We start from the raw sequence: 70,470 nt of genomic DNA, 5'->3' as shown, positions 1-70,470 counted from the left end.
TAAGTATCTCTATCTCTTTATGCCTGTATTTTCTCTTTTGTCTCTTTGTTGGAATTATCAGTTGTTGGCTATATTTGTTCTCTTATCTCCTTGTTGGAGTGAGCAATTATTGCAATTATTTATGTCATTGTTTGATTTGTAAATCATTTTAATTATATACATTAAGAACTCCTTCTTTGACATTTCATCTACTGTGCTGTCAATAGATTCTGTTATTGTATCTTATTGGTTTGTTTGGGGCATTTTCTTCCCTTGTCTTTTCATGTTTTCCATGTGTCTTCCCCTCTAGCAGTGCAGATCCATGGTATTACAGTTTCTACACATCTTAGAGTGTCCCTGCAGGTTACTGATGTCTTGATTTTAAGGGGAAGATCAATAGTAACAGCACCTAATGCAAATGATATATAGCCTTAAAATAAATAGTTCCTGTTGAGATGATTGCAGTTTTGTCACAATAAGCAGAAATGATGTGTTCAATTATAATCTGCAATATAAACAGTAGGTTTGCAAAAGGGCCTACAAATTTTAATGCTGCACAAATAGAGAAATGGGGGGGATGTTGTGATGTTTATTAGGTAGGAGGTAAGAATATGGAGGTGTTAGATCATAGGAAGAGTGAAAGATGAATCGAAAGCTGTTGTCTGCTAACAAGAGAAAAAGGAGAAAGAGTGACCCCATGCAAGGCTCTTTCCTGCCTCTGTAACAAGATGTTGGCTATTAGCACATCTAGCAGGGATACCTCTGCTCTAACCAAGCCTGCAGGGACCTTGGTGATGGCCTTCCAGGTCCTGGCTATTGTCTCTAGATGGAAGTGCCCATGTCTCTAGTTGGTGGTGAAGTCGTGTCAAACCTGTAAGTGCCTTGGTGATGGACCTCCAGTCACCACCAGTGTCCCAAGATCTAAGCTGTTGCAGCTAAAAATTGTGGTGGCAGCAGTTGAGGTAGCCTGAGGTGGTATTGGAGGTGTCCTAAGAAGGCAGCAACTATTTTTTGAGATGGGGTTGAAACAGCAGGCCCAACAATGGCTTGAGCAGCCTATATGGAGATGCCACACTGTGGTGTGCAGGTGTGGTCCTCAGCATGGTGGGCAGTCTTGTGCTTGGCCTGGGCCTGGGATACTTGCAGGTTGGCAGTGTGGTCCTGGGCCTGGACTCCGTGGGGGTAAGTGAGGCTATCCTGGGCCTGCCTGATCTCCATGGGATTGGCAGGCTGTTGGCTTTTCTTTCTTGTCCTTAAGCATTTGCGCTGACTATGCCCTTAGGAGGCATGGTCATAGTTTGCTTTCATCCTCTGCAGAGGGTCTAGCTGGCACTACATTGTGAGAGTTTGACAGACAGTTTCAAGAAGACCAGAATTCCTGGTATTGAAGTCCCCTGGTATTGAAAGGAAATTGGTCCAGCACTGATCACACAAATACATCAAGGACAAAGACGAGAGAGAGAGAGAGAGAGAGAGAGAGAGAGAGAGAGAGAGGCAAAATTATGGCTATAGGTTAGGGGAGGGGTTAACCCTTGTAGTTGGCATAGCAACCATCACCTGATTTTATGAAAGACAAGTTTTTATTTCTTAAAGATAGAGACAGGCAAGGTTTTACTACTCAAGGATGGGCAAATTATTTATTAAGAATAAGGACTGTGGGGCTGAGGCTGGGGTTCAGCAGCAGCACACTTGCCAGGCATGTGTGAGGCATTAGGTTTTATTCTCAGCACCACATAAGAATAAATAAAATAAAGGTCTATCAACAACTACAAAAATATTTTTTTAAAAAAGAATCAGGACTGTATTCATAAAGTGGGGGTGGGAAAAGGAAAATGGCTATAGTTATTCCAACACCTGGAATGTCTGCTGTGTTAGGTCCTAAGTTTGTGCAGTGAACTCAGTTAGCCTTAAGCTCTAGATTATAAAAATGAATGAGTGTGGCTTCAACATTTCAGGAGCCTGGAAGACTCAGAACCAGATAAGTAAGTGCCTGTCCTGGGACTTGTACAGAAACATATAAATAATCTAGCAATCATTTTCATTTGTCTGCCCAGCATCCTCCCCTCCCCCTACTTATGTTAACTGTGCACCTTATTGTGGAGATCTGCCTCTTCACATCTTTGGCTCAGGGCAGGGGATCAGGGCTTGCATAGGCAGTATGTGTCCAACCACTGTGATTCTCACAGGGATGGCTATGTGACCCAATCTGATCCAATCAGCCTGGAATGTTGCACACTGATGTTATAGGAGGCTTTGCCTCTGGTTTTCTGTCTTCTGTTATGCCCCTGTGATGTGAGAAGGCTCCTTGAAGTAGGAGAGACTGAGGTCAACATTCAGGATGGAGTTAGACAAGAATATGAGGTTCACTCTTGAAAGCAACCACAATTTTAAATTAGCATAATTCTTTGTAGGCATATCTATGTGTAGTTTGTAGTTTATTCATTAATATTTTTCTCATTATAAAAGTGAATCATATTTACTATGGACAAATTAGGCAAAGCAAAAATGAACTATATTCCTACAAATGCATAGAAAATCTTCATCACAATAGTACTTTCCCTTTCTTCCTTTTTTCTCTGCTAATTGTTTTTTAAATTGATCTTGAGATTTTATTCAATAATGGTTTTTCCTTTCCAGATTTTGTCACATACAGTTACCCAGCAAGTCAGCCCTGGAGTCTCTAGCTGATAGCCTGTATAGTTGCTAATTAAAGAAGGGCAGGACAAACCAGTATGTGATGCTGGGAGCATTCTCTTATTCTTGGTACTGTCCTTCTCTACCTCAGTATAGAAATCACAAACCCTCTTCTGTCATTTTCCCTTGATCAGACTAGGAGATGACACTTGGGTTTTTCCTTTACTCAAGAAAAATTGAAGGAATATCTTTTTTTTTCAAAATAAGAACAAATGTGAAAATCATCTGGGCTGTTTTTATTTTCCCATACCACATCTAGCTGTAGTAAGTAAGTATCTAAGTAAATTGGGTTGTTTTCCAAACTCTGGGAGTTTAGGTTTAAGAACTTTCTGAATTTCAGATTGGTTTGTTTTATATATTGGGCAATGAAAATATAGCAAACTAATAAGGAAAATCGGTTGGACCCGTGCACCTAGGGTAGAGGGGACTCCCGCCTCTAAGGGAAAGACCCCTCTCACCTGGGTGTCGGGGGGAGTCGTATACCATCGGGGGAAGACCCCTCTCACCTGGCTGTCGGGGGGAGCACCCACTGCACCCCGGGACGAGGGGGCTCCCCTCACCTAGATAATGGGGGTAGCTCCCTCTGCACCCAGTGTCGAGGGGACTACCCCCTCTAGGGGGTGACCTATCTCACCTGGGTGTCAGGTGGAGCTCTTATACCATCGCACCCTGGGTCGAGGGGACTCCCCCCTCTACAGGGAGACCCCTCTCACCGGGGTTTCCGGAGGAGCTCCCGCAGCACCCTGGTTCGAGGAAACTCCTCCCTCTAGGGGGGGAGACTCCTCTCACCGGGGTGTCAGGGGGAGCTCCCGCCGCACCCCGGGTTGAGGTGACTCCCCACTCTAGGGGGGAGACTCCTCTCACCTGGGTGTCGGGTGGAGGTCCCTTCGAACATTGGGTCGAGAGGACTCCCCCTTCTAGGGGGAGACCGCTTTGACCTGGGTGTCTGGGGGAACTCATGCCGTGCCCCGGGTTGAGGTGACTCCCCCCTTTAGGGGGTGATCCTTCTCACCTGGGTGTCGGGGGGAGCTCCGGCCGCACCCCAGGTCGAGGCAACTTCCCCCTCTAGGGAGGAGACTCCTCTCACCTGGGTGTCGGGGTAAGTTCCCGCTGCACCCTGGGTCGAGGCGACTCCCCACTCTAGGGGGGAGATTCCTCTCACCTGGGTGTTGGGGGGAGGTCCACCTTCTAGGGGGAGACCCTTCTCACCTGGGTGTGGGGGGAGGTCCTGCCGCACCCCTGGTCGCGGGGACTCCCCCCTCTATGGGGGAGACCACTCTCACCTGGGTATCCGGGGGGAGCTCCCGCCGCACCCTGGGTCGAGGCTACTGCACCTTCCAGGAGGGAGACCCCTCTCACTTGAGTGTCGGGAGGAGATCCTGCAGCACCCCTGGTCGATGGGACTCCCCCCTCGAGGGGGAGACCCCTCTTACCTGAATGTCGGGGGAGCTCCCGCCGACCCCGGGTTGAGGCAACCTCCCCCTCGAGGGGGGAGACTCCTGTCACCTGGGTGTAGGCGGGAGCTCCCGCTGCACTCTGGGTTGAGGGGACTCCCCTTTCAAGGGGGAGACCCTCTCACCTGGGTGTCGGTGGGTGCTCCTGCAGTACCTTGTGTTGAGGAAACTCCCCACTCTAGGGGGGAGACCCCTCTCACTTGGGTATCAGGGGGAGGTCCCTCCGCACCCCATGTCGAGGAGACTCCCCTTTCGAGGAGGGAGACTCCTCTCACCTGGGTGTCCGGGTGCTCCCACCGCAACTTGTGTCGAGGAAAACCCCCCTCTACGGGGGAGAACCCTCTCATCTGGGTGTCTGGGGTAGTTCCCGCTGCACCCTGGGTCAAGGCAACTCCTCCCTCTAGGGGGGAGACCCCTTCACCTAGGTGTCGGGGGAGCTCGTATACCATGGGGGGGGGGGACTCCTCTCACATGGATGTGTGTGGGGGTTCCCGCGGCAACCCAGATCGAGGGGACTCACCCCTCTAAGGGGGAAACCCCTTTCACCTGGGTGTTGGGTGGAGCTCCCGCCACACCTCTGGTGGAGGGACTCCCCACTCTAGGGGAGAGACCCCTCTCACCTGGGTGTCGAGAGGAGCTAATGGGGAACTCGTATACCATTGCACCGAGGGTCGAGGGGACTCCCTTCTCTAGGGGGGGACCCCTCTCACCTTGTTGTCGAGGGAGCTCTCACCACACCCAGGGTCAAGGAGACTCCCACCTCTAGGAGGTAGACCACTTTCACCTGGGTATGGGGGTAGTTCCTGCTGCACTCCTGGTCGAGGGGACTCCATCCAATTGGGGGAAGAGCCCTCTCACCTGGGTGTCGGGGGGGGGGAGCTCCAGCCTCACCACGGGTCGAGGCACTCCCCCCTCTAGGGTGGAGACCCCCTCTCACCTGGGTGTCTGGGGGAGGTCCCTTTGAACACAGGGTCGAAGGGACTCCCCCTTTTAGGAGGGAGACCCCTTTGACCTGGGTGTCTGGAGGAGCTCATGCCCTGGTTGATGAGACTCCCCCCTCTAGGGGGTGATCCTTCTCACATGGGTGTCGGGGCGGGGGGGAGCTCCTGCAGGGCCTCGGGGCTAGGCGACTCCCCGCTCTTGGGGGGAGACCCCTCATACAGGAGATTCCGCCACATACAGGGTCGAGGGGACTCCCCCCCTCTAGGGGGGGACAGCAGTCTCACCTGGGTGCCGGGGGAGCTCCCGCTGAACCTAGGGTCGAGGGGCCTCCCCCTTAGGGGAGTGACCCCTCTCACCTATGAGTCTGGGGAGCTCCTGCCGCACACCAGGTCGAGGAAACTCCCCCCTCTAGGGGAGAAACCACTCTTACCTGTGTGTGTGTGTGTGTGTGTGTGTGTGTGTGTGTGTGTGTGTGGGAGGTCCCGCTGCACTCTGGGTTGAGGGGACTCCCCCCTCTAGGGAGGAGACCCCTCTCACCTGTGTGTTGGGGGGAGGTCCCCCACACACACATGGTGTCGAGGGGACTCTTCTTTCGAGGCGGGAGACTCCTCTCATCTGGGTGTCTGGGGGTGCTCCCGCCACACCTTATGTCAAGGAAATGCCCCCCTCTAGCGGGGAGACCCCTCTCACCCGGGGCTCTGAGGAGCTCGTATACCATCCGGGGAAACTCCGGGGAAACTCCTCTCACATGGTGTGTGTGTGTGTGGGGGGGGGCTCCCTCGGCAACCCAGGTGGAGGGGACTCACACCTCGAGGGGGGAAAACCCTCTCACTTGGGTGTTGGGTGGAGCTCCTGCACACCTCAGGTCGAGGGACTCCCCAGTCTAGGAGAGAGACCCCTCTCACCTGGGTGTCGCGGGGGGAGTTCCCACCACACCCGGGTCGAGGGGACTCCCTCCTAGAGGGCGGGAGACCCCTCTCACCTGGGTGTTGAGGGGAGCTCCCACCACACCCCGGGTCGAGGGGACTCCCTCCTCTAGGGGGGAATACCATTCTCACCTGGATGTCAGGGGTGCTCTCTCTCAGTAACTTGTGTGGAGGAAACTCCCCCCCTCTAGGGGGGAGAACCCTCTCACCTGGGTGTCACGAAGAGCTCCCACCACACCCCGGGTCGAGGGGACTCCCCACTCTAGGGGAGAGACACCTCTCAATTGGGTGTTGGGGAAACCTGCCACGGCAACCTGGGACGAGGAGACTCCCCCCTCTAGAAGGAAGACCCCTCTCAACTGGGTGTCTGGGGCAGCTGCCACTGCACCCCAGGTTGAGGGGACTCCCCCTTCTAGGGCGGAGACACCTCTCACCTGGGTATCAGGAAGAGCTCCCACCGCACCCGGGGCCGAGGGGACTCTCCTCTCCCCTCTAGGGGGGAGAAACCTCTCACCTGGGTGTCAGGGGGTGCTCCCACCGCACCCTGGGTCAAGGGGACTCCCTTATCTAGTGGGGAGACACCTCTCATCTGAGTGTGGAGGGGAGCTCCCACCGCACCACTGTAGGTGACTCCCCGCTGTAGGAGGGAGATCCCTCTCACCTGGGTGTGTGTGGGGGAGCTCCCACTACATAACTGGTTGAGGATACTCCCAGCTCTAGGGTGAAGACCCCTCTCACCTGGGTGTTGGGGGAGCTCCCAACGCACCCCGGATCGAGGGGACTCTTCCCTGAAGGTGGGAGACATCTCTCAGCTGCATGTCAGGGGAGTTGCCACAGCACCCCAGGTCGAGGAGACTCCCACCTTGAGGGGGAAAACCCCTCTCACCTGGGTGTCAGAGAGAGCTCCCACTGCACCCCGGATTGAGGGGACTCCACCCTCTAGGGGGGAGACCCCTCTCATCTGGGTGTTGGGGCGAGCTCCCACTATACCCAGGGTCTAGGGGACTGTCTCCTCTAGGAGGGAGACCCCACTCACCTGGATGTCGTCGCAAGCTCCCGCCGCACGCTGGTCAAGGGGGCTCCCCCCTCTATGCGGAAGACCCCTCTCACCTGGGTGTCGGAGGGAGCTCCCAACGCACCCTGGGTCGAGGGGATTCCCCCCTCTAGGGAAGATCTCCTCTCACCTGGGTGTCAGGGGGTGCCTCCACCACACCTTGGGTTGAGGGGAATCGCCCTCTAGTGGGGAGACCCATCTCACCTGGGTGGGTGTTGGGGGAAATGCCATCCCACCCCAGGTTGATGGGTCTCCCCCCTAGAGATCCCTCTCACCCAGGTGTTGGGGAGAGCTCCCACCACACCCAGGATGGAGGGGACTCTTCGCTCTAGGGGGGCGATCCCTCAAACCTGGGTTTTGGGGGGAGTTCCCACTGTACCCCAGTTTGAGGAGACTCCCCCATCTAGGGGGGAGACATCTCTCACCTGGGTGTCAGGGGAGCTTCCAACGCACCTCAGGTCCAGTGGACTCCCACCCCTAGGCTGGAGACCCCACTCACCTGGGTGTTGTGGGGAGGTCCTACCCGGGTCATGGGGACTTCCCGCTAGTGGGTATCAGGGGGAGCTGCCTACCTCTCTCCAGGGTATCAGAGGGAGCTGCCACCACACCCCGGGTCGAGCATACTCCCCTTTCTAGGTGGGAGACCCTTCTCTCCTGGGTGTCAGGGAGGGTCATACCGCAGCCCAAGTTGAGGAAACTCCCAGCTCTAGGGCAGAGACCCCTCTAACCTGGGTTTGGGGGAGCTCGTATACCATCACACCCCGGGTGTGGGGACTCCCCCCTGTAGAGGGGAGACCCCTCTCACCTTGGTGTTGGGGGGAGCTCCCACAGATCCAGGTCCAGGGGACTCCCCCCTCTTGGGGAGGATCACTCTCACCTGGGTGTTGCGGGGAGCTGCTACTGCACCCCGGGTCAAGGGGACTGCCCCCTCTAAGGGGGAAAATGTGTCGGGGGAGCTCGAAAACCTCTAGGGGGAGTCCACTCTCACTTGAGTGTCGGGGGGAGCTGCCATCGCACCCCTGGTCGTGGGGACTCTCCCTTCGAGGGGAAAAGCCTTTCTCAAAGACCCCTCGAACGTGGGTGTCGGGGGGAGCTCCCACTGCACCCAGGTGGATCTCCCACTGCACCCAGTGTCGAGGGGGGGAACCCCTCCCACCTGGTTGGTGGGGGAAGCTCCCACCGCACCCAGGGCCGAGAAGACTCCCCACTAGAGGGGGAAGACCCCTCCAACCTGAGTGTCGAGGTGAGCTCCCACCTCACCACGGTTAGGGGATTCCCCCCTTGAGGGGGGGATACCCCTCCAACCTGTGTGTCAGGGAGCTTTCACCAAACCGAGGGTGGAAGGGACTCCCTTCTTGAGGGGTGAGACCCCTCCAACCTGGGTGTTGCAGGGAGCTTCCACCACACCCATGATCAAGAGGACTCCCCCCTCAAGGAGGGACACCCCTCCATCATGAGTGTCCCGGGGAGCTCATATACCATCGCACCAAGGGTTGAGGGGACTCCCCCTTTGAGAGAGGAGACCCCTCCTACTTGGATGTCAGGGGGAGCTCCCATCGCACCCACGGTCGAGGGGACTCCCCCCTCGAGGGGGAAGACCCCTCCAACTTGGGGTTTTTTTTGGGAACACCCACCCCACCCAGGGTCGAGGGGACTGCCTGCTCGAAGGTGGAGACCCCTCCAACTTGGGTGTCGGGGAAAGCTCCCACTACACCAAGGATCGAGAGGACACCCCTCCCATGTGGGTGTTGGGGGGAGCTCCCACCGCACCCATGGTCTAGGGGACTCCCCCTTGAGGACGGTGACCCTTTCTATCTGGGTGTCAGGGGGAGATCCCATTGCACCCAGTGTTGAGGAGACTCCCCCCTCAAGGGAGGCGACCCCTCCAACGTTGGTGTTGGGGGAGCACCCAGGGTCAATGGGACTCTCCCCTCCAGGGAGGATACCATTCCCACCTGGGTTTCTTGGGGAGCTCCCGCCGCACCCAGGGTCAAGGGGACTACCCCCTCAAGGTGCGAGACCTCTCTTACCAAGGTGTCTGGGGAGCTCGTATTCCATGGCACCCAGGGTTGAGGAGAATCCCCCCTGTAGGGGGAAGACCCCTCTAACCTGGGTGTCGCTGGGAGCTCCTATAACATCGCACCCAGGGCACAGGGGATTCCCCCTCTAGGGAGGAGAAGTCTGTAACCTGGGTGTATACCATTGCACCCAGGGCAGAGGGGACTCCCCCCCTCTATGGGGGATACCCCTTTAACTGGGTGTCACAGGGAGCTGGTATACCATCACACCCATGGCAGAGGGGACTCCCCACTCAACCGGGTGTCAAGGGAAATGCCACCGCACCCCAGGTCGTCGAGAACTTGTATTGTCGCACCCAGGGCAGAGGGGACTTTCCCATCTAGTAGGAAGACCACTCTTACTTGGGTAAAGCGGGGAGCTCCTATATGATTGCACCCAGGGCATAGGGGACTCCCCCTTTTAGGGTGGAGACCCCTGTAACCTGGGTGTCAGGGGAGCCTCCACTGCATCCATAGCAGAGATGGTCTCCCCCTCTAGGGAGTTGACCTCTGTAATCTGGGTGTCCTGTGGAGCTCCCACAGCACCCAGGACAGAGGGGACTCCCCGCTCTAGGAGGAAGACCCCTCTAACCTGGGTTTCGCGGGGAGCTCGTATACTATCGCACCCAGGGCACAGCGGACCCTCCCTGTAGGGGGGGGACCCCTCTTACCTGGGTGTCGCGGGAAGCTCATATACCATCAAACCCAAGGCAGAGGGGACTCGCCCCTCTAGGGGGGAGACCGCCCTAACCTGGGAATCGGGCAGAGCTTCCACAGCACCCAGGGCACAGGTGACTCCCCCCTCTAGGTGGGAGACCCCGCTAACCTGGGTGTCTGGCGGAGCTCTCACAGCACCCGGGGCAGAGGGGATTCCCCCCTCTAGGGGGGAGACCGCTCTAACCTGGGTGTCAGAAGGTGTCCCAATGCACCTGGGGCAGAGGGGACTCCCGCCTAGAGGGGAGGAACCCCTCTAACCGGGTGTCGGAGGGAATTCCCACCGCACCCAGGGCAGAGTGGATTCCCCCCTCGAGGATGAGACCCCTCTATCCTGGGTGTTAGGGAGAGCTCCCACTGCACCAGGGCAGAGGGCACTCCCCCCTCAAGGGTGATGACCCTTCTATCCTGGGTATCAGGGGTGCTCCCACTGCACCCAGAGCATAGGGGGGAGACCTATCTTACCTGGGTGTCAAAAAGAGCTCATATACCATCGCACCAGGGGCAGAGGGGACTCCCTACTCTAGCGGAGAGACCTCTCTCACCTAGGAGTCGGAGGGAGCTCCCAACACACCCCTCGTCCAGGGGACTCTACCCTCTAGGGAGGAGACCCCTCTCACCTGGGTGTCAAGGGGAGCTACAGCTGCACCCTTGTTCGATGGGACTCCCCCATCTAGGGGGAGACCCTTCTCACCTAGGTATCTGAGGGAGCTCCCGCCACACACCTGGCCGAGGAGACTCCCCCCTCTAGGGGGAAGAATCCTCTCACACGGGTGGAGCTCCCCCTACACCCAGGGTCGAGGGGACTCCCCCTTCTAGGGGGGAAACACCTCTCACCTGGGTGTCAGAGAAAGCTCCTGCTGCACCCCGGTAGAGAAGAATCCCCCTTCTAGGGGGAAGACCCCAGTCACGTGGGTGTCGTGAAGAGCTCCTGCAGCACCTGGGTCGAAGGGACTCCCCCCTCTAGTGGGGAGACCCCTCTCACCTGGGTGTCAGGGTAAGTTCCCATTGCACCCTGGTTCAGGGGGACCCCCACCTTCCAAGGGGAGATCCATGTCATTTGGGTGTGCAGGGGGAGCTCCAGCCGCATCTGGGATGAGGGGACTGCCCCGTGACAGCGGAGACCCTTCTCACCTGGGTGTCGGGTGAAGTTACTGCGGCACCCCAGGACGAGGGGACTCCCCCCATAGGGGAAGGACCCCTGTTACATGATGTAGGGGGAGCTCCTGCTGCACCCCTGGTCGAGGGGACTCTCCCCTCTAGGGGGGAGACCCCTCTTACCTGGGTGTTAGGGACAGCTTCCGCAGCACCCAGTGTCGAGGGGACTCCCCCCTCTAGGGGGGGTGACCTCTTTCACCTGTGTGTCTGTGGGGAGCTCCCACCAAACCTCAAGTCGAGGGGCTCCTCCCTCTAGGGGGGGAGACTGCTCTCACCTGGGTGTCAAGGGGAGCTCCCACCTCACATCAAGTTGAGAGGACTCCCCCCTCTAGTGGGGAGACTCCTCTTTCCTGTGTGGGAGGGAGCCCACAGCACCCTGGCTTGAGTGGACTCCCCATACTACGAGGTAGTCCCCTCTTATCTGGGTGTCGGGGGAACTTCCCACTGCACCTGGGTCGAGGGGACTCCCTCCTCTAGTCCGGAGACCACTCTCACCTGGGTGTTGGTGGGAGAACTTGGGTGTCAGGGGAACCTCCCACCACACTGCGGGTGGAGGGGACTCCACCATCTAGGGGGAGACCCCTCTCACTTGGTTGTCAAGAGGAGCTCCCACCACCCTCTGGGTCGAGGGACTCCCTGCTAGATGGGGGAGAACCCTCTCACCTGGATGTCGGAATGAGCTACCACCGCACCCAGTGTCGTGTGTTCTCCCCACTCTAGAAGGGAGACCCCTGTCACCTGGGTGTCCAGGAAAGCTCTCACCGAACCCTGGGTAGAGAGGAATCCCCCCACAAAGAGGAAACCACTCTCACCTGGGTGTCAGGGGTAGCTCCTATACCATCATCGCACCCCGGGTCGAAGGGACTGCCCCCTCTAGGGGGGAAAGTCCTTTCACCTGGGTGTCCTGGGGAGTTCCTACTGCACACCAAGTCGTGGAGACTCCCTCCTCTGGGGGGACACCCCACTCACCTGGGTGTTGGGGGGATCTTCTGCCACACACTGGGTGGAAGGGACTCCCCCCTCTAGGAAAAAGGCCCCACTCACCTGGGTGTCGGTGAGAACTCCCGTGCACCCCGGGTCAAGAAGACTCCCACCTCTAGGGGGGAGACCCCTTTCACCTGGGTGTCAGAGGGAGCTCTCGCCACACCCCAGGTCGAGGTGACTCCCCACTCTAGGGTGTTGGGGAGAGGTCCCGCTGCACCCAGGGTTGAGGGGACTCCCCCCTTTAGGGGGAGACTCCTGTAACCTGCGTGTGGGTGGGGGGCTTCCGCCGCACCCAGAGTCAAAGTGACTGCCCCCCATTATGGGGGAGACCCCTCTCACCTGGGTGTTGGGGGAAGGTCCCGTAACACCCAGGGTCGAGGGGACTCTGCCCTCTAGAAGGGAGACCCCTCTCACCTGGGTGTTTTGGGGAGATCCTGCCTCACCCAGGTCGAGGGGACTCCCCTCACTGGGGGGAAGACCCCTCTCTCCTGGGTGTAGGGGGGAGGTCTTTCCACACCCAGGGTCGAGGGGACTCTCCCCTCTAGGGGGGAGACTCCTCTCAACTGGGTGTCGGGGGAGCTCATGTACCGTCGGCGGTAGAACCATCTCACCTGGGTGTTGGGGAGGTGTTGCCTCACCCTGGGTCAAAGGGACTTTCTCCTCTAGGGTGAAACCCCTCTTACCTGGGTGTCATGGGGAGGTCCCTCTGCACCCTGGGTCTAGGAGACTCCCTCTTCTAGGGGAAAGACCTATCTGACGTGGGTGTCGGGGGAGGTCCCCCCACACTCCTGGTCAAGGGGACTTACCCCTCTAGGGGAGAGGTCCCTCTCACCTGGGTGTCGGTGGGAGCCCCACTGCACCCCGACTCAAGAGGACTTCCCACACTAGGGGGGAGACACCTCTCACCTTGGTATTGGGGCGAGGTCCCGCTGCACACCCGGTCGAGGGGACTCCCCCTCTAGTGAGGAGACCGCTCTCACCCGGATATCAGGGGGAAGTCCTTCTGCACCCAGGGTCCAGGTAACTTCCCCTCTAGGGGGGAGACCCCTCTCACCTGGGTGTGGGGGGTACTCCCACCACACCCTGGGTTGAGAGGACTCCCCCCTGGGGAAGACCCCTCTCACCAGGGTGTGGGAGGGACTCCCACCACACCCTGGGTCGAGAGGACTCCCCCCACTAGGGGAGAGACCCCTCTTACCAGGGTGGTGGGGGGAGCTCGTATACCATCGCACTTAGGATCAAGAGGTCTCCCCCTAGAGGGAGAGACCCCTCACACCTGGGTGTCGGCTGGAGCTTCCTTTGCACCCCTGGTGGAGGCGACTCCTTCCTCTAGGTTGGAGACCCCTCTTACCTGGGTTTTGGGGAATGCTCCAGCCACATCCCAGGTCGAGGTGACTCCTCCCTCTAGGGTGGAGACCCTTCTCACCAAGGTGTCAGGTAGAGCTCTTATATCATAGGGGGGAGACCCCTCTCATCTGGGTGTCAGGGGAACTCCCGCTGCACCCAGTGTCAAGGGGACTCCCCTTTTGAGGAGGGAGACCCCTCTCACCTGTGTGTCTGGGGGAGTTCGTATACCCCTCTCACCTGAGTGTCGGGGAGATCCCGCCACACCCCGGGTTTGAAGGGACTCCCTCCTCTAGGGGGAGACCCCTCTCACCTGGGTGTCAGGGGGAGCTCCTTCCGCACCCCGGGTCAAGGTGACTCCCCGCTCTAGGGGGGAAACCCATCTCACATGGGTGTTGGAAAAGCTCCCTCCGCACCCAGGGTCGGGAGGACTCCCCCCTGTAGGGGGTAAATTCCTCTCACCTGTGTATCGGGGGAGCTCCTATACCATTGGGGATAGACTCTTCTCACCTGGGTGTGGGTAGGAGGTCCCACGGCACCCCGGGTGGAAGGGACTCCCTCCTCTAGGAGGGAGACCCCTCAAATCTGGGTGTCTAAGAGAGGTCCCACATAGCCCCGGTCAAGGGGACTTCCCCCTCTAGGGGGGAGACCCCACTCACCTGGGACTTGGGGGGAGGTCTGCAGCACCCCTGGTCGAGGGTATTCCCCCCTCTAAGGGGGAGACCCTTCTCACCTGGGTGTGGGGGGAGCTCCTGCGCTTCCCGCGGTGAGGGGACTTCCCCCTCTGTGAGGGAGACACCTCTCGCCTAGGTGTCAGGGGGAGGTCCCACCACACCCCCGATGGAGGGGACTCCCCTCTCTAGGGGGGAGGCCCCTCTCACCTTGGTGTTGTGGGGAGGATCGCCGCACCCGGGTTGAGGGGACTCCCCCCTCTAGGGGGCGGCCCCTCTCAAGGGGTGTCTCGGGGAGGTCCCGTTGCACCTCGGGTCAAGGGGACTCTCTCCTCTGGGGGGGAGACTCCGCTCCCCTGGGTGTCAGGGGGAGCTCACGCCACACCACCGATCCAAGCGACTCTCCCCTTGAGGTGGGAGAAATCTCTCGCCAGGGTGTTGGGTGGAGCTCCCTCTGCACCTAGCGTCCAGGTGACTCTTCCCTCGAGGAAGGAGACCCCTCTCACCTGGGTGTCGGGATGAGCTCCAGCCGCACGCCTCCGGGAGGAAACTCCCTTTTCTAGGGGGGGAGACTCCTCTCACCTGGGTGTGGGCAGGAGTTCTTCTGGCACCCGGCGTCAAGGCTATTCCCCCTCTAGTGGGGGAGACCCCTCACACCTGGGTGTCTGTCGGCGGGAGCTCGCGTTGCACCCCGCTTCAAGGCGATTCCCCCCTCTAGGGGAAAGACCCCTCACAACTGGGTATTGGGGGATCTCCCGTTGCACCCCAGGTCGAGGAGACACACCCCTCTAGGGGGGAGACCCCTCTCACCTAGGTGTCAGTGGGAGCTCGTATATCATCGGGGGGGGGGGGGGAGACCCTTCTCACCTGGGTGTGTGGGAGGCTCCCTCCGCACTCCAGGTTGAGAGGACTCCCCCATTTAGGGGGGAGACCCCTGTCACCTGGGTGTCGGGGGGGGGGAGATCATACACCATCAAGGATAGACCCCTCTCACCTGGGTGTCGCCGGGAGCTCCCGCGGCACCCCGCATTGAGGGGACTCCTTTCTCTAAGGGGGAGACCCCTCTCACGTGGGTGTTGAGAGGAGCTTCCCCCGCACCCTGGGTCGAGTGGGCTCCCCCTCTAGGGTGGAGACCACTCTCACTTGGATATCAGGGGGAGCCCCAGCCAAACCCAGGGTCAAGGGGACTCCCCCCTCTCTTGGGGAAACCATCTCACTTGGTTGTCTGGGAGAGCTCCCAAGGCACCCATGTTGAGGGGACTCCTCCCTCTAGGGGGAGATCCTTCCCACCTGGATGTCGGGGAGCGCTGTATACCATTGGGGGTAGACCCCTCTCACCTGGGTGTCGGGGAGAGGTCCCACCGAACCCCAGGTCAAAGGGACTTTCTCCTCTAGGGGGGAGAACCCTCTCACCTGAGTGTCGGGGGGAGGTCCCATTGCTCCCCCGGGGGCTGGGACTTTGTCCTCTAGGGAGGAGACCCCTCTCACCAGGGTGTCAGGGGAAGGGCCCTCTGTACTCCGGGTAGAGGGGACTACCCCCTCTAGGGTCAAAGGGACTCCCCCCAAGGGGGGAGACCCGTCTCACCTGAATGTCGGGGGGGGGGGGGACTGCCGCGGTACCCTGGGTCGAGGGGATTCCACTGTCTAGGGGGGATGCCGGGTTTCTGTTCTCAAGACTAAAAGGCTCAGGGGTCACTCTAGTTAAACTGGGCTAACTGGGCTGCACGAAATAACCACACAAGAGACACAAATACCTTTTTCTTTGGGGTTGCTGTGACGGCTCCTCTCACCTTAAGGGTCTGCAGAAAGAGAGAGAGAGAGCAAGAGCATGCGCTGACCCCTTTTATTGAGGAGAAGCTATTCAAATGAGGCAAGGGGTCAGGTTTCAGGGGGCTGAGTCTACCTTCATGATGTCCACTGTCAGCAGGTTGACTGACACCTGGGTAGGCCACACCCAAGGGCACAATAAGAGGAGGGGACACACACAAGGCACTTCCATGGAAGATTCTATCCTAAACAGAGCAAGGGGTTATATTACAAAGGAACAGGTGAGCATAGCTTCACCCATGGGGCTGTAGCAAGGCACACCCATTTCTGTGACTGAGCGCCTCAGCACCCAGCTGGGGAGTGTAACTCAGTCACCCTTAAGGTTGGCCTCCACAGGGGGAGGCCCCTCTCACCTGGGTGTTGAGGTAGGGCCCACCGCCGCACCCCATGTTCTGGGTGTTGGTGGGAAGGCCCGCTGCAACCAGGGTCGAAGTAATGCCCAACTCTAGGGGACAGGCCCCTCTCACCAGTGTGTGTGTGTGTGTGTGGGGGGGGAGGACCCGCCACATCCTGGATGGAGGCAACTCCCCACTCTAAGGAGAAGATGCCTCTCACCTGGGTGTTGAGAACAGCTCCCCCCGCCTCCCAGGGTCGTTGAGACTCCTCCTTCTAGGGGTGAGACCCCTCTCACCTGGGTGTCGGGTGGAGGTCCTGCTGCACCCCGGGTCGGAGGGAATCCCTCCTCTAGGGAGGAGACCCCTCTCACCTGGGTATCAGGGGGAGCTCCTGCCGCATCACGTGTCGAGGTGACTCCCCCTTCTAGGGGGCGACCCCTTACAACTGGGTGTTGGGGGGAGCTCCTGGCCACACCGGACGTCGATGGGCCTCCCCCCTCTTGGGGGAAGACCCTCTCACCTGGGTGTCAGGGAAAGCTTCCGCCACACCCTTGAGGGGGGAGAACCCTCTCACCTGGATGTTGGTGGGAGCTCCCACCGCACTCAGGGTCGAGGGGATTCCCCTCTCTAGGGGAAAGTTCCCTCTCACCTGGATGTCGGGGGGGGGGGAGCTCATATATACCATTGGGGGTAGACCCCTTTCACCCGGGTGTCTGGGCATGGTCCCGCAGCACCCTGGGTTGTGGGGACTCCTCCCTCTAGGGGGGAGACACCTCTCACCTGGGTGTGTGTGGGGGGATTTCGCCGAACTCCGGGTCGAGGGGAATCTCTCCTCTAGGGGGGAGACCTTTCTCGCCTGGGTGTTGGGGAGAGGTCCCGCGGCACCATGGGTTGAGGGGAGTCCCCCCTCTAGGGGAGAGACCCCTCTCACCTGGGTGTCAGGGGGAAGTTCCGATGCACCGAGGGTCGAGGGGACTCCCCTTTCTAGGGAGGAGACCCCTCTCACTTGGGTGTCAGGGTGGGTCCCACCTCACCCAGGGTCGAGGGGACAATCCCCTCTCGCGGTGAGACCCCTCTCTCCTGAGTGTTGGAAAGAGCTCCCGCCCCATCACCGATCGAGTCGACTCCCCCTTCGAGGGGGGAGACCGCTTTCACCTGGTTGTCGCGCGGAGCTCCCGCTGGCACCCCACATTGAGGGGACTCCCCCTTCTAGGGGGTAGACCCCTCTCACCTGGTGTCAGGGGGAGCTTTCCCCGCACCCGGGTAGAGTGGATTCCCCCCTCTAGGGTGGAGACCCCTCTCACTTGGGTATCAGGGGGAGCCACCGCCATACCCAGGGTCAAGGGGAGGTACCCCTTTCCTTGGGTGTCGGGAAGAGCTCCTGCTGCACCCGCGTCGAAGGGACTCCCCCCTCTAGGGAGATCCCTTCACCTCACCGTAGCGGGTAGACTCCTCTCACCTGGGTGTGGGGCTGGGGAGGTAATGCCACATCCCGGGTCAAGGGGACTCCCTCTTCTATGGGAGAGAACCCTCTCACTTGGGTGTCGGAAGGAGGTCCTGCTGCACCCCGGGTCGAGGGTACTTCCCCCTCTAGGGGGGAGACCCCTCTAACCAGGGTGTCGGGGTAGGGTCCCCCGCACCCTGGGTCAAAAGGACTCCCCCCTCTAGGGAAGAGACCCCTCTAACCTCGGTGTTGGGGGAAGGGCCCACAGCACCCTGGATTGAGGGGACTCCCCCCTCTAGAGGGGAGACCCCTGTCACCTGCATATCGGGCAAACTCCCTCCGCACACTGGTTCGGGGGGACTCCCTCCTCTAGGGGGGAGACTCCTCTCTCCTGGGTGTCAGGGCGAACTCCCGCTGCACCCAGGGTCGAGGGGAGTCCCCCCTCTAGGGGTGAGACCGCTCTCACCAGGGTGTTGGGGCGAGCTCCCACCGCACCCCAGGTTAGGGGACACCTCTCAATTGAGTGGGAGAGATCCCGCCATACCCAGAGTCGAGGAATCTTCCCCCTCTAGGGGGGAGACCCCTCTCAGCAGGGTGTTGGGGCGAGCTCTCTCCGCACCCATGGTTGAGGGGACTCCCCCCTCTAGAGGGGAGACCCTTCTCAATTGGGTGTCAGGGGGAGCTCTATTCCATCGCACCCCTGGTCGAGGGGACTCACCCTTCAAGAGGGGAGACCCCTCTCACCTGGGCGTCAGGGCGAGCTCCCGCCACACACAGGGTCGGGGGACTATACACTCCGGGGGGGGACCACTCTCACCTGGATATCGTGGGGATCTCGTATACCATTGCACCCCACTTTGAGGAAACTCTCTTCTCTAGGGGGGATACCCCTCTCATGTGGGGAGCTCCCGCAGCACCCAGGATAGAAGGGACTTTCCCTTCTAGGGGGAAGACCCCTCTCATTTGGGTGTTGGGGGAGCTTGTATCCCATCTCTCCCTAGGTCGAGGGGATTCCCCCATTTAGGGGGGAGACCCCTCTCACCTGGTTGTCGGGGGGAACTCCCACTGCACCCAGGTTTGAGGGGACTCCCCCCTCTAGGGGGTAGATCCCTCTCTTTTGGGTACCGAGGTGAGCTTCTGCGGCACCCAGGGTCAGAGAGATTCCTCTCTCTAGGGGGGAGACCCCTCATCTGGGTGTCAGGCCCAGGGTCAGAGGGACTCCTCTCTCTAGGGGAGAGAGAGACCCTTAATCTGGGTATTAGGCCCAGGGTCAGAGGGACTCATCTCTCTAGGGGGGGAGACCCCTCATCTTGGTGTCAGGGCAAGCTTACGCTGCACCCAGGGTGGGGGGGAGTCCTCCCTCGTCTAGGGGGGAGACTCTTCTCTCCTGGGTGTCAGGGCGAGCTCCCGCTGCACCCAGGGTGGAGGGGAGTCCCCCCTCTAGGGGGTAGATCCCTCTCTTTTGGGTACCGAGGTGAGCTTCTGCGGCACCCAGGGTCAGAAAGATTCCTCTCTCTAGGGGGGGAGACCCCTCATCTGGGTGTCAGGCCCAGGGTCAGAGGGACTCCTCTCTCTAGGGGAGAGAGAGACCCTTAATCTGGGTATTAGGCCCAGAGTCAGAGGGACTCATCTCTCTAGGGGGGAGACCCCTCATCTTGGTGTCAGGGCAAGCTTACACTGCACCCAGGGTCGAGGGGAGTCCCCCCTCTATGGAGGAGACCCCACTCACCTGGGTGTCGAGCGAACTCTCGCCGCACTCAGGGTCGAGGGGACTGCCCCCTCTAGGAGGGAAACACCTCTCACCTGGTGTTGGGGGGAGCTCCTATACCTTCGCACGCAGGGTCGAGGGGACTCCCCTCTCTATGAAGGAGACCATTCTCACCTGGGTGTCGGGCGAGCTCCCACCACATCCAGGGTTGAGTGGACTCCCCGATTTAGGTTGGAGACCCCTATCACCTGCGTGTTGGCACGAGCTCCAGCTCACCCAGGTGAGAGGGGTCTCCCTGTCACCTGGGTGTCAGAGGAGCTCTCCGCACCCAGGTTCAAGGGGAGTCCCCCCTCTAGGGGGGAGACACCTCACCTGGGTGTCTGGGCGAGCTCCCGCTGCACCCAGAGTCGACGTGAGTCCCCACTCGGAGTGATGTGAGTCCCCTCTAGGGGGGAGACACCTCTCACCTGTGTGTCGGGGGAGCTTGTACACCATGGCACCCCGGGTCCAAAGGCCTCCCCGCTCTAGGGGACAGATCCCTCTCACCTGGGTGTGTGGGAGCTCCCACTGCACCCCAGGTCGAGGTGTCTCCTCCCTCCCCTCTCAACTGGGTGAGGGGGAAGCTACCACCGCACGCCAGGTTGAGGGAACTCCCTCCTTTAGGGGGGTGACCTCTCTCACTTGGGTCTCTGGGGGAGCTCGTATTGCATCGCATACCAGGTTGAGGGGACTCTCCCCACTAGGGGGGAGAGTCCCCTCAACTGGGTGTTGTGGGGAGCTCCCGCTGCACCCCAGGTTGAGCATACTCCTACCTCTAGGGGGTAGACCCCTCTCACATGAGTGAGGAAGGAGCTCCCACCGCACCCAGGGTCGAGGGGACTCCCCCCCTCTAGAGGGCAGATCCCTCTCACCTGGGGAGCTCCCGCTGCATCCCGGGTCAAGGTGACTCCTCCCTCTATGGGGGAGATCCCTCTCACCTGGGTGTCGGAGGGAGCTCCTGCTGCACCCCAGGTAGAGGGGCCTCCCCTCTCTAGGGGGAGACCCCCTCACTTCCATGTCGGAAGGAGCTCCCGCCTCCCCCAGGGTCGAGAGGACTTCCCCTCTAGGGGGCAGCCCCCTCTCACCTGGGTGGCGGCGGGAGCTCCTACCGCAACCCTCGTCTAGGGAAGTCCTTTCTCTACGCAGGAGAGCCCTCTGACCTGGGAGTCGGGGGAGCTCCCACCACACCCCAGGTCGGGGAGACTCCCTCATGGAAGGAGGAGGCACCTCTCACCTGGGAATCAGGGGGAGCTCCCACCACACCCTGGGTCGAGTGGACTCCCGCTCTAGAAGAGACCTGTCTCACCTGGGTGTTGCGAGGAGCTCCCATTGCACCCCAGGTCAAGGGGTCTCACCTCTCTACGGGGTAGACCCCTCTCACCTGTGTGTCGGGGGGAGCTCGTACACCATCTCAAGCCGGGTCAAATAAACTCACCCCTCTAGGGAGGAGAACCCTCTCACCTGGGTGTTGGGGAGACCTCCCGCCGCACCTTGGGTCGAGAGCACTCTCCCCTTCTAGGGGAGAGACCCCTCTATCCTGGGTGTCGGGTGAGCTCCCACCGCACCCCCGGTGGAGGGAACTCCCCCTTCTAGGGGAAAGACCCCTGTGACCTGGGTATCTGGGGGAGCTTCCACCGCACTCTGGGTTGAGGGAACTCTTTCTCTAGTGGGGAGACCCCTCTGACCTGGGTGTCTGGGGGAGCCTCCACTGCACCCCAGGTCGAGAGGACTCCCTGCTTTGAGGAGGAGACCCCTCTCACCTGGGTGTTGGGGGAAGCTCCCACTGCACCCCACTAGGAGGTGACTGCCCGCACTAGGTGGAGATCCCTCTCACCTTGGTGTCAAGGAAGGTCGTATACCATCGCACCCAGGTAGAGTGGACTGCCTCCTCTGGGGGGAGACCCTCTCACCTGGGAGTTGGGGGGAGCTACCACTGCACCCTGGTTCGAGGTTACTTCACCTTCTATGGGGGAGACCCGTCTCACCTGGGTGTCATAGGGGGCTGCCACCGCATCCCGTGTAGAGGGGACTCCCAAATCTAGGGGGGAGACCACCCTCACCTGGGTGTCGTGGTGTGCTCCCACCACATCCAGGGTCGAGGGGACTCCCCCCTCTAGGGAGAAAGTGAGCTCCCACTGCACCCGGGGTGGAATGGACTCCCCCATTTAGGGGGGAGACCCCTCTCATCTGAGTGTGGGGTGAACTCCCACAGCACCCCGTGTTGAGGGTACTCACCCCTCTATGGGGGAGACCTCTCTCATCTGGGTGTCGGGGAGAGCTGCAACCCCACATCAGGTTGAGAAAACACCCCCCTCTAGGCGGGAGACTCCTCTCACCTGGGTTTCTGGATGAGCTTTCACTGCACCCTGGGTCAAGGTTATTCCTCCTTCTGGGGAGGAGACCCTCTCACCTGGGTGTCAAGAAGAGCTCCCACCGCACCCTGGGTTGAGATGACTCTCCCCTCTGGGGGGAGACCCCTCTCACCTGGGTGTCGGGGCGAGTTCCCACAACACTCTGGGTTGAGAGGACTCCCGCCTCTAGGGAGGAGACCCCTATCACCTGGGTGTCTGGGTGAGCTCCCACTGCTCCACGGGTCGAGGCGACTCCCCCCTCTAGGAGGGAGATCCCTCTCACCTGGATGTTAGGGCGAGCTCCCACTGCACTCTGGGTCGAGGGGAATCACCCCTCTACAGGGGAGACCCCTCTCACCCGGGTGTCGAGGGAGGTCCCACCGCACCCCAGGTTGAGGGAACTCACTCCTCTAGGAGAAAGACCCCTCTGACCTGGGTGTCTGGGGGAGCTCCTAACGCACCCAGGGTTGAGGGAACTCCCCCTCTAGTGCGGAGACCCCTCTCACCTAGGTGTCCGGGGGAGCTTTCACTGCACCTCAGGTTGAGGGTACTCCTCTCTCTAGGGAGGAGACACTCTCACCTGGGTGTCAAGAAGAGCTCCCACCGCACCCCAGGTCAAGGGGACTCCACCCTCTAGGGGATGACACATCTCACCTGGGTGTCAAGTCGAACTCCCACAGCACCCCAGGATGAGGGGACTACCGCCTCCACGGGGGAGACCCCTATCACTTGGGTGTCAGGGTGAGCTCTCACCCCTCTCCTGGTCGAGAGGACTCCCCCCTCTAGGGGAGAGATCCCTTTCACCTGGGTGTTGGGGTGAGCTCCCACTGCACCCCGGGTCAGGGCGAGTTCCCTCTCACTTGTTTGTCGGGGGAAGCTCCCACTACACAGCAAGTTTAGGGGACTCCCCCGCTAGGGTGGAGGCCCCTCACACCTGTGTGTTGGGGGGAGCTGCCACCGCACCCTGTGTCGAGGGATCTCCCCCTTCTAGGGAGGAGACCCCTCTTACCTGGGTGACAGGTGAGCTCCTACCCCACCCTGGGTCGAGGGAACTCCCCCTCTAGTGGGGAGACCCCTCTCACCTCGTTATTGGGGGGAGCCTCCACCGCACCCTGGATTGAGAGGACTCCTCGCTTTAGGGCAGAGACCCCTCTCATCTGGGTGTCAGGGAAGCTCATATACCATCGCACCATGGGTCGAGGGGACTAACCTCTCTAGGGGAGAGACCCCTTTCACCTGGGTGTTGGGGGAGCTCCCACTGGACCCTGGTCGAGGGGACTCCCCCTCTAGGGGAGAGACCCCTCTCACCTGGGTGTCGGGGCAAGCTTTCACCGCACACCGGGTCGAGGGCACTCCCAGCTCTAGGGGGGAGACCCCTGTCACCTGGGTGTCATGGCGAGGCCCCACCGCATCCCAGGTGGAGAGGACTCGCCCTTCTAGAGGGGAAGCCCCTCTCACTTGGGTGTCGTGCAAGCTCCACCACACCCGGGTCACGGAGACCCCCCCTCTAGGGGGGAGACCCCTCTCATCTGGGTGTCAGGGGAGCTCCCACCGCACCCGGGTCGAGTGACTCCCCCCTCTATGGGGGAGCCCCTCTCACCTGGGTTTCGGGGGGAGATCTCACCACACCCTGGGTCGAGGGGACTCCCCCATCTAGAGAAAAGACTGCTCTCACTTGGGTGTCGCTGGGAGTTCCCACCTCACCCCCGGCTGGAGTGGACTCCATCCTCTAGGGTGGAGACCGCTCTCACCTTGGTGTGGTAGGTAATTCCCAATACACCCCAGTTGGAAGGGATGCCCCCCTCTAGGAGGGAGGCCCCCCTTTAGGGGGGAGACCACTCTTACTTGGGTGTCCTGGCGTGCTCCCACTGCGCCCAGGGTGGAGGGAACTCCTCCCTTTAGTGGGGAGACCCCTCTCATCTGGGTGTTGGGGTGCCACTGCACCCTGGGTCGAGGGGACTCTCCCCTCTATAGGGGAGACCCCTCTCACTTGGGTGTCGGGGCAAGCTCCCACCACACCCCGGGATGAGGGGACTCCCCCCACTAGAGGGGAGACCCCTCTTACCTGGGTGTCGAGGGAGCTCCCACCACCCCTGCTCGAGGGGATTCCCCTTGTATGGGGAAGACTCCTCTCACCTGGGTGTCCGGGCGGAGCTCCCACCGCACCCGGGGTCAAGAGAACTCCTTCCTCTGACCTGGGTGTCTGGGGGAGCCTCCAAGGCACCCAGGGTCGGGGGAACTCCCCCTCTTGTGGGGAGACCCCTCTCACCTAGGTGTGGGGGGGAGCTTTCACTGCACCCTGGGTCGAGGATGCTCCCCACTCTAGGGAGGAGACCCTCTCACCTGGGTGTCAAGAAGAGCTCCCACCACTCCCTGGGTTGAGGGGACTCTTCCCTCTAGGGAGGAGATCCCTCTCAACTCGGTGTCGGTGGAAGCTCCCACTGCACCCCTGGTCGAGGGGACTCCTCCCTCTAGGGGGTGACACATCTCACCTGGGTGTCAGGGCAAGCTCCCACAGCACCCCGGGATGAGGGGACTACCATCTCTAGGGGGAGACCCCTATCACCTGAGTGTCAGGGCGAGCTCCCACCCCTCTCCAGGTCGAGAGGACTCTCCCCTCTAGTGGGGAGATCCCTCTCACCTGGGTGTTGGGGCGAGTTCCCACTGCACTCCGGGTCAAGGAGTCTCCCCCTTCTAGGGAGGAGACCCCTCTTACCTGGGTGTCAGGGGAGCTCCCACCGCTCCCCTGGTCGAGGGCACTCCCCCTGTATGGGGAAGACCTCTGTCACCTGGGTGTCAAGGGGAGGTCCCACAGCACCCCAGGTTGAGGGAACTCTGACCTGGTGTCTGGGGGAGCTCCCACCGCACCCTGGGTTGAGAGGACTTCCTGCTCTAGGGCGGAGACCCCTCTCACCTGGGTGTCGGGGGAAGCTTCCACCGCACCCCATTTTGAGAAGACTCCCTGCTCTAGGGTGGAGACTCCTCTCACCTGGGTGTCGGGGAAGCTCATATACAATTGCACCCAGGGTCTAGTGGACTTCCCCCTCTATGGGGGAGACCCTTCTCACCTGGGTGTCTGGGGGAGCTCCCACCGCTCCCTGGGTCTAGGGGACTACCCCTTCTAGGAGGGAGACCCCTCTCACCTGGGTGTCGGGGAAAGCTTTTACTGCACACTGGGTTGAGGGGACTCCCACCGTACCCCAGGTCGAGGAAACTCCCTCCTCTAGGGGAAAGACCCCTTTGACCTGGGTGTCAGGGGAGCTCTCACCTCACCCTGGGTGGAGTGGACTCCACCCTCTAGGTGGAGAGACCACTGGGGGGTAATTCCCAATGCACCCTGTTTGGAAGGGATGCCCCCTCTAGGGGGGAGACCCCTCTCACTTGGGTGTCCGGGGGGAGCTCATATACCATCACACGGGGGGGGGGGGAGACCTCTCTCACCTCGGTGTCCTGGCTAGCTCCCACCGCACTCCGGGTCGAAGGGACTCTCCCTTCTAGGTGTCAGAGGGAGCTCTCACCGCACCCAGGGTCGAGGAGACTTCCCCCTCCAGGAGGTAGACCTCTATCACCTGGGTGTCAGGGGAGCTTTCACCGCAACCCTGGACGAAGGGATACCCTGCTCTAGGGGGGAGACCCCTCTCACCTGGACTTCAGGCGAACTCCCACCGCACCCGGGGTCAAGGGGACTCCCTCCTTTAGGAGGGAAACCCCTCTCACCTGGGTGTTGAGGGAAGCTGCCACCGCACCCTGAGTCGAGGGGACACCTCGTTCTAGTGGGGAGAATCCTCTCACCATAGTGTTGGGGGGAGCTCCCACCACACCCTGGGCTGAGGGGACTCCCCTCTCTAGAGGGGAGACCCCTCTCACCTGGGTGTCGGGGGAAGCTCACACTGCACCTCTGGTCGAGGGGACTCCCCCTCTAGGGTGTAGACCCCTCTCACCTGGATGTCAGGGGAAGCTCCCACCGCACTCCGGATTGAGGAGACTCCCCTCTCTATGGGGAAGACCCCTCTTACCTGCGTGTCGGGGTGAGCTCCCAGCGCACCCCGGGTCAGGAGACTCCCTCCTCTAGTGGGGAGACCTCTCTCACCTGGCTATCGGGAGAAGCTCACACTGCACCCCGGGTCGAGGGGACTCACCACTGTAGCTTGGAGACCGCTTTTACCTGGGTGTGTGTGTGGGGGGGTCCTACCTCAATTTGGGTCGAGAAGACTACTTGTTCTATGGTGGAGACCACTCTCACCTGGGTGTTGAGGAGCTCATATACCATCGCACCCTGAGTTGAGGGGACTCCCTCCCCTTGGGTGAGACCCCTCTCACGTGGGTGTTGGGGGAGATCTCACCACACCCCGGGTAAAGGGGACTTCCCCCTCTTGGGGAGAGACCCCTCTTACCTGGGTGTCTGGGGGAGCTGCCCCTGCACCCAGGATCGAGGGGTCTGCCTTCTCTAGGGGGGAGATGCCTCTCACCAGGGAGTCGGTGGGAGCTGTCACCACACTCCTGGTCAAGGGGACTCCCCTCTTTAGGATGGAGACCCCTCTCACCTGGGTGTCTGGGGGAGCTGCCACCACACCCGGGTCGAGGAGACTCCCCCCTCTAGGGTGGAGACCCCTCTCACTTGGGTGTCGGGGGAAGCTCCCGCCACACTCCGGGTGGAGGGGACTCTCCACACTAGGAAGGAGACTGGTTTGGTGTCGGGGAAGTTCCAACTGCACCACCAGTTGAGGGACTCCCCACTCTAGAAGAAAGACCTCTCTCACCTGGGTGTCGGGGGAGCTCCCACCCCACCCCGGGTCAAGGGGACTTTCTGATCTAGGGGGGGAGATCCCTCTCACTTGGGTGTCAGGGAAAGCTCCCAGGGCACCCTGTTTCTAGGGGTCTCCCCCTTCTAGAGGGGGTGAGACCACTCTCACCTGGGTGTGGGGGGGGGGGCGCTCCCACCGCACACCGGGTTGAAGGCCTTCCCTGCTCTAGGGTGGAGACCTCTCTCACCTGGGTGTCAGTGGGAGCTCCCACCTCACCCTGGGTTGAGGAGACTCCCCCCTCTATGGAGGAGACCCTTCTCACCTGGGTGTTGTTGGGAGATCATATACCATAGCACCTCGGGTCGAGGAGACTCACCCTTTAGGGGGAAGACCCCTCTCACCTGGGTGTCATGGGGAGCTCCCACTGCACCCCGGGTTCAGGGGACACCCCCTCTAAGGAAAAGACACCTCTCATCTGGGTGTTGGGGGCAGCTCCCACTGCACTCTGGGTCGGTGGGACACACACCTCTAGCGGGGAGACCCCTCTCACTTGGTTGACTGGGGAAGCTCCCACCGTAACCCGGCTTGAGGGGACTCCCCCCTCTATGAGGAAGAACCCTCTCACCTGAGTTTCAGAGGGAGATCCCACCACACCCAGGATTGAGGGGACTCCCACGCTCTCAACTGGGTGTCAATAAGTGCTCCCACCGTACTCTGGGTTGAGGGGACTCTCCTTAGTGGGGAGACCCCTCTCACCTGGGTGTCGGGGGAGCTGCCTTCGAACCCCGGGTTGAAGGGACGCCTCCCTTTAGGAGGGAAACTGCTCTTACCTGGGTGTTGGAGAGAGCCCCAACTCACCACAGGTAGAGGGGACTTGCTGCTGTAATGGGAAGACCCCTCTACCTGAGTGTAGGGGGCAGCTCTCACTGCACAACTGGTCGAGGGTACTCCCCTCTCTAGGGCGAAGACCCTTCTAAACTGGTGTTGGGGGAGCTCCCAATGCACCCTGGGTCGAGGGGACTCCACACTCTAGAGGGGAGACCCCTCTCACCTGGGTGTCGGGGGGAGTTCCCACAGCACCGTGGGTCGAGGGAACTCCCCTCTAGGGTGGAGACCCCTCTCACCTGGGTGTTGAGGGGAGCTCCCACCACACCTTGGGTCGAGGAAACTCCCCTCTTTAGAGAGGAGACCGCTCTCACCTGGGTGTCTGGGAGAGCTCCCATCGTACCCCAGGTGGAGGGGACTCCCGCTATAGGGGGGAGACTCCTCTCACATGGGTGTATGGGGAGCTCACAGAACACCTCAGGTCGAGGGGTCTCACTCCTCTAGGGGGAAGATGCCTCTCACCTGGGTGTCAGCGGAGCTCATATACCATTGCACCCCGGGTCTGGAAAGTTCCCAATGCATCCCAGGACAAGGAGACTCCCCCATCTAGTGGGGAGACCCCTCTCACCAGGTGTCATGGGGAGCTTCCACTGCACCCTGGGTTGAGAGGCCTCCCTACTCTGCGGGGAGACCCTTCTCAACTGGGTGTCAGGGGGAGCTGCCACCATACCCAGGGTTGAGGGGACTCCCCTTCTGGGGGAAGACCCCTATCACCTGAGTTTTGGGGGAGCTGCCACTGCCCCCTCTAGGGCGGAGACCCCTCTCACCTGGGTGTCAAGAAGAGCTCTCACCTCACCCCGGATCCAGGGGATTCTCCCCACTAGGGGGGAGACCTCTCTCATCTGGTGTCGTGGGGAGTTCCCACCGCACCAGAGGTCCAGGGACTCCCCACTCTTGGGGAGAGAACCCTCTGGGTGTCGCCGGGAGCCTGCAAACACCCCGGGTAATAGGGGCAAGACTCCTCTCACCTGGGTGTCGGAGAGAGCTCCCTCCACACCCTTGGTCAAGGGGACTCCCACCTCTAGAGGGGAGACCCCCTCTCACCTGTTATCAGGGAGAGCTCCCACTGCACCACTGGTAGAGGGACTTTCCCTCTAGGAAGGAGACACCTCTCACCTGTGTGTCAGGGGGAGCTCACACTGCACCCCGAGTCAGGGGGACTCCCCCCTCTAGGGCGAAGACCCTTCTCACCTGGGTGTTGAGGGGAACTCCCACCACATCCGGGGTCTAGGGTACTCCCACCTCTAGGGGGAGACTCCACTCACCTGGGTGTGGGTGGGAGCTCCCAAGGCACAACACGTTTAGGGGACTCCCCCTTTTAGTGGGGAGACCCATTTCACCTGGGTGTTGGAAGGAACTCCCACCACACCTCATTCCCTCTAGGTGGGAGACCACTCTCACCTGTGTGTCGGGGGAGCTGCCACCGCGCCCTGGGTCGAGGAGACTCCCGCCTCGAGGAGGGAAACCCATCTCACCTGTGTGTCGGAGAAGCTCCCTTCGCAACCCGGGGCCGAGAGGACTTTCCCCTGTAGTGGGGAGACCCGTCTCATTTTGTGTCTTGGGGAGCTCCCACCACACCCCAGGTCGATAGGTCTCCCACTCTAGGGGGGAGACTCACCTGGGTGTCAGGGGGAGCTCCCGTCAAACCCCGTATTAAGGGGACTCCACCCTCTAGGGGGGACACTCCTCTCACCTGGGTGTCAGGTTAGCTTCCACCGCACTCCGGGTCTAGGGAATCCCCCCTCCATGGAGGAGACGCCTCTCCCCTGGTGTTGGGGGGAGCTCCCACTGCACCCCGGGTCGAGGGAATCCCCCTTCTAGGAGGGAGACCCCTCTCACATGGGTGTCCATTGAAGCTCCCACTGCATCCTCGGTAAAAGGGACTCCCCCCTCTAGAGGGGAGACTGCTCTCACCTGGCTGTAGGGGGGAGCTTCCACAGCACCCAGGGTAGAGGTGACTCCCCTTCTAGGGGGGAGACTGCTCTCACCAGGGTGTCAGGCGGAGCTCCCATCGCACCCCTGGTGGACAGGACACCTCCCGCTTGGGGGGAGACCTCACACACCTGGGTATCCGGGGATCTCCTGCCACAACCCGGAGGGGACTCTCCCTTCTAGGGGGGAAACCCCTCTCACCTGGGTGCCAGGGGGAGCTCGTATACCATAGCACCCAGGTCGAGAGACTCCCCCCTCTAGGAAAAAGACCTCTCTCACCTGGTTGTTGGGGGAATCTCCCACCGAACCTCAGGTCGAAGGGACTGCCCCTAGGGAAGGAGTCCCCTCACACCTGGGTTTCGGTTTCAGGGTAGCTCGTATACCATTGCACCCTGTGTCAAAAGGACTCCCCCCCCTCCCCCCCCCGTCTAGGAGGGAGATCCCTCTCACTTGGGTGTCTGGGAGAGCTCCGGTTGCAACCTGTGTTGCTGGGACTCCCCACTCTAGGGGGGAGACCCCTATCACCTGGATGTCGGGAGGAACTTCCACCTCACCCCGCGTGAGGGGACTCCCCCATCTATGGAGGAGACACCTCTCACCTTGGTGTAGGAAGGAGCTCCTATACCATCGCATGCCGGGTCGAGGAGACTCCCCCCTCTAGGTGGGAGTCCCTTCTCACGTGGGTGTCGGAGAGAGCTCTAACCGCACCCTGTATGGAGGGCACTTCCCCCTCTAGGGGAGAGAACCCTCTAACCTGGGTGTCCAGGGAGCTCCCACCTCATCCTGGGTCAAGGGGGCTCCCCCCCTAGGGGATGGACGCTCTCACCTGGGTGTCAGGGAAGGCTCCCACCGCCCCCCAGGTTGAGGGGACTCCCCCCTCTCTGGGGAAGACCTCTCTCACCTGGGTTTCGGGGGAGCTCCCACCGCACCCCGGGTAGAGGGGACTCTCCCCCTCTAGTGGGGGGACCTCTCTCACCATGGTGTCAGGAGGAGCTGCCACCATACCCTGGGTCAAAAGGACTCCCCTCTCTAGGGGGGAGACCCCACTCACTTGGGTGTCAGGGGTAGCTGCCACTGCACCCTGGTCGAGGGGACTCCGTCCTCTAGGGGGAACACCCTCTCACCTGGCTGTTGGGGAGCTTGCATACTATCTCACCCCAGGTCGATGGGGCTAGGGGGGAGACCCCTCTCACCTGGGTGTCAGAGGAGCTCCCACCAAACCCTGGTTCAAGGGGACTTCCCCCTCTAGAAGGGACACCCTCTCACCTGGGTGTCGGGGGAGCTCCGACTGCACCGTGAGTCGAGGGGACTCCTTCTCTAGGAGGGAGACTCCTCTCACCTGGGTGTCAGGGGGAGCTACCACCACACCCTGGGTCGAGGGGACTCCCCCATCTATAGGGGAGACCCTTCTCACCCAGGTGTCAAGGGGAGCTCCCACAGCACTGCGGGTCAAGGGGACTCCCCCTTTGTAGGAAGGAGATCCCACTCACTTGGGTGTGTGTGTGGGGGGGGAGAACCGACCGCACCCTGTGTCGAGGAGACTCCCCACTCTAGTGGGGAGACCCCTCTCATCTGGGTTTCCAGGGAGCCCCCTCCACAGCCGGGTTGAGGGGTCTCCCCTCTCTAGGGGAGAGACCCCTTACCCCTGGTGTGGGGGGGAGCTCCCACCACACCCCGGGACGAGGGACTCCTCCCTCTTAAAGGGAGACACCACTCACCTGGGTGTCGGGAGGAGAACCCACTGCATCCCGGGTGGAGGGGACTCCCCCTTCTAGGAGAAAGACCCCTCTCACCTGGGTGTGGGGGGCATCTCCCACCACACGGTGGGTCCTAGTGACTCCCACCTCTAGGAGGGAGACCCCACTCACCTGGGTGTCGGGGGAAGCTCCCACAGACCCCGGGTTAAGGGGACTCCCTAAACTTGAGGGGAGAACCCTCTCACCTGGGTGTCGTGGGGATCTGCCATTACACTCCGCATTGAGGGGAGTCCCCCTTCTAGTGGGGAGACCCCTCTAACCTGGGTGTGAGGGCGAGCTCCCACCACACCCCAGGTCAAGGGGACTCTCCCCTCTAGATGGGTCACCCCTCTTATCTGGGTGTCCAGGGAGCTCCCACCACACCCTGGGTCAAGGGGACTTCCCCCTCTATGGGGGAGTCCCCTCTCACCTGGGTGTGGGGGTGAGCTCATATACCATCGCACCCCGGGTCGAGGGGACTCCCCCTCTAGGAGCGAGACCCATCTCACCTGGCTGTTGGGGTGAGCTCCCAAAACATCGCAAGTCTAGTGGACTCCTCCTCCAGTGGGGAGACCTCTCTTACCTAGGTGTTGAGGGGAGCTCCCACAGCACCCAGGGTCAAGGGGATTCCGCCCTCTGTGGAGAGACCCCTCTCACCTGGGTGTTGGGGGGAGCTGCCACTGCACACCAGGTCGAGGAAACCTCCCCCTTTAGGGGGGAGACTCCTCTCACCTGGGTGTCCGAAGGAGCTCCCACAGCACCTCGTTCATGGGGCTCCCCTTAGGGGGGAGACCCCTCTCACCTGGGTGTCAGGGCAAGCTCTCACCACACCCCGGGTCATGGGGACTCGCCCCTGTAGGGGGGGAGACCCCTCTCACCTGGGTGTGGGGGAGGATCTCTCACCTCACACTTGGGCTAGGGGACTCCCCACTCTATGTGGAAGACCCCTCTCACCTGGGTGTCAGGGGGAGCTCCCACCGAACCAGGGTTTGAGGGGACTTCCCCCTCTAGGGAAGAGACCCCTCTCATCTGGGTATCGGGGAGTGCTCCCACCGAACCGCGAGTCGAGGGTACTCCTCCCTCTAATGGGAACCCTTATCACCTGAGTGTCCTGGGGAGCTGCCACAGCTCCCCGGGTCGAGGGTGCTCTCTCCCCTAGAGGGGAGACCCCTGTCACTTGGGTTTTGAGGAGAGCTCCCACTGCACTCCGGGTTGAGGGGACTCCCCGTTCTATGGGGGAGACCTCTTACACCTGGGTGTGGGAGGGGCTCCCACTGCACCCCTATCGAGCGGACTCCCGGCTCTATGGTGGAGACCCCTCACACATGGGTGTCGGTGGAGCTGCCAATGCTTCCCGGGTCTAGGTGACTCACCCCTCAGAGGGGGGAGACCCCTCTCACCTGGGTGTTGGGGGAGGTCTCACGGCACACACCTGATCATGGAGACTATCCGTCTAGGAAGGTGACCCCTCTCACCTGGGTGTTTGGAGGGGGCTCCCACCACATCTGGGGTTGAGGGGTCTCCCCTCTCTAAGGGGGAGACCCTTCTCACCTGGGTGTCGGGGGGAGCTCCCCCGCACACCGGGTAGAGGGGTTCCCCACCCTAGGGGGGAGACCCCTGTGATCTGGGAGTCAAGGGGAGCTTCCTTCGGACACCGTGATGAGGGGACCCCCATTCTGTGAAGGAGACCCATCTCACCTGGGTGTCACTGGGAGCTCCCACCTAACCCTAGCTCGAGGAAACTCCCCCCTCTCTGAGGAAGACCCCTCTCACCTGGATGTCGAAAGAAGCTCCCACCACACCCCAAGTTGAGGATACTCCCCCCTCTAGGGAAGAGACATCTCTCACCTGTGTGTTGGGGGGTGCTCCCACCTCACCTCCAGTCTAGGGAACTCCCACCTTTAGTGGGGAGACCCCTCTCACCTGGGTGTCGGGGGGAGCTGTCACTGCACCCTGGGTTGAGGTGACTGCCCCCTCTAGGGTGGAGACCCCTATCACCTGGGTGTCAGGGAGAGATCCAACAGCACCCGGGTCGAGGGGACTCCCCACTCTATGGCGGAGACCCATCTCTCCTGGGTGTGGGGGTAACTTGCAACCAACCCCGGGTTGAGGGGACTCACCCATCTAGGGGGAGACCAATCTCACCTGGGTGTCAGGGGAACTCTCACAACCCAGGTCGAGGGGACTTTCCCTCTAGGTGGGAGATTCCTCTCACCTGGGTGTCAGGGGGAGCTCCCACCACATCCTGGGTCAAGGGGACTCCCTCCTCTAGGGGGAAACCCCCTCACCTGGGTGTCTGAGGAAGATCCCACTGCACCCCGGGTTGAGGGTTCTCCCCCCTCTAAGGGGGAGACCCCTCTCACTTGGGTTTCAGGGGGAGCTCCCATGGCACCTAGGATCAATGGGACTCCCCCCTCTAGGAGGGAGACCCCTCTCACCTGGGTGTCAATGGGAGCTCCCACCGCACTTAAGTTCGAGGGGACTCCCCCATTTAGGGAAGAGACCCCTCTCAGGTGGGTGTCAGAGGAAACTCCCACCACACCCCGGTCGTGGGGACTCCCCCCTTGAGGGGAAATGTCCCACTCACCTGGGTGTCCGGGAGCACACCCACTACACCCAGGGTCGAGGGGACTTTGCCATTGAGTGGGGAGGCCCCTTGCATTTGTGTGTTGTGGGAGCTCTTACCGCACTACAGTTGAGGGGACTCTCCCTTCAAGGGGGAAGACCCCTCTAACCTGGGTGTGGGGGAGCTCCCACTGCACACCGGGTTGAGTGTGTCAGGGGGAGCTCTCACCGCATCTTGGTTTGAGAGGACTCCCCCTCTAGGGGGGAGGCCTCTCTCACCTGGGTGTGGGGGGGAGTTCCCACTGGAACCTGGTTTGAGGGGACTCCCCCCCTCCTGTAGGGGGGATGAACCTCTCACCTGGGTGTTGGGGGAAGCTCTCACCGCAACCTGGGTTGAGAGGACTCCCCACTTTTAGGGGAAGGCCCCTCTCACCTGGGTGTCGCAGGGAGCTTGGTTACCATCACACCCTGGGTGGAGGGGACTCTCCCCTCTAGAAGGGAGAGGCCTCTCACCTGGGTGTCGGGGGATCTTCCAACGCACCCAGGTGAAGGGGACTTCCCCTTCTGACTCAACTGTGTGTTGGGGGGAGCTCCCACCACACCCGGAGTGGAGGGGAGTTCCACCTCTAGTCTCCTCCCTCTAGGGGGGAGACGCCTCTCACCTGAGTGTCGGAGGGAGCTCCCACCGCACCCCGGGTGGAGGGGAGTTCCACCTCTAGTGGGGAGATACCTCTCACCTGAGTGTCTGGAAAGATCCCTCCGCACCCCTGGTGGAGGGGTCTCCCTCCTCTAGGGGAGAGACCCCTCTCACTGTGTTTTGGGCGGAGCTCGTATACCACTGCACCCCGGGTTGAGGGGACTCCCCCCTCGAGAGGGGCGACGCCTGCAACCTGGGTGCTGCAGGGAGCTCCCACAGCACCCAGGGTCATGGAGACTCCCCCCTCGAGGTGGGAGACACTTCCAACCTGAGTGTTGCGGGGAGCTCTTATACCTTCACACCCAGGGTCGAGGGGACTCCCAGGTCGAGGCAGGAGACCCCTCCCACCTGGGTGTTGGGGGGGGGGAACTCCCACTGCACCCAGGGTCAAGGGGACTCGCCCCTCAAGGGGGGAGAACTCTCCCACCTGGTAGACGGGGGGGGGGAGCTTTCCACTCACCCAGGGTCGAGGGTACTTGCCCCTCAAGGGGTGACACCACCTGGGTGTCAGTGGGATCTCCTAACAGACACAGGGTTCGATGGGACTCCCCCTTCTATGAGGGAGACCCTTCTCACCTGGGTGTCGGAGGAGCTCCTATACCATTGCATCCCGGGTCGAGGGGACTTCCCCTTTTAGGAGGGAGACCCCCTCACCTGGGTGTCAGGGTGAGCTCCTATAAAATCACACCCAGGGTTGAGGGGACTATCCTCTCTAGGGGGGGAGACCCCCCTCACCTGGGTGTTGGGGGAGGTCATATACCATCGCACCACAGGTCGAGGGAACTCCTTCCTCTAAGGGGTAGACCCCTGTCACCTGGGTGTCGGGGGAGAGCTCCCACCTCTAGGGGGGAGGCTCCTCTCACCTGGGTGTCCTGGGGAGCTTGTGTATCATCTCACCTCAGGTCAAGGGGACTCTCCCCTATAGGGAGGATACCCCTCTCACCTGGGTGTTGTGGGGAGCTCGTATACTATCGCATCCAGGGTGAAGGGTCTCCCCTCTCTAGGGGGAGACACCTCTAACGTGGGTGTCGGGGGTAGCTCCAACTGCACCTGGGTGGATCTCCCACCGCACCCAGGGTCCAGGGGATTCCCCCTTCGAGGGGGAGACCCCTCCTACCTGAGTGTCAGGGGGAGCTCCCACCGCACCCAGGGTGGAGGGGACTACCTGCTAGAGGGGGAAGACCCCTCTAACCTTGGTGTTGAGGTGAGCTCCAACTGCACCAGCGTCGAGGGGAAGTCCCCTCGAGGGGGGAGACTTCTCCAACCTGGGTGTATAGGGGATTTTTCACCACACCCAGGATCGAGGGGACTCCCTTCTCGAGGGGTGAGACCTCTCCAACCTGGGTGTCACCGGTAGCTCCCACCGCACCCAGGGTTGAGGTGACTCCCCCCTCGTGGAAAGAGACCATTCCAACCTGGGTGTTGCGGGGAGCTTCCACCGCAACCAGGGTAGAGGGGACTTCACCCTCCAATGGGGAGACCCTTCCAACCTGGGTTTCCAGGGGAGCTCGTATACCTTCGCACCTAGGGTTGTGGGGACTCCCCCTTAGAAGGGGGAGGCCCCTCCAACCTGGATGGTGGGGGGAGCTCCCACCACACCTATGGCCGAGGGGACTCCCCCCTTGAGACTGGATACCCCTCCAATCTGGGTGTCGGGGAGAGCTCCCAGCATACCCACGGTCGAGTGGACTCCCCCCTTGAGGAGAGAGACCATTCCAAACTGGGTGTCGGGGGAGCTCCCTCCGCACCCACGGTCAAGAAGATTCCCCCATCCAGGGGTGAGACCCCTCCAACCTGGGTGTCAGGGGATCTCCCACCGCACCCACGGTCAAGGAGACTCCCCCTTAGAGAAATTAAATCCCTTCAATCTGAGTATTGGGGGAGCTCCCACCGATCCCACGGTAGAGGGGACCCCCCCTAGAGGGGGGAGACCCCTCCAACATGGGTGTTGGGGGGAGCTCCTACCGCACCCATGGTAGAGGTGACTCCCCCTTCAAGAAGTGAGATTTCTCCAATCTGGGTGTCTCGGGAGCACCCACCGCACCCAGGGTTGAAGGAACTCTCCCCTCGCGGGGGAACACCCCTCCCACCTGGGTGTTGCGGGAGCTCCCACCACACCCAGGGTCGAGGTTACCCTCCCCCCTTGAGGGGGGAGACCCCTCTCACCCTGGTGTCCGGTGGAGCTCCCGCCACACCAGTGTCGAGGGGACTCCCCCCTAGAGGGGGCAGACCTCTGTCACCCGGGCATCGGGGGAGCTCTTATTCCATGGCACCCAGGGTTGAGGGAAATCCCTCCTCTAGGGGGGAGACCCCTCTAACCTGGGTTTTGCGGGAGCTTGTATACCATCACACCCAGGAAAGAGTGGACTCCCCCGTGTAGGGGAAAGAACCCTCTTACCTGGGTGTCGCATGAAGCTTGTATACCAACACACCCAAAGCAGCGAGGACTCGCCTCTCTAAGGGGGAGACCCCCTTACCTGGGTGTTGCGGTTAGCTCATATACCATCGCATCCAGGGCAGATGGGACTCCCCCTCTAGGGGGGAGACGGCTCTACCCTGGGTGTCGGGCGGAGCTCCCACCAAACCCAGGGCACAAGTGGCTCTCCCCTCTAAGTGGGAGACCCCTCTGACCTGGGTGTCCAAAGGAGCTCCCACCGCACACAGGGCAGAGGGGACTCCCCCGTCTAGGAGGGAGACCACTCTAACCTGGGTGTTGGAAGGAGCACCCACTGCACCCGGGGCAGAGGGGACTCCTGCCTTGAGGGGGGGGGGAATCCCTCTTACCTGGGTGTCTTGGGGAGCTCCCACTGCACTCAGGGAAGAGAAGATTCCCCCCCTTGAGGGGCAAGACCCCTCTATCCTGAGTGTCGGGGGAGCTCCCACCGCACCTGGGGCAGAGAGGACTCCCCACTTCAGGGGGGTGACCCTTCTATCCTGGATGAGGGGTCTCCCACCGCACCCGGAACATAGGAACATAGGGTATTCCTCTCTCTAGGAGGGAGACCCCTCTAATCTGGGAGTCGGGCGGGACTCTCACCGCACCTGGGCAGAAGGAACTCCCCCCTCTAGGAGGATACTCCTCTAAACTGGGAGTTGAGTGGGGCTCCCACTGCACCCAGGGCAGAGGGGACTCCCCCAACTAGGGGGGAGACCCCTCTACTCTGAGAGTCACGGATAGCTCGTATACCATCACACCCAGAGCAGAGGGGACTCCCCCCTCTAGGGAAGAGACCCCTCTAAACTGAGTGTCGCCAGGATCTCCTATACCATCGCACCCAGGGCAGATAACCTGGGTGTCTGGGAAAGCTTGTATACCATCGCACCCGCAGCAGAGGGGACTCCCCCTCTAGGGGGGAGACCTCTCTTACCTGGGTGTCACAAGGAGCTTGTATACCATTGCAATCAGGGCAGAGGGGACTCCCCCCTCTAGGGGGGGAAACCCCTCTCACCTGGTTGTTGGGGGGAGCTCCCACCACACCCCTGGTAGAGGGGACTCTACCCTCTACGGCGGAGACCCCTCTCCTGGGTGTCGGGCGGAAACATAGCCAAACCCTTGTTTGAGGGGATCGAGGGGACTCCCCCCTCTAGGGGGGAGACCCCTCTCACCTAGGTAGTGGAGGGAGCTCCCAAAGCACACCTGGTCGAGGATACTTCCCCCTCTAGGGGGAAGAACCCTCTCACCTGGGTGTTGGGGGGAGCTCCCACCCCAACCTTGGTGGAGGCAACTCCCCCATTCTAGGGAGGAGACCCCTCTCATGTGGGTATAGTGGGGAGCTCCCACCGCACCCAGGGTGTCGGGGCTCTCACCGCACCCCAAGTCGAGGGGACTTTCCCTTCTATGGGGAAGACCTCTCTCACCTGGGTGTGGGGGACTATCCCACCGCACCTCAGGTCGAGGGAACTCCCCCTTCTAGGGGGGAGACTAGCTGTGGACTAGCGGACTCCCCCATTCAGGAAAAAGACAACTCTCACCTGGGTGTTGGGGGGAGCTCGTATCCATCACACCCTGGATCGAGGGGACTCCCCCCTCCAAAGAAGAGACCCCTCTCACCTGGGTGTCTGGGCCATCACACCCCTGTTCGAGGAGAATTCCCCCTCTACGAGGGAGACCCCTTTCACCTGATTGTTGGGGCGAGCTCCTATACCATTGCACACCACTCTAGGGGGAAGACCCTCTCACCTGGGTGTCAGGGGAAGCACACACCACACACAGGGTCCACGAGACTCCCCCCTCTACGGTTGCAGAACCCTCTCACCTGGGTGTCTGGGGGAGCTCCCACCACATCCCGGGTCGACGGGACTCCCTCCTCTATGGGGGAGACCCCTCTCACCTGGGTGTCAGGGGGAGCTCCCACAGTAACCCAGGTCAAGAGGACTCCGTCCTCTAGGAGGAACCCCCCCCCCTCATTTAGATGTCAAGAGGAGCTCCAACTGCACTCCAGGTTTACAGGGACTGAGCCCTCTAGCTGGGGGAGTCCCCTCTCATCCGTGTGTGGGTGGGAGTTCCCACCGCACAATGGGTCGAGGGGACTCCCCCCTCTAGGGGAGAGACCAGTCTCACCTCAGTGTCGGGAGAGCTCCCACTGCATCCTGGGTCTACGGGACTCCCCCCTCTAGATTGGAGACCCCTCTCACCTGGTGTCGGAAGGAGATCCCCACTGCACCCCGGGTGTCTGGGGCTTCCAACGCATCCTGGGTAAAGGGGACTCCCCATTTAGGAGGGAGACCCCTATAACCTGGGTGTTGGGGGAGGCTCCCACCAAACCCGGGGTCGAGAAGACTCCTCCTTCTAGGTGGGAGACCCCTCTCACCTGGGTGTTGGGGCAAGTCTCCACCGCACCCCAGGTTGAGGGGATTCCCTTCTCTACAGGGGAGACCCCTCTCACGTAAGTGATGGGGGGAGCTCCCCCTGCACAACAGACAAGGGGACTCCCCCCTCTAGGAAATAAAGACCCCTCACCTGGGTGTCAGGGGGAGCTTGTATACCATTGGACCCCCAGTCGAGGAGACTTCCCCTTCTAGGAGGGAGACCCCTCTCAACTGGTTTTTGGTGGAGCTCATATACCATCGCACCCTGGGTTGAGGGGACACCCCTCTCTAGGGGGGAGTCCCCTCTTACTGGGGTGTCAGGGGGAGCTCCCACCACACCAGGGTCAAAGAGACTCCACCCTCTAGGGGGGAGACCCCTTTCCCCTGGGTGTCCGTTTGAGAGGACTGACCCTCTAGGGGGAATCCCCTCTCACCTGGGCGTCCGGTGCAGCTCCCACCGCATGCAGGGTCCTGGGGACTCCCCCGTTGAGGCGGAAAATCCTCTCACCTGAAAGTTGGGGGAAGCTACCATTGCACCCCAGGTGCAGGGGACCCCCCTCTAGGGGGGAGACCCTACTCACCTGGGTGTCTGAAGGAGCTCCCGTCACAACCTGGGTCGAGGGGACTCCCAGCTCTAGGAGGGAGACTCCTCTCACATGGGTGTTGGAGGGAGATCTCGCCACTCCCCAGGTCAAGGGGACTTCCCCCTCTTTGGGGGAGACCCCTCTCACCTCTGTGTAGGGAATGTTCGCATACCATCACACCCCGGGTCCAGTGGACTCCTTCCTCTAGAGGGGAGACCGCTCTAAACTTGGGGGGGGGCTCTTGCTGCACCCAGGATCGAGGGGACTCCCCCTTCAAGGTGGAGACCCAACTCACCTGGGTGTCCCGGGGAGCTCCCTCTGCAACCCGGGTCAAGGGTACTCCCCACTCTAGGGGAAAGATCCCTCTCACCTGGGTGTTGGGGGAACCCCCACCGCACCCCGGATGGAGGGGACAACCCCCTTAGGGGGAGACCCCTCTCACCTGGCTGTTGGTGGGAGCTTCCACTGCACCCAGGGTCGAGGGGAATCCCCCCTCTAGGGGAGAGACCATACTCACCAGGATGTTGGGGGGAACTCCCACCACACCCAGAGTCGAGGGAACTCCCCACACTAGGAGGGAGACCCCTCCCACCTGGGTGTTTGGGGGAGCTCCCACCTCACCCTTCATCAAGGGGACTCCCCCCTCTAGGAGGCAGAGTCCTCCCACCTGGGTGTCAGGGGGAGCTCCCAATGCACCCAGGAACATGGGGACTCACCCCCTCTATGGGGGAGACCTCTCTCACCTGGGTGTGTGTGGAGGCTCCCACCACACCCCTGGTCGAGGGGACTCCCACCTCTAGGGGGGAGACCCATTTCACCTGTGTGTCAGGGGGAGCTCCCACCGCACTCCGTGTGTAGGGGACTTCTTTCTCTAGTGGGGAGACGCCTCTCACCTGGGTGTCGGGGCGAGCTTCCACTGCACCCTGGGTGAAGGGGATTTTCCCCTCTATGGGGGATACCCTTCTCACCTGGGTGTGGGGGGAAGGTCCCGCCTCACCCAGGGTCGAGGGGACTCCCCCCATCTAGGGGAAAGATCCCTCTCACCTGGGTGTTGGGGAGAGCTCGAATACCATCAGGGGGAGACCCCTCTCACCTAGGTTTTGCGGGGAGGTCCCGCCACACCCCGAGTCAAGCAGACTCCCCATTCTAGGGGGAGACCACTCTCATCTGGGTGTAGGGGTGGTTCTCGCCTCACTGTGGGTCAATCGGACTCCCCCCTCTAGGGGAGAGATCCCTCTCACATGGGTGTTGTGGTGAGGTCCCGATGCACCCCGGGTCAAGGGGACTCCCCCCTCTAGGGAAAAGACCCCTCTCACCTGGGTGTTGTGGGGAGCTCCCTCATCATCTCGGGTGGAGCCAATTCCCCCCTCTAGTGGGAGGCCCCCTCACCTGTGTGTGTGTGGGGGAGCCCCTGCAGCCTCCCCCGTTGAGTGGACTCCCCCCTTTAGGGTGGATACCACTCTCACTTGAGTATCCCATCACACTCATTGTCGAGGGGACTCCACTCTCAAGGGGGGAGACCCCTCTTACCTGGTGTCGGGGGAGCTCCCGCCCCACCCAAGATGGAGGGAACTCCCCCCTCTAGGGTGGAGACCCCTCTCACCTGGGTGTCGGGGTGAGCTCCCCCGCACCCAGGTTCAAGGGGACTCCCCTTCTAGTGGGGTGACCCCTCTCACCTGGAGGTTAGGGAAAGCTCTGGCTGCACACAGGGTCGAGGGGACTCCCCCCTCCTGGAGGAGACTCCTCTCACCTGGGTGTTGGGGGGAGTTCCTGCCACACCCCAGGTCATAGTGACTCCCCCTTCTTGGGGGGAGACCCCTCTCACCTGGGTGTTGGGGGGAGCTCGTATACCAACGCACTCTGAGTCAAGGGGGCTCCCCCCTCTAGGGGGGAGAACCGTCACATCTGGGTGTTGGGGAAATCTCCATCTGCACCCAAGTTCAAGGGGGCTCCCCCCTCTAGGGGGAAACCTACCTCACCTGGGTGTCAGGAGGAGCTCCTATAACATCGCTTTCCAGGTGGAGGGACTCCCCCCTCTAGGTGGAGAGCTCTCTCACCTGGGTTTCAGGGGGAGCTCCAGCCCCACCCAGGATCTAGGGAACTCCCTTCTCTAAGGAGAGACCTCTCTCACCTGGGTGTATGGGGAAGCTCAAGCTGTACCCAATACGTGGGGACTCCCCTTTAGCGGGGAGACACCTCTCACCAGGGTGTCAGGGCGAGTTCCTGCTGCACCAAGAATCGAGGGGACTCCCCCATGTAGTAGGGAAACCCCTCTCATCTGGGTGTAGGGGAGCTCCCGCCACACTCAGGGTAGAGGGGACTCCTCTCTCTAGGGGAAACACTCCTCTCATCTGGGTGTCCGGTGGGAGCTCGTATACCATCGCACCCCGGGTCGCGGGGACATCCCCCTCTATGGGGTAGACCCCACTCACGTGGGTGTTGGGTGTACATCCAACCATACCCCTGGTCAACTGGACTCCCCCCTCTAGGGGTGAGGCCCCTCTCACCTGAGTGTCTAGGGAGCTCCCATGGCACCCAGGGTAGAGGGCACTCCCCCCTCTAGGGGGCAGAACCCTGTCACCTGGGTGTCGGAGGAGGTCCCGCCTCACCCCAGATAGAGGGGACTCCCCTCATTAGGGGGGAGACCCCTGTCACCTGAGTATAGGGGGAGCTCCCGCCGAACTCCGGGTTGAGGACATTCCTCCCTCTAGGAGGAAGACCCCTTTCACCTGGGTGTCGTGGAGATCTCCCGCTGCACCCCAGGTCGAGGGGACTGCCCCCTCTAGGGCGGAGATCCCTGTCACATGGGTGTTGGGGTGAGCTCCCGCCACACCCCGGGTCAAGGAGAATTTCCTTTTGACCCTTGTCACCTGGGTGTCATGGGGATCTCCCGGCGCCGCATCCCAGGTCAAGGGGACTCCTCCTTCTAGGAAGGAGACCCACGTCACCAGGGTTTCAAGGGAGCTCCCTTCGCACTTTAGGTCGAGAGGACTTCCCCCTCTAGCAGGGAGACCCGTCACCTGGGTGTCGCGGGGAGCTCCCGCCGTTCCCCGGATCAAGGAGACTTCCTTCCTCTAGGGTGAAATCCCTGTCACCTGTCTGGGGGACCTCGAGTCGCACCCCGAGTAGAGCTCACTTCCTTCTCTACGGGAAAGAACCCTGTCACCTGGAACATGTCACCTGGGGAACTCCTTCCGCACCCTGGGTTGAGGGGACTCCCTTTTCTATGCGGGAGATCCCAGTCACCTGGATCTGTGTGTGTTTGGGGGGAGCATCGCAGCACCCTGGGTCGAGGGGACTCCCCTATTTAGGGGGGAGACCTCTTGACCTGGGTGTCGATGGGAGCTACAGCTCCACCCCGGGTCGACGGGACTCCGGGGTGGTTCCTGTCACCTGGGTGTTGGGGGCAGCTCCCGCCACACCCCAGGTCGACTGGACTCCCCCCTCTTGGGGGAGATCCTTGTCACCTGAGTGTCGGGGGGAGCTGCCGCCGATCCCGGGGTAGAAAGTACTACCCCTCTGGGGGGGGGGAGATCCCTGTCACCTGGGTGTTGGGGGCAGATCCCACCACCCCGGGTCGAGGGGACTCCCCCCTCTAGCTTGGAGACCCCTGTCACCAGGGTGTCAAGGGGAGCTCCTGCAGCACCTCGGGTGGAGGGGACTCCCTACTCTATGGGGGAGACCCCTGTCACCTGGGTGTAGGGGGGAGATCCCGCCACAACTTTGGTCAAGATATTCCCCCCTCTCAAGGGGAGACCCCTTTCACCTGGGTGTGTGTGGGGGGAGCTCCCGCCGCTCCCCGGTAAAGGGGACTTTCCCCTCAACCCCTGTCACCTGTGTGTGTGTGGGGGAAGCTCCTACCACACCCTGGGTAGATGACACTCCCTACTCTAGGGGAAAGACCCCTGTTACCCGGGTGTCGGGGGAACTCCCTCTGCACCCTGGATAGAGGGGACTCCCTTCACTAGGGGGGAGACCCCAGTCACCTGGGTGTCGGGAGGAGTTCATGCCGCACCCCTGATAGAGGTTTTATAAAAAATTTTATAAAAAAATTATAAAAAATTATTTATAAAAAATAAATAAAAAGGATAGAGGTACTCCACCCTCTAGGTGGGAGACCCCTGTCCACTGGATGTCAGGGGAGCTCCCACAGCATCCTCGGTCGACGGGACTCCCTCCTCTAGGGGGACGCTGCTGTTACCTGGATGTCGGGAGGAGCTCCCGCCCCTCCCCGGGTCGACGGAACTCCCCCCTCTCAGAGGGAAACCCCTGTCACGTGGGTGTTGGGGGGAGCTCCCGCCACACCCCGAGTCCAGGGGAATAAACCCTCTATGGGGGAGACCCCTCTCACCTGTGTGTCATAGGGAGCTCCTGATGCTCCCTGGGTGGAGGACATTCCCCCCACTAGGTAGGAGACCCCTGTCACCTGGATGTCCTGGGGAGCTCCCGCTGCACCCTCTTCGATAGGATTCCCCCTCTAGGGGGGAGACCCCTGTCTCCTGGGTTTTGGGGAGAGCTTCCGCAGAACCCCAGATCAACGGGACTTCCCCCTCTTGGGGAGACACCCCTGTTACCTGGTGTCAGGGGGAGCTCCCGCCACATCCCAGGTCGACGGGACTCTGTTTCTCGGGGGGGGGGACACCCCTGTCACCTGGGAGTCGGGGGGGCGTTCCCGAGACACCCCAGGTCGACAGGACTCCCCCTCTCGGGGGGAGACACCTGACACCTGGGTGTACAGAGGAGCTTCTGCTGCATCCCTGGGTCGACGGGTGTCCCCCCTCTCTGGGGGAGACCCCTGTAACCAGGGTGTCAGAGGGAGCTCCTGCAGCAACTCGTGTCGTCGGGTCTCCCCTCTTTTGGGGGGAGACCCCTGTCACCTCGGTATCAGGGGGAGCTCCAGCTGAACCCTGGTCGACCGGACTCCCCGCTCTTGGTGAGAGATCCCTGTCACCTGTTTTTCGGAGGGAGCTTCCATCGCACCCCGGGTCAAGGGGACTCCCCCTTCTAGGCGGGAGACCCCTTTCACCTGGATGTCATGGGGAGCTCCCGCCACACTCTGGGTAGAAGTACTCCTCCCTCTAGTGGAAAGACTTCTGTCACCTAGGTGTTGTGGGGAGCTCCCGCCGCACCCCAGTTCGAGGACATTCCTCCCTCTTGGGGGAATACACCTGTCACCTGGGTTCGTGTGTAGCTCCTGCCATTCCCCAAGTCTAGGACATTAACCCCTCTAGGGGGAAGACCCCTGTCAGCTGGGTGTCCGGGGAGCTTCCACCGAATCTTGGTTGAAGGGACTCCCCCCTCTCGGGGGAAGACCCCTGTCACGTGTTTGTCGGAGGGAGCTCCCGGCCCACTCAGGGTTGAGGGGACTGCCCCCTCTAGTGGGGAGACCCATGTCACCTGGGTGTCGGGGGAGCTCCCGACGCACACCGGGTCGAGGGGACTCCACCCTCTAGCAGGGAGACCCTTGTCACCTGGGTGCAGGGGGGAGCTCCCCCAGACCACGGGTTGTCAGGAGACTCCCCTCTAGCGGGGATACCCCTGTCACCTGGATGTACCGGGGAGCTTCTGCTGCACCCCGGGGTCGATGGGTGTCTCCCCTCTCCGGGTGACACCTGGGTGTCTGGGGGAGCTTCTGACGCATGCCGGGTTAAGGGGACTCCCCCTTCTAGAGCGGAGGTCCCTGTCACCTGGGTGTCGGGAGAGCTCCCGATGCAACTCTGGTCTTTGGGACTTCCCCCTTTTGGGGGGAGACCTCATCACCTGGGTGTTAGGGGGAGCTCCCGCCGAACCCTGGTCTATGGGACTCCCCTCTCTTGAGGGAAGACCCCTGTCACCTTGGTGTTGGAAGGAACTCCCACTGCACCCCTGGTCTAGGGGACTCCCCCCTCTTGGGGGGAGACCCCTGTCACCTGGATGTAGGGGGGAGCTCCCGACACACATTGATTCCAGGGGACTCTACTTTCTCGGGGAGACCCTGTCACCTGGGAGTCAGGGGGAGCTCCCTCCGCATCCCAGGTCTAGGGGACTCCCCCTTCTAGTGGGAAGACACCTGTCACTTGGGCGTCGAAAGGAGTTCACGCCACACCCCGGGTCGAGAGGACTCCCTGCTTGATGTGATTCTGCAATCTGTATTTGGGGTAAAAATGGGAGTTCATAACCCACTTGAATCTAATGTATGAAATATGATATGTCAAGAGCTTTGTAATGTTTTGAACAACCAATAAAAAATAAATAAAAAAAAAAAAGAAAGGGAAACCCCTGTCACCTGGGTTTCGGTGGGAGCTCCTGCAGCTCCTCGGGTCGAATGGACTCCAACCTCTAGGGGGGAGACCCCTGTCATGTGGGTGTCGAGGGGAACTCCCGCCACACCCAGGGTCGACTGGACTTTATTCTCTCGGGAACAGACTCCTGTCACCTGGGTTTCAGTGGGAGCTCCAGCCACACCCAGGGTCGACAGGACTCCTTCCTCTCAAGGGGAGACCCGTGTTACCTAGGAGTCGGAGGAAGCTCCCGTCACACCTCAGATCGACGGGACTCCCCCCTCTCGGGGGGAGACCCCTGACACCTGGGTGTCCAGGGGAGCTTTTGCCGCATCCCGGGTCGACGGGACTCCCCCCTCTAGGGCGAAGACCCCTGTCACCTGGGTATCAGGGGGAGCTCCCACTAAATCCAGGTTGATGGGACTCCCTCCTCTCAGGGGGAGACCCCTGTCACCTGGGTGTTGGGGGAAGCTCCTGATGCACCCCTGGTCGAGAGGACTCCACCCTCTAGGTGGGAGTCCCCTGTCACCTGGTTGTCGTGCTGAGCTCACACTGCACCCCTGGTCTAATCATTCCCCCCCAGGGGGAGAACTCTATCACCTGGGTGTCTGGGGAACTCTTGATGCACACCGGTTTGAGGGGACTCCCCCTCTAGGTGGGAGAACACTGTCACCTCGATGTCAGGGCGACCTCCCGCACACCCCGGGTTGAGGTGACTCCCGTTTCTAGGGGGGAGGCCCCTGTCACCTGGGTGTGTGTGTGGGGAGCTCCCACTGTAATCCGGGTCGGAGGGACTCTTCCCTCTCCGGGGGACACCCTGTCACCTGGGTGTCAGGGAGAGCACCCACTGCATCTTGGGTCGAAGGGACTCCCACCTCTCGGAGGGAGGCCCCTGTTACCTGGGTGTCAGTAAGAGCTTCCTCCCCTCCCTGGTTGACGGGACTCCCCCATCTGGTGGGGGGGAGACCCCTGTCACCTGGGTGTATGGGGGAGCTCACGCTGCACCCTGGGTTGAGAAGAATCCCCCCTCTAGGGAAGAGATGCCTGTCACCTGGGTGTCTGAAGGAGCTCCTACTGCAGCCTAGGTTGAGGGGACTACCCTTCTAGGGGGAAGACACCTGCCACCTGTGTGTCTGGGTGATCTCCCGCTGCACTTCCGGTCGAGGGGACTCCTCTTTCTAGAGGGGAGACCCCTGTCACCTGGGTGTCGGGGGAGGTCTTGCGGCACCCCTGTTGAGGGACTGGCCCCTCTAAAAGTAAGACCCCTGTCACCTGGGTGTCAGGGTGAGCTCCCTCCGCACCCGGGTAGAGGTGACTCCCCTTTCTAGGGGGGAGACCCCTGTCACCTGGGTGTCAGAGGTGCTCCCCCCACACCCTGGGTCGAGAGCATTCCCACTTCTCCGGGGGAGACCCCTGTCAACTGGGAGTCGGGGGGTGCTCCAACCGCATCCCGGTTCGAGGGGACTCCCCCATCTTGGGGGAAGACACCTGCCACCTGTGTGTCAGGGTCATCTCCACTGCATTTCGGGTCAAGGGGACTCCCCTTTCTAGTGGGGAGGCCCCTGTCACCTGAGTGTCAGGGGAAGGTCCTATGGCACCCTGGGTTGAGGGGACTGCACTCCCTAGAAGGGAGACCCCTGTCACTTGGGTGTCAGGGTGAGCTCCCACGGCACCCAGGTAGAGGTGACTCCCCTTTCTAGGAAAGCAACCCTTGTCACTTGGGTGTCGGGGGGAGCTCCCCCCACACCCTGGGTCAAGAGGACTCCTGCCTCTTGAAGGGAGACCCCTGTCATCTGGGTGTTGGGGGGAGCTCCCATGGCACCGCGGTTTGACAGGACTCCCCTTTCATAGGGGGAGACCTCTGCCACCTGGGTGTCGGGGTGAGCTCCAGCCACACCCTGGGTCGAGGGTACTCCTCTCTCTTGGGGAAAGACCCCTTTAACCTTTGTGTCAGGAGGAGCTCCCTCTGCACCACGGGTCAAGGGGACTCCCTCCTCTAGGGGGGAAGCCCCTGTCACATGGATGTGTGTGGGGGGGGAGTTCCCACCACACCCCACTTCAAGGGAACTCCCCCCTTAGGGGAGAGATCCTGTCACCTGGGTGTTGGGTGGAGTTCCTGCTGCACCCCGGGGTCGATTGTACTCTTCCCTCTAGGGGGGACACCCCTTTCACCTGGGTGTCATGGGGAGATCCCACCACACCCTGGGTAGAGATACTCCACACTCTAGGGGGAAGACCCCTGTCACCTGGGTATCATGGGGAGCTCCCACCGCACCCCGGTCGAGGACATTCCCCCCTCTTGGGGGAGACACCTGTCACCTGGGTGTCATGGGTAGCTCCTGCTGCAACCCGGGTCAAGGGGACTCCCCCCTCTTGAGGGGAGACCCCTGTCACCTGGGTGTATGGAGGAGCTCACGTCGAACCCTGTGTCCAGAAGAATCCCCCCTCTAGGGAAGAGACCGCTGTCATCTGGGTCGCGGCAGTCCGGGTTGTGGTGACTCCCCTCTCCAGTGGGGGAGACACCTGTCACCTAGTGTCGGGGGGAGCTCCAGCCATACTTTGGGTCGAGGGTACTCCCCTCTCTTGGGGAAACACCCCTTTAACCTGCGAGTGTGTGGGGGGGGGAGCTAGCACCGCACCGCGGGTTGAGGGGACTCCCCTCTCCAAGGAGAAGACCTCTGTCACATGGGTGTGTGTGTGTGGGAGCTCCTTCCTCACCCCAGTTCAAAGGGACACCCCCTTCTACGGGGAAGACCCGTCTCACTTGGTTGTTGGGTGGAGTTTCTGCCGCAACCGGGGTCAAATGTACTCTTCCCTCTAGGGGGGAGACCCCTTTCACCTGAGTGTCATGGGGAGCTCCCGCCACACCCCAGGTAGAGGTAGTCCACCCTCTAGGGGATAGACTCCTGTCACCTGGGTGTCGTGGGGAGCTCCCAACGCACCCCAGGTCGAGGACATTCCCCCTCTAGGGGGGAGATACTTGTCACCTGGGTGTCGTGGGTAGCTCCTGCTGCAACCCCCGTGTCGAGGACATTACCCTCTCTAGGAAGGAGATCCCTGTCAACTGGGTGTCAGGGGGGAGATCCTGCTGCACCCCGGGTCGAGGGGACTCCCCCGTCTATGGGGGAGACCCCTGTCACCTGGGTGTCCGGGGAAGCTCCCGCCGCACCCTGTTCGACGGGACTCCTTCCTCTTGGGAGGATGCTCCTGTCACTTGGGTGTCATGGAGAACTCCCGCTACACCTTGGGTGGATGGGACTCCCACCTCTCAGAGGGAGACCCCTGTCACCTGTGTGTATGGGGGAGCTCACGCTGCACCCCAGGTCGAGAAGAATCTCCCCTCTAGGGAAGAGATCCCTTTCACCTGGGTGTCGGAAGGAGCTCCCACCGCAGCCCGGGTCAAGTGGACTCCCCCCTCTAGGGGGGAGACACCTGTCACCTGGGTGTCTGGGGGAGGTCCTGTGGCACCTCGGGTTGAGGGGACTGCCCCGTCTAGAAGGGAGACCCCTGTCACCTGGGTGTTGGGGGAGCTCCTGCCACACCCTGGGTCGAAGAGTTCCCCCCTTTTGGTGGGAGACCCCTGTCACCTGGGTGTCAAAGGGAGATCCAGTCGCACACCAGATCCAGGGGACTGCCTCCTCTAGAGGGGAGACACCTGTCACATGGGTGTCGGGGGAAGCTCACGCAGCACCCCAGGTCGAGGGAACTCCCCCTCTAGGGGGGAGACCCCTGTCACCTATCTGCCGGGTGGAGCTTCCACAGCATCCGGGTCAAGAGGACTCTCCTTTCTAGGGGGGAGACCCCTGTCACCTGGGTGCAGGGGGAGCTCCCGCTGCACTCTGGGAAGAGAAGAATTCCCCTTCTAGGGTGGAGACCCCTTTCACCTGGGTGTCAGGGGGAGCTACCATCACACCCCGGGTTGAGGGGACTCCCCTTTCTAGGTCACACAGGGGTCCCCTAGTGTCGTGGGGAGCTCCCGCTGCACCCAGGTCGAAGGGACTGCCCTCTCTAGAGGAGGAGACCTGTGTCACCTGGGTGTCATGGAGAGCCCCCACCATACCCCGGGTCAAAGACATTACCCCCTCTATGGGGAGACCACTGTCATATGGGTGTTTTGGGGAACTCATGTTGCACCCCGGGTCAAGAGGTCTCCCCCATCTATTTTGAAGACCTCTGTCACCTTGGTGTTGTGGGAAGCTCCTTCTGCACCCCATGTCAAGGGGACTCCCCCATATAGTGGGGAGATCCCTGTCACCAGGTGTCATGGGGAGCTCCCCCCACACCCCTGGTTGAGGGGACTCCCCCATCTAGGGGGGAGACCCCTGTCACTTAGTGTCATGGGGAGCTCCCACCGCACCCAGGGTCGAAAAGACACCCTTCTCTAGATGGGAGACTCCTGTCACCGGGTGTTGGGGGGAGCTCCCACTGCACTCCATGTCAACGGGACTCACCCTCTCGGGGACAGACCCCTGTCACCTAGCAGTCAGGGGGAGCTCCAGCCACACCACAGATTGACGGGGCTCCCCCCTCTCGGAAGGAGACCCCTGACACCTGGGTGTCCGGGGGAGCTTCCACGGTATCCCGGGTCGACGGGACTCCCTTCTAGGGCAAAGACCCCATCACCTGTGTGTCGGGGGAAGCTCCAAACGCAACTCTTGTCGTCAGGACTTCCCCCTCTTTGGGGGCGACACTTGTCACCTGGGTGTGGGGGGTATCTCCCGCCGAACCATGGTCGACGGGACTCCCTCCTCCTTGGGGGAGAACCCTGTCACCTGGTGTCGGGAGTTCGGGAGGAGCTCCAGCCACACCTTGGGTAGAGGGTACTCCCCTCTCTTGGGGAAACACCCCTTTAACCTGCGTGTCGCACCACGGGTCGAGGGCACTCCCCTCTCCAAAGGGGAGACCCCTGTCACATGGGTGTTGGGGGAGCGGGAGCTCCTGCCTCATCCCAGTTCAAAGGGACTTCCCCATCTACAGGGGAGACCCATGTCACTTGGGTGTTGGGTGGAGTTCCAGCTGCAACCAGGGTCGAACGTACTTTTCCCTCTAGGGGAGAGACCCCTTTCACCTGGGTGTCATGGGGAGCTCCAGCCACACCCCAGGTAGAGGTACTCTACCCTCTAGAGGGGAGACCCCTGTCACCTGGGTGTCTGGGGGAGGTTCTGCAGCACCCTGGGTTGAGGGGATTGCCCACTCTAGAAGGGAGACCACTGTCATCTGGGTGTCAGGGCAAGCTTCTGCCGCAACCAGGATGAGGTGTCTCTTCTTTCTAGGGGAAAGACCCCTATCACCTGGGTGTCTGGGGGAGCTCCCATGGCACCCCGGTCAACGGGATGCCCCCCTCTCAGGGGGAGACCCCTGTCACCTGGGTGTTGGGGTGAGCTCCCGCCATACCCCTGGTCAAGGGGTTCCCACCTCTAGGTGGAGACCCCTGTCAACTGGGTGTCAAGGGGAGATCCTGCCTCACCCTGGTTCGATGGGGCTCCCTCAGCTAAGGGGGAGACACCTGTCACATGGGTGTCGGGGTGATCTCCCACAGCACCCTGGGTCGAGGAAACTCCCCCCTCTAGGGGGAGACCCCTGTCACCTAGGTGTCGGAGGGAGCTCCCGCTGCACCCGGGTCGAGGTGACTCCCCTTTTTAGGGGGGAGACCCTTGTCACCTGGGTGTCAGGAGGAGCTCCCGCTACACCCTGCATCGAGGGGATTCCCCCCTCTCGGGGGGAGAACACTGTCACCTGGGTGTTGGGGAGGAGCTCCCTCTGCACCCCGAGTCTAGGGGACATTCTTCTCTAGGGAGGAAACGCCTGTCACCTGGGTGTCGGGGGGAGCTCCCTCCACACCCCAAGCCGATGGGACTCCCCCCTTGAAAGGGAAACCCCTGTCACCTGGGTGTCAGGGGGAGCTCCCACTGTACTTCGGATTGACTGGCCTCTGCCCTCTAAGGGGGAGACCTCTGTAACCTGGGTGTAGCAGGGAACTCCCGCCACACCCAGGGTCGAAGGGACTTTACCTTCTCAAGGAGATACCCCTGTCACCTGGGTGTCGGGGGAGCTCCCGCTGCACCCCGGGTCGATGGGACTCCCCCCTCTTGGGGAGACCCCTGTCACCTAGTAGTCAGGGTGCTCCTGCCACACCCCAGGTCGACGGGACTCCACCTTCTCGGTGTCAGGGGATCTCGCGCCACTCCCTAGGTCAATGGGACTCCTCACTCTAGAGGGGAGACCCCTGTCACCTGGGTTTCGGGGGGAGCTCCCACTGCTCCTCGGGTCATCAGAACTCCTCATTCTCTGGGGGAGACCCCTGAAACATGGGTGTCGGGGGGAGCTTTCACCACACCAGGGTCGACAGGAAGCCCTCCTCTTGGGAGGAGACCCCTGTCACCTGGGTGTTGGGGGGAGCTCATGCTGTACCCTGGGTCAAGAGGACCCCCACTCTAGGGGGGAAACACCTGTCACCTGGGTGTCAGCGGGAGCTCTCACAGCACTCCTGGTTGAAGGGACTCCCCCCTCTATGTGGGAGACCCCTGTCATCTGGGTGTCAGGGGAATCTCCTGCCACACCCCGGGACAAGGGGACTCCCCACTTTCTGGTGAGACACCTGTCACCCGGGTCGAGGGGACTCCCACCTCTAGGGGGAGACCTTTTTCACCTGGGTCTCCGGGAAAGCTCCAGTCGCACCCTGGGTCGAGGGGACTCCCCCCTCTTGTGGGGAGACCCCTGTGACCTGGGTGTTGGGGTAGCTCCCACTGCCCCTTCTCGGGGGGAGACTCCTGTAACATGGGTGTCGGGGGGAGTTCCCACCGCTCCTCCAGTCGATGGGACTCCCACCTCTTCAGGGGAGACCCCTATCACTTGGGTGTTGGGGTAGCTCCCGCCTTTCCTCGGGACATCGGGACTCCCCCTTCTCGGGGGGAGACCCTTGTAACATGGGTGTCCGGGGGAGCTCATGCTGCATCCCGGGTTGAGGGGACTCCCTCCTCTAGGTGGGAGACCTCTGTCATCTGGGTGTCAGGGGGAGCTCCTGCCTCACCCCGGGACAAGGGGACTCCCCACTCTCGGGTGAGACACCTGTCACCTGGGTGTCGTGGGGAGCTCACACTTCACCCCAGGTCGAGGACATTCCCCCCTCTATGGGGGAGACCCCTGTCATCTGGGTGTCGGGGCGAGCTCCAGCCATACCCCGGGTCAAGGTGATTCCCGTTTCTAGGGAGGAGACCCTTGTCACCTTAACCCTTTTCTAGAGAGGAGCTCCCGCCGTACCCCTGGTTGAGAAGACTCCCTGCTCTCCGGGGGAGACCCCTGTCACCTGGGTGTGGGGGGGGAGCTCCCACAGCAATATAGGGCTGTAAGTCAAAGTTTCCTGCATGCTTGTGCTTAGGGCTACTTTAAGTAGGAACAAATCACACTGCCCTCACTAAGAACTCACTGAGTGTGTGTAGTTTCTAGAACTAGCACAAACCGTATATGATTTTTAGGCCTAACTCCAATGATCCCAATAGGGCAAAATGAAGTGAAACCTGAAAATTCCAATTGTTCCTGCAAATAAATGGTTGAACATAGGACAACCAAACTTGGCAGCCCAGTGCAGTTGGTGATAAGATCCCTCCTGCCCAGTATCAAAGCAATCCGAAAGAAATTGTTCAGTGCCTTTTCATCAAATTGGTATTTCCTTTGATAGGGCTGAAAGTCAAAGGGATTTTGCATGCTCTTGCTTAGGGCTACTTCAAGTATGAACAAAAACCCATGCCCTCAGTGAGAGTTCATTGAATGTGTGAAGTTTTAAGCAACTAGCACAAACTGTGTTTGATATCCAGGCCGAACTCCATTCATCCATATAGGGCAAAACGAAGTGAAACCTGAATTACAACTTTTCCTGCAAACAAACAGTTGAACATAGGACAACCAACCTTGAGGAGTCCAGGGCAGTTGTTGAAAGTCTCCCTCCAGGCCAGTATCAAAACAATACGAGGAAAAATTGTTCAGTGCCATTTCAGCAAATTGGTATATCTCTGATAGGGTTGACAGTCAAAGTGTTCCTGCGTGCTTGTGCTTAGGGCTACTTCAAGTAGGAGCAAAGCACCATGCCCTCTCTGAGAACTCTTTGAGTTTGTGAAGTTTCAAGAAATTAGCACAAACTGCGTTTGATTTCCAGGACAAAATATATTCATCCCTATAGGGCAAAACGAAGAGAAACCTGAAAATTCCAACTTTTTCTGCAAACGAACAGTTGAACCTAGGCCAACACAATGTGGGAAGCAAAGTGTGGTTGGTGAAAGGCTCCCTCTTGCCCAGTATCAAAGCAATCTGAGGAAAAATTTTTCAGCACCTTTTCAGCAAATTGGTATTTCTCTGATCAGACTGAAACTCAACGTGTCCTTTGTGCTTGTGCTTAGGGACTATAAAGAAAAAATAAAGCACAGTGCTCTCAGTGAGAATTCATTCAGTGTGTGAAGTTTCAAGCAACTAGCACAAACTGTGTTTGATTTCCAGGCAGAACTACATTCATCCCTATAGAGCAAAATGAAGTGAAACCTGAAATTTCCAACTTTTACTTCAAATGAACGGTTGAACCTAGCACAACTAAACCTGGGTAGCACAGTGCATTTGGTGAAAGGCACTCTCCTGCCCAGTATCACAACAATCTGAGGAAAAAGTGTTCAGTACCTTTACAGCAAATTGGTATTTTTTGATAGGACTGAAAGTCAAAGTGCTACTTCAAGTAGGAAAAAAACACAGTGCCCTCACTGGGAACTCATTGAGTTGTGAAGTTTCAAGCAACTAGTACAAACCGTGTTTGATTTCCAGGCCAAACTCCATTCATCCCCCAAAGGCAAAACGATGTGAAACCTGAAAATTCCAACTTTTGTTGCAAAGGAACAGATAAACCTTGGATAACCAAACCGGTGTACCACAGTGCGGTTGCTGAAAGGCTCCCTCCTGCCCAGTATCAAAGCAATATACCCTGGGAGCGATGGTATATGAGCCCCCCCCCCCAGGTGAGAGGAACCTCCTCGCTAGAGGGGGGAGTCTGCTCAACCCTGGGTGTGATGGTTTATGAGCTCCCCCCAACAACCAGATGAGAGGGGTCTACCCGCTAGAGGTGGGAGTCCCCTTGACCCTGGGTGCGGTGGGAGCTCTGCCAGACACCCAGGTAAGAGAAGCCTCCTGCCTAGAGGGGGGAGCCCCTCGGCCCTGGGTGAGGTGAGGGGGGTATCCCTCCTAGAGGCTGTAGTTCCCTCGACCCTGGGTATGGTGGGAGCTTTCTTCAACACCCAGGTGAGAGGGGCCACACCTCTAGAGGGGAAGTTCCCTCTACACTGGGTGCGACGGTATAGGAGCTCCACCCAATCCCCAGGTGAGAGGGGTCTCCCCCCTTAGAGGGAAGAGTCCCCTTGACCGTGGGTGCGATGCTATATGAGCTAGCCCAGAAACTGTGATGAGAGAGGTCTCCCCCTTAGAGGGGGGAGTCCCCTCAACCCTATGTGCAGTGGGAGTTCTCCCAGACACCCAGGTGAGTGGAACCTCCCCTCTAGAGGGAGAGTCCCCGGAAACACAGGTGATATGGGTCACCCTCCTACAGGGGAGAGTCCCCTCTACCATGGGTGTGGTGGAAGCTTTCCCTGACACCCAGGTGAGAGGGGCCTCCCTCCTAAATGGGGGAGTGCTCTAGACCCTGGGTGCAGTGGGAGCTCCCCCGACACCCAGGTGAAAGGGGCCTCATCCCTAGAGGGCGGACTCCCTTCAACCCTGGGTGCAATAGTATAAGAGTTCCCCCCAACACCCAGGTGAGAGGAATCTCCCCCCTAAATGGGGGAGTCCTTTCATTCCTGGGTGCGGTGGGAGCTTCCCTTGACACCCAGGTGTGAAGGGCCTCCCCCCTAGAGGGTGGAGTCACCTTGACACTGGGTGTGATGGTATATGAACTCCTCCCTACATCCAGGTGAGAGGGGTCTCCCCCCTAGAGAGGGGAGCCCTCTTGACCCTCTGTGCAGTGGGAACTCCCCTCAACACCCCAGTGAGTAGGGTCTCCTTCCTAGAGTGGGGAGTCCCCTCGACTCTGGGTGCGATGTTATACGAGTTCCCTCACACTCAGGTGATAAGGGCCTCCCCACTAGAGGGGGGGAGTCCCCTCGACCCTTGGTGCGGTGAGAGCTCCGCCCGACACCCAGGTGAGAAGGACCTACCCCCTAGAGGGGGGAGTCCCCTCGGCCCTGGGAGCCAGTCGAGTTCTCCCTGACACCCAGATGAGAGGGGCCTATCCCATAGAGGGGAGTCCCCTCGGCTCTGGGCTCAGGGGGGGAGCTCCCATTGAAACTCAGGTGAGAGGGGCCTCTCCTCTAAAGCGGGGAGTCCCCTCGGCTTTAGGTGTAAGGGGAACTCCCACTGACACACCCGTGAGAGGTGCCTCCTGAAAAAGAATGGTGTCCCCTTAGCCCTGGGTTTGGGGGGGGGAGCTCCCCTCAACACCCAGGTGAGAGGGGCCTCCTCCATAGAGGGGGGAGTATCCTGGGACCTTGGTGCAGGGGGAGCTCCCCCAGACACCCAGGTGGGAGGGGCTTCCCCCTAGAGGGGGGAGTTGCCTCGGTCCTGTGTGCGGGGGACCTCCCCCAACTCACAGGTGAGATGGGCTTCCACCCTAGAGTGTGGAATCCCCTTGGCCCTGAGTAGGGCCGGAGCTCCCCTGGATACCTAGGTGAGAGGGGCCTCCCCCTTAGAGGGGGTTTCCCCTCAGCCCTGGGTGTGAGGGGAGCTCCCCCAAACACCCCTAGAGGGGGGGAGTCAATTCAGCCCTAGGTGCAGTGGAAGCTCCCCCCAACACTCAGTTTAGGGGGGCTCTCCCCTAGTGGAGGCAGTCCCTTTGTCCCTGGGTGAGGTGGGAGCTCCCCCAGACGCCCAGGTGAGGGGGGCCTCTCCACTAGAGGGGGGAACCCATCGGGCCTGGGTGCTGTGGAATTCCCACCAACACCGAGGTGAGAGGGGCCTCCCCTATAGAGGGGAAAGTCCCCTTAACCCTGGGTGTGGTGGGAGTTCCCTCCAACACCCTGGTGAGAGGAACCTCCCTCTAGAGGGGGGAATCCCCTAAAACCTGGATGCGATGGTATATGAGCTCTCCCTGAAACCCAGGTGAGAGGGGTCTCCAAACTAGAGGGAGGAGTCCCCTCGTACCTGGGTGTGGTGGGAACTCCCCCCGACATCCAGGTGAGAAAGCCCTCTCTCCTAGTGGGGGGAGAAACCTCAATCCTGGGAGCAATGGTATAGGAGCTCCCCCCCCCCCACACACACACACACACATCCAGGTGACAGGGGTCTCTTCCATAGAGGGGGATTCCCTCGAACCTGATTGCAGTGGTACCTTTCCCCGACAATCAGGTGAGAGGGGCCTCCCCTCTAGAGGGGGGAGTCCCCACAAACCCGCGGGCACTGGTATGGAGCTCCCCCTGAAAACCAGGTGAGAGGGATTTCCCCCTAGATGGGGGAGTCCCCTCGACCCTGGGTGAGGTGGGAGCTCCCCCCGGCATCTAGGTGAGTGGGGCCTCCACCCTAGAAGGGTGAGTCCACAAGACCCAGGGTGCGATGATATACGAGCTCCCCCCGACACCCAGAGAGAGTTTTCCCCCCTAGAGGAGAGAGTCCTTTGGGCCCGTGGTGCAGTGGGAGCTCCTCTTGACACTCAGGTGAGAGGGGACACCCACCTAGAGGGAGGAGTCCCCTGGGCCCTGGGTGCGGTGGGAGCTTCCCCCAACACCCAGGTGATAGGGGCTTCCCCCATAGAGGGGGGAGTCCCTTAAAACATGGGTGCGGTAGGATCTACCCTTACACCCAGGTAAGAGGGTCCTCTCCTCTACAGGGGAGAGTTTTCTCGGCCCTGGGTGTGGGGGGTACTCTCGCCAACACCCAAGTGAGAGGGGCCTCCCTTCTAGAGGGGGGATTCCCCTTGCCTCTGGGTGCAGGGGGAGGTTCACCTGACACCCAAGTGAGAGGGGCCTTTCCCGTAGAGGTGGGAGTCCCCACGGCCCTGGGTGGGGGCGAGCTCCCCCTGCCACCAAGGTGAGAGGGGCCTCCTCCCTAGAGGGAGGACTCCCCTCAACCTTGGGTGTGGTGGGAGCTCCCCCCCAACACCCAGGTGAGAGGGCTCTCCCCCCTAGAGGGGGCTGTCCCCTGGACCCTGGGTGCTATGGTATACAAGCTCTGCCTGACAGCCAGGTGTTAGGAGTCTCCCACCTAGAGGTGGGAGTCCCTCCGACTCTGGGTTCGGTGGGAGTTCTCCCCTACACTAAGAAGAGAGGGGCTCCTTCCCTAGAAAGGGGAGTCCCCTCTACACTGGGTGTGATCTTATGCGAGCTCCTCACAAAACCCATTTGAGAGAGGTCTTCCCCCTATAGGGGGGAGTCCCCTCAACCCTGGGTCAGGTGGGAAATCCCCCCTACACCCAGGTGAGTGGGGCCTCCCTCCTAAAGGGGGAAGTCCCCTCAATCCTGGGTGCGAAGGTATATGAGCTCCACCCAACATCCAGGTGAGAGGGCCCTCCCCCTAGAAGGGGGATACACTCGACACTGAGTGTGATGGTATACGAACTCCCCTCCACACCCAGTCGAGAGGAACCTCCTCCCTAAAGAGGGAAGTCCCCTCGACCCTGGGTGCAATGGTATACAAGCTCCCCCAGAAACCCAGGTGAGAGGGGCCTCCCCGCTAGAGGGGGGAGACCACAAGACCCTGAGTGTAATAGTATAGGAGCTCTCCCCAACACCCAGTAGAGAGGAACCTCCCCCTTAAAGCGGGGATTCCCCTCGACCTTGGGAGTGATGGTATATGAGCTCCCCAAACACCCAGTTGAGAGGGGCCTCCCCAGAGAGGGGGAGATCTCCTCGACCCTGGGTGAGATAGTATATGAAGTCCCCCCCCACAACCAGGTGTGAGGGGGTTGCCACCTAGTGGGGGGATCCCATCAACCCTGGGTCCCTTGAGAGCATCCCCGGACACCAAGGTGAGAGGGGACTCCCGCCTAGAGCAGGGAGTCTTCTTGACCCTGGGTGTGGTGGGATCTCCCCCCGACATCCAGGTGACAGGGGCCTCTCCCCACAGGGGGGAGTCCCCTCGATACTGGGTGCGATGAAAGCTCACCCTGACATTCAGGTGAGAGGGGTCCCCCCATAGAGGGGGGAGTCCCTCTGTGCCATGGGAACTCCCACTAACACACAGGTGAGAATGGCCTCTCCCTAGAGGGGGGCGTTCCCTCTACTCTGGGTGTGGTAGGAGCTCCCCCCAACACCCAGGTGAGAAGGAACTCTCCCCTAGAGGGGGGAGTCCCCTTGAAACTGGGTCGATGGCATACGAGCTCCACCAAACACCCTGGTGAGAAGGGTCTCCCTCTAGAGGGGAAAATCCCTGGTGCAGTGAGAGCTCCCCCCAACATGCAGGTATTTGGGGGCTCCCCCCTAGAGGGGAAAAACCCTAGAGGGGGGAGTCCCTTCAACCCTGGGTGCGGTGGGAGCTCCCCCAGACACCCAGGTGAGAGTGGCCTCCCACCTAAAGTGGGGAGTCCCCTCAACCCTTAGTGTGGAGGGATCTCCTACTGAAACCCAGGTGAGAGGGGTCACTGCCCAAAAGGTGGTGGAACCCTTGACACTGGAAGCGGTGAGAGCTCCCCCTGACACCCATGTGAGAAGGGCCTCCCCCAAGAGGAGAAAGTCCCCTTGATACTGGCTGCGGTGAAAGCTCCCCTTGTCACCCAGGTGAGAGGGGTCTCCCCCTTAGAAGGAGGAGTCCTCTCAACCCTGAGTGTGGTGGGAGCTCCCCCGACACCCATGTGACAGGGGTATCCTTCCTAGAGGGACTCCCAGAGGGGGGAGTCCCCTTGACACTGGGTACGGTGGGAGCTCCCCCAAACACACAGTTGAAAGGTGCATCCCCTAGAGGGTGGAGTCCCCTCGACCCTGGGTGCAGTGGGAGCGCCCCCGACATCCTGGTGAGAGGAGTCTCCCCCCTAGAGTGTGGAGTCCCCTCGACCCTGTGCACAGTGGGAGCTCCCCCCACACTCAGGTGAGAAGGGCTTCCCCCACAGAAGGGGGAGTCCCCTCAACCCTGGGTGCGATGGTATGCGAGCTCCGCCCAAACCCCAGGTGAGAGGTTCGAATGTCCTCAACCCGGGGTGTGACCGGAGCTCCCCCAGACACCCAGGTGACAGGGGTCTCCTCCCTAGATGGGGGAATGTCCACGAACTCCCACAACACCCACGTGAGATGGGTCTCCCCCTAGAGGGGTGAGTCCCCTTTACCCAGGGTGTGGCGGGAGCTCCCCTAGACACCCAGGTGACAGGGTTCTTCCCCCTTGAGGGGGGAGTCCCCTCGACCAGGGGTGCGGCAGGATCTCCCCCTGACACCCGATGACAGGGGTCACCCCCTTAGAGGGGGAAGTCCACTCTACACAGAGTGCCGTGGGAGCTTCCAACGACCCAGGATGCAGCGGGGGCTCCCCAGGACACAGTGACAGGGATCTCCCTCCTAGAAAGAGGAGTCCCCATGACCTGGGGTGTGGCTGGAGCTCCCCCTGACACAGAGGTGACATGGGTCTCCCCCCTAAGGGGGGAGTCCCCTCAACCTGGGGTGCGGAGGGAGCCCCTCTGACACCCAGGTGACAGGGGTCTCCCCCGAGAGGGGGGAATTTTTTCTACCCCTGTGCAGCGGGAGCTCTCCCTGACACATAGGTGACAGGCATCTCCCTCCTAGAGTGGGGAATCGCCTCCACCCATGGTGCGGCAAAAGCTCCCCCCGACACACAGGTGACAGGGGCTCCCCCCTAGAGAGGGGAATTTCTTCGACCCGGGGTGCAGCGGGAGCTTCCATGACACCCAGGTGACAGGAGTCTTTCCCCTAGAGGGGGGAGTCCCCTTGACCCAAAGTGCAACGGGAACTCCACCCAAAACCCAGGTGACAGGTGTCTCTCCCCTGGGTGTGGTGAGAGCTTCCCCGACACCCATGTGACAGGGATATCCCTCCTAGAGGGGGGAGTCCCCTCGACACTGGGTGCGGTGGGAGCTACCCCAATACACAAGTGAAAGGTGCATCCTCCCTAAATGGGGGAGTTTCCTCTATCCTTGGTAGAGTTGGAGGTCCCCCTGACACCCAGGTGAAAGGAGCCTCCCTCCTATAGAGGGGAGTCCCTGTGACCTTGGGTGCGGTGGGAGCTCCCCCGACACCCAGGTGAGAGGGATCTCCCTTCTAGAGGGGGGAGCCCCCTGGACCCTGGTTGTGATGATATACGACCTCTGCCAGAAAGCCAGGTGTTAGGGGTCTCCCACCTGGAGGTGAGAGTCCCCCTGAACCAGTGTAAGCTGGGAGCTCCCACCCACACTTGGGTGAGAGGGGCCTCCCCCTTAGAAGGGGAAGTCCCCTCGACCCTGGTGCGATGGTACGCGCACTCCCACCAAAACCCAGGTGAGAGGGGTCTTCCCCCTCGAAGGGGTAGTTCCCTCGACCCTGGGTCAGGTGGGAAATCCTCCCAACATCCAGGTGAGTGGGGCCTCCCCACTAAAGGAGGAAGTCCCCTCAACTCTGGGTGAGATGGTGTACAAGCTCCCCTGACACCAAGGTGAGGGGGGAGTCCACTTGACACTGAGTGTGATGTTATAAGGGTTTCCCCCGACACCAGTCGAAAGGGACCTCCCCCCTCGAACCTGGGTGCAATGGTTTATGAGGTCCCCTGACACCCAGGTGAGAGGGGCCTCCCCAATAGAGGGGGGAGTCCCCTCTACCCTGGGTGTGATGGCATACAAACTTCCACCAACACCCAGGTGAGAGGGGCCTCCCCCCTAGAGGGGGTAGGCCCCTCGACCCGGGGTGCAGCGGGACCTCTCCTCCCCGCACTCAGGTGAGAGGGGCCTCCCCCACTAGAAGGGAGTCCCCTTAACCCTGGGTGCAATGGTATGCGAGCTCCACCCAAAACCCAGGTGAAAGGGGTCTTCCCACTTAGAGCGGGGAATGTCCTCAACCCGGGGTGCTACAGGAGCTCCCCCAGACACCCAGCTGACAGGGGTCTTTGCCCTAGAGGGGGAAATTCCTTGACCCAAGGTGCAGTGTGAACTCCCACAACACCCAGGTGAGATGGGTTTCCCCCTAGAGGGGGTGTCCCTTTGACCCAGGGTGTGACGGGAGCTCGCCCAGACACCCAGAGGACAGGGGTCTTCCCCCTAGAGAGAGGAGTCCCATGGAACCAGGAGTACGGTGGGAGCTCCCACTGACACCCGGGTGACAAGGGTCTCCCCCATAGAGGAGGGAGTCCCCTCGACCATGGGTGTGGTGGGATCTCTCCCAGTCACCCAGGTGACAGAAGTCTCCCCCCTAGAGAAAGGAATGTCCTCCACCCAGGGTGTGGAGGGAGCTCTTCCGACACCCAGGTGATAGGGGTCTTCCACCTAGATGGGGGAGTCCCCTCAACCCTGGGTCTGTTGGGAGCTCCCCCCGACACCCAGGTGATAGGGGTCTTCCACCTAGATGGGGGAGTCCCCTCAACCCTGGGTCTGTTGGGAGCTCCCCCCGACACCCAGGTGAGAAGGGTCTCCCCCCTAGAGGGGAATGTCCCCTCAAACCAGGGTGCAGCAGGAGCTCTTCTCGACACCCAGGTGAGAGGGGTCTTTCCCCTAGAGAGGGGAGTCATCTCAACTCGGGGTGCGGCAGGATCTCCCCAGAACACCCAGGTGAGAGGGGTGTCCCTCCGAGAGGAGGGAGTCCTCTCTACCCGGGGTGCAATGGTATAGGAGCTCCCCACAACACGCAGGTGTGAGAGGTCTCCCCCCTAGAAGGGGGAGTCTCCTTGACCTGGGGTATGATGGTTTACGAGCTCTTCCCTACACCCAGGTGAGAGGTGTCTTCCCCCAGAGGGTGGAAACCTCTCTACTCTCAGTGCAGTGGAACCTCCCCATGAAGCCCAATTGAACAGGGTCTCCCCCCTAGCGGGGGGAGTACCCTCGATCCAGGGTGCGGCAGGAGCTCCCCAGTGAGAGAGGTATCTTCCCTAAAGGAGGAAGTCCCTTCTACCTGGGGAGCAGCGGGAGCTCCCTCCGACACCCAGGTGACAAGAGTCTCCTCCCGAGAGGGGGGAGTCCCTTTGAACATGGTGCTGTGGAGCTCCCCCCCCCCCCCGCACCATGCCCATATGACAGTTGTCTCCCTCCTAGAGGGGGGAGTCCCCTAGACCCGGGGTATGGTGGGAGCTCCCCCCAACACCCAGGTGACAGGAGTCCTTTTCCTAGAGATGGGAGTCCTCTCAACCCTGTGTGTGGCAGGGGTCCCCCGAAACCCAAATGCCAGGGGTCTTCCCCTAGAGGGTGGAGTCCCCTTGACCCAGGGTGTGGCGGGAGCTCCCCCTGACACCCAGGTGACATGGGTCTCCCCAGAGAAGAGAGAGTCCTCTGACCCGGGGTGTGGAGGCAGCTCCCCCCAACACCCAGGTGACAGGGTCTTCCCCCGAGAGGGGGATATCCCCCCAACCCAGGGTGCAGCAGGAGCTCCCCCATACACCCAGGTGACATGGGTCTCCCCCGAGAGGGGGGAGTCCCCTCAACCTGGGGTGCGGAGTGAGCTCCCCTAACACCCAGGTGACAGGGGTCTCTGAGAGTAGAGTCCCCTGGACCTGGGGTGTGTTGGGAGCTCCCCCCCACACCCGGGTGACAGGGGTCTCCCTCCGAGAGGGAGGGAGGGTCGACAGGGTTACTGCGAAAGCTCCCCCAACACCCAGGTGACAGGGGTCTTCCCCTAGACGGGGGAGTGCCCTCGATCCTGGTGTGGCGGGAGTTCCCTCCAAAACTTGGTGACATATGTCTCTCCTGGAGAAGGAGGGATCCCCGCGATTTGGGATGCAGAGGGAGCTACTCCCGACACCCGGGTGACAGGGGTCTTCCCCCAGAGAGGGTAGTCCCCTCGACCCAGGGTGCGGCTGTAGCTTTCCCCGACACCCAGGTGACAGGGTCCTTCCCCCTATAGGGGAGAGTCCCCTCGCCCTGGAGTATGGCGGGAGCTCCCCATGACACCCAGGAGACAGGGGTCTCCCCTCAAGGGGGGAGTCCAGTCAAAATGGGGTGCAATGGTATAGGAGCTCCCTGAGACAGAAATGTGAGAGGGGTCTTACCCCTAGAGGAGAAAGTCTTGTCGACCTGGGGTGCAATGGTATACGAGCTCTCCCTAACACCCAGGTGAGAGGGTTTCCCCCTAAATGGGGAGTCTCCTTGACCCTGGGTGCGGTGGGAGCTCTACCCAAACTCAGGTGAGAGGGGCCTCCCCACTAGAGGGGTGTGTTTCCTCGACCTGGGTGGATGGTACAAGAGTTCCCTTGGCACCCAGGTGAGAGGGGTCTTTCTTCTAAATGGGGGAGTCCCCTCTACCTTGGGTGTGGTGGGAGCTCCCCCCAACACCCATGTGAGAAGAGCCTTTCCTCTAGAGAATGGAGTCCCCTCAACACTGGGTGTGATGATATATGAGCTCCCCCCGTCACCCAGGTGAGAGGGTGTCGTGGGAGCTTTGCCCGACACCCAGGTGCCAGGGCCCAACCCCCTATAGGGGGGATTTCCCTTGACACTGGGTGCAGTGGGAGCTACCCCGGACACCCAGATGTGAGGGGCCTCCCCCCTAGTGGTGGGAGTCCCCTCCACCCTGGATACGGTAGGAGCTCCCCCTGACACCCAGGTAAGAGGGGCCTCCCTGCTAAAGGGGGGTGTCCCCTTTGTCCTGTGCGCCATAGGAGCTCCCCTCGACACTCAGTGAGAGTGGCCTCCCACCTAGAGGGGAGAGTATTCTCGGCCCTGGGTGCGGTAGGAGCTCCCCCCCACCACCCAGGTTAGAAGGACCTCCACCCTAGTGGGGGACTCTTCTCAGCCCTGGGTGCGATGGGAGCTCCCCCCGACATCCAGGTGAGAGGGGCCTCTCCCCTAGATGCGAGAGTCCCCTCTGCCCTGGGTGCAGTGAGAGCTCCACGAGACACCTAGGTGAGAGGGGCCTCACCCTAGAGTGGGGAGTCCCCTCGGCCCTGGGTGCAAAAGAAGCTCCCACTGACACCAGGTGAGAAGCGCCTCCCCTCAAGAGGAGAGAGTTCCCTTGGCCCTGGGTTCTGGCCAGCTCCCCTGACACCCAGGTGAGTTGGGCCTCCCCGTAGAGGGTGGAGTCTCTAGGCCCTAAGTGCATGATGACCTACCCTGACACCCAGGTGAGAGGGGCCTCCCCCTATTGGGGGAGTCCCCTCAGCCCTAGGTGCGAGAGGAGCTATCCCGACACTCATGTGTGAGGGGCCTCCCCCCTAGAGGGTGTAGTCTTCTGGGTCCTGGGTGCAGGGGGAGCTCCACAGGACATCCAGGTGAGAGGAGCCTCCCCCATAGAAGGCAGAGTCCCCTCAGCCCTGGGTGAGATGGGAGCCCCCTGGATACCCAGGTGAGATGGGCCTCCCACCCTAGAGTGGGGAGTCCCCTTGACTGTGGGTGTGGGAGGAGCTCCCACCGACACCCAGGTGAGAGGGGACTCCCCCCTAGAAGGGGCAGTCCCCTCGGCCCTGGGTGCTGGGAACTCCCCGAGACACCAATGTGAAAGGGGACTCCCCAATAGAGGGGGGAGTCATCTCGGTCCTGGGTGTGGGGGGACCTCCCCCACACCAAGGTGAGAAGGGCCTCCTCCCTAGATATTGGAGTCCCCTTGGCCCTGAGTGTGGGGGGACCTCTGGTGACACACAGGTGATTGGGGCCTCCCCCCTAAAGGGTGGAGTCCCCTCGGCCCTGGGTACAGGGGAGTTCCCCCCAACACTGAGGTGAGAGTGTCCTTCCCCCTAGAGTGGGGCATCCCCTGGGCCCTGGATGCGGCGGGAGCTCCAACAGACAACCAGATGAAAGGGGCCTCCTGGCAAGAGGGGGAAGTCTCCTCAGCCCTGAGTGCGGTGGGAGCTCCCCCTGACACTCAGGTGAGAGGGGCCTCCCCACTAGATTAAGCAGTCCCGACGGCCCTGGGTGCCATGGGAGCTATCCCTGACACTAAGGTGAGAGGGGCCTCCCGGGTAGAGGGGGGAGTCCCCTCGGCCCTGGGTGCGGTGGGAATTCCCCCAACACCCAGGTGAGAGGGGCCTACCCCCTAGAGGCGGGAGTCACCACGGCCCTGGGTTCTGGGGGCAGCTCCACCTAACCCAGGTGAGAGGGGCCTCCCCCCTAGAGGGGGGAGTCCCCTCGGCCCTGGGTGCCAGAAGAGCTCCCTCGACACTCAGGTGCGAGGGATCTCCCACTTAGAGGGGTAGTATTCTCGGCACTCAGTGCAAGGGGAGCTCCCTCTGACACCAAGGTGAGAGGAGCCTCCCCCCTAGAGGGGGCAGACACCTTGGTCCTGGGTGCGGGGGGAGCTCCCACCCACAAACAGGTGAGAGGGGCCTCCCCCCTAGAAGGGGCATTCCCCTCTGCCCTGGGTGTGGAGAACTCCCCGGACACCTATGTGAAAGGGGCCTCCCCACTAGAGGGGGGAGTCCTTTCGGTTCTGGGTGTGGGGGGACCTCCCCCTATGCCAAGGTAAGAGGGGCCTTCCCCCTAGAGGGTGGAGTCCCCTCGGCCCTGGGTGTGGGAGGACCTCCCCAGACACAGAGGTGAGAAGGGCCTTTCCCCTAAAGGGTGGAATTCCCTGGGCCCTGGGTGTGGAGGGAGCTCGAACAGACAACCAGGTGAGAGTGTCATGTCCCCGAGAGAGGAGGCTCCTCAGCCCTGGTTGCAGTGGGAGCTCCCCACAACAGCCAGGTGAGAGGAGCCTTTCCCCTAGATTAAGGAGTCCCCTCGGTCCTGGGTGCGGTTGGAGCTCCCCTTAACACCAAGGTGAGAGGGGCCTCCCCCCTAGAGGGGGGAGTCCCCTCTGCCCTAGGTGCAGGTGGAGTTCCCCCGACACCCAGGTGAGAGGGGCCTTTCCCCTATAGAAGGCAGTCTTCTCGGCCCTGTGTGTGCTTGGATGTCCCCCTGACACCCAGGTGAGAGTGGCCTCTCCACTAGAGGGGGGAGTCCCCTTGACTCTGATTGCGGTGGGAGTCGAGGGGGGAAGTCCCCTCGACAATGGATCAGGTGGGAGCACCCCCAGACTCCCAGGTTAGAGGGGCCTCCCCCCTAACGGGAAAAGTCCCCTCGACATGGTATATGAGCTCCCCCCCACACCCAGGTGAGAGGGGCCTCCTTCCTAGAGTGGGGAGTCCCCTCGACCCTGGATGCGATGATATATGAGCTCCCCCTGACACCCAGGTGAGAGGGGCTTCCCACATAGATGAGGGAGTCCCCTCGACCTTGGGTGCAATGGTATACGAGCTCTCCCCGAAACCCAGGTGAGAGGGGCCTCCCACCAAGAGGTGGGAGTCCCATCAACACTGGGTGTAATGGTATAGGAGCTCCCCCTGATTACAGGTGATAGGGTTCTTTCCTCTAGAGAGGGGAATCTCCTTGACCCTGGGTGCGGTGGGAGCTCCCTCGATTCTGAGCTGAGAGTGGTCTCCCGCCTAGAGGGGGGAGTCTCCTCAAAACTGGGTGTGGTGGGTGCTCCCATGACACCCAGCTGAGAGGGGCCTCCCCCCTAGACTGGAGAGTCCCCTTGACCATGGGTGCTGTGGGAATTCCCCGACACCCAGCTGAGAAGGGACTCCTTCCTGGAGAGGGGAGTCCCCTCGGTCCTGGTTGCTGTGGGAGGTCCCCCCGACACCCAGGTGAGAGGGGCCTCCCCCGTAGAGGTGAGCGTCCTCTCGATCCTGGGTGCGATGGTATAAGAGCTTCCCCTGACACCCAGGTGTGAGGGGCCTCCCCATTTAAGGGGGCAGTTAGCTCGACCCTGGGTGTGGTGGGAGCTCTATGACACTCAGGTGAGAGGGGCCTCCCCCATAGAGGGGGGAGTCCCCTTGATCCTGGGTGTGGTGAGAAATCCCCCCACAGCTAGGATAGAGTGGCCTCCCCTAGAGGGGGGAGTCCCCTCAAAACTTGGTGCGGTGAGAGCTCCCCCCAACGGCCAAGTGAGAGGAGCATCCCCCCTACAGATGGGAGTCCACTAGACATGGGTGCAGTGGGAGCTCCCCTGGACACCCAGTTGAGAGGGGCCTCCCCCCTAGAGCGTGGAGTCCCCTTGACTCTGATTGCGGTGGGAGCTCTTCCGAACTCCCAGTTGAGAGGGGCCTCCCCCTAGAGGGGGAAGTCCCCTAGACCCTGGGTACGGTGGGAGCTCCCCTCACACCCAGGAAAGACGCGCCTCCCCCATAGTTGGGGGAGTCCCCTCGACCCTGGGTCCAGTTGGAGCTCCCCCCGACATCCAGGTGAGAGAAAACTCCCCCCTAGATGAGGGAGTCTTCTCGACCCTGGGTGCGAAGATATATGAGCTCCCTCTCACACCCAGGTGTGAGAGGCATCCCCACTAGAGGTGGGAGTTCCCCTGACTCTTGCTGTGGTGGGAGCTCCCCCACACACCCAGGTGAGAGGGGCCTCCCCCCTAGAGAGGGGAGTCCCCTCGACCCAGGGTGTGATGGTATAAGAGCTCCCCCCAACACCTAGGTGAGAGTGGTCCCCCCATAGAAGGGGGAGTCCCTTTGACCCTGGCTGTGATGATATAGGAGCTCCCCCAAAACCAAGGTGAGAGGGGCCTCCCACCTAGAGGGGGGAGTCCCCTCGACCCTGAATGCGATGGTATGTGAGCTCCCCCCAAAACCCTGGCGAGAGGGGTCTCTTTCCTGGATGAAGGAGTCTCTTTGACCCTGAGTGAAGTGGGAACTTGCCCGAAACCCAGGTGAGAGGGGCCTCCCCCCAAGAGCAGGGAGACCCCTCGACACTAGGTACGGTGTTATAAGATCTCTCACTGATACCCATGTGAGAAGGGTCGCCCCCCTAGAGGGGTGAATCCATTAGTCCCTGAGTGTGATGGTATATGAGCTCCCCCTGACACCCTGGGTGTGGTGGGATCTATCCAACAGGCAGGTGAGAGGGGTCTCCCCTCTTGAGAAGGGAATCCCCTTGTACCTGGCTGCAGTGGAGCTCCCCACGACACTCAGGTGAGAGGGGCCTCCCCTCTAGATGTGTGATTCCTCTCTACCCAGGGTGTGGTGGGAACTCCCCCTGACACTATTGTGAGAGGGAATTCTTGACCCTGGGTGAGGTCAGAGCTCTCCTGACACCCAGGTGAGAGGGGTCTCCCCCCTAAAGAGGAGAGTCCCCTCGACCCTGGGTTTCATGGTATACGGGCTCTCCCCGACACCCAGGTGAGAGAGGCCTCCCCCCTAGAGGGGGGAGTTCCCTCAAATCTGGTTGCGGTGGGAGCCCCCCCCCACACCCAGCTAAGAGAGGCCTCTCCCCTAGAGGCTGTGGTGAAAGGTCCCCCGACACCCTGGTGAAAAGGGTCTTCCCCCTAGAGTGTGGAGTCCCCTCGAACCTGGTTGCGGTGGGAGCTCCCCCCCACACCCAGCTAAGAGAGGCCTCTCCCCTAGAGGGGGAGTCCCCTAGACCCTGGGTGACGTGGGAGCTCCCCTCAACACCCAGCTGAGCGGGGCCTTCCCCCTAGAGTGAAGAGTCCCCTTGATCCTGGGTGCAGTGGAACTCACACCGACACCCAGGCGAGAGGGGCCTCCCACCCTAGAGAGACACTCACCTGAGAAGGGCCTCCCTTCTATAAGGAAGAGTCCCCTTGAACCTGGGTGCGGTGGAAGCTCCCACTGACACCCAAGTGAGAGGGGCCTCACTTCTAGAGGCAGGAGTCCCCTCGACCTTGGGCGCTATGATATATGAGCTCCCCCCGACACCCAGCTGAGAGAGGCCTCCCCGCTTGAGGGGTAGTCCCCTCGACTCTAGGTGACAAGGGAGCTCCCTTTGACACCCAGCTGAGAGGGGCCTTCCCCCCTAGAGTGAAGAATCCCCTGGACCCTGGGTGCGGAGGAGATCACACCGACACCCAGGTGAGAGGGGCCTCCCACCTAGAGAGGGGAGTCAGCTCAACCCTGGGTGTGATGGTATATGAGCTACCCCCGACAGCCAGGTGATAGGGGCCTCCCTCCTAGAGGGGGGAGTCCCCTAGACCCTGGGTGCAATGGTATACGATATCTCCCCGACAGCCAGGTGATAGGGGTCTCTTCCCTAGAGTTGGGAGTCCCCTTGCCCTGGGTACGGTGGGAGCTCCCCCCAGGTGTGAGGGGCTTCCCCCCTAGAGGGGGGAGTCCCCTCGAACCTGAGTGCGATGATATGTGAGCTCCCCCCAAATCCCAGGTGAGAGGGTCGTCCACCTAGAGGGAGTAGTCTTCTTGACCCTGGGTGAGGACTGAGCTCCCTTGACACCCAGGTGAGAAAGGCCTACCCCCTAGAGGGGGAAGTCCCCTCGATACTGGGTGTGGTGAAAGCTCCCCCCGAAACCCAGGTGAAAAGGGTCTACCCCCAGGAGGGTGGAGTCCCCTCGATCCTGGGTGTGGTAGGAGTTCACCCAGACACCCAGGTGAGAGGTATATTCACTCTAGAGGCGGGAGTCACCTCTACCCTGGGTGCGATGTTATATGAGCTACTCCCTACAGCGAGGTGATAGAGGTCTCCTTCCTAGAGGGGGTAGTCCCATCGACCCTGGGTAT

The sequence above is a fragment of the Marmota monax genome, unplaced genomic scaffold, assembly GCF_021218885.2.
Source record: "Marmota monax isolate L192 unplaced genomic scaffold, Marmota_monax_Labrador192_F-V1.1 WCK01_AAM20220418_F8-fsc00483, whole genome shotgun sequence".
NCBI classification, from domain to species: domain Eukaryota; kingdom Metazoa; phylum Chordata; class Mammalia; order Rodentia; family Sciuridae; genus Marmota; species Marmota monax.
The sequence above is the reverse complement of the archived record's forward strand: the minus strand, read 5'-3'. Positions refer to the sequence as shown.